Genomic DNA, 64576 nt, shown 5'->3' with positions numbered 1-64576 from the left:
TATATAAATGTACAATACACTCATGGATCTATCTTTCCACTGCAGCCTGCTGACTGGGACTCTTTCTGACCTGGAGCTCCTCCATAAACCTAAGTAGCTTCTCTGGAGCATAAAATGGTTTTCAATTTGGCAACATTTCTCTAGTAGCACTGAAGATCATGGGTGGATTATGACAGAATGGGCCCCTGGGCACAGATATGCAAAAGGCCCCACCACCTCTCCCACACAGAAGCAAGACACACTGACTTTGTGGTGTTTTTCCCTTTTCATTTTTTGTTGTTTTGCATGGCTTCATAATGATCATGCATTTTTTGAGGTTTTGTGTCTCTTTCAAGTGAGTTTTATGTCTTTAAAAAAAAAAAAAAAATCATTTTGTGTGTCTTTGGGCCTGAAACAGCTTACCCCTTTTCCACCAGCATGGAACAGGCTCTGTGCCGTTCCCTAACCTAATTTTGAACCAACAGAGCAAAGGTTTGCAGGTAATCAATGCGATCTGCCATCTTGCTAGAACTATTAACTTCAGTTATGCACTGTGCAGTGCCCTCTGTTGATCACACATCTTTACACATATTACAGTGCTTCTAATCAAATCTGGTGGAAACACAGACTGGTTCACTAAATATCCCCAAGGTTCCGAGAGTCCTGAATGATACCAGTTCAAGAACCAAAGTTAATTTGGTGACAGTGGGGTATTTGAGATAATTTTGTATCTCTTCCTGAGAGGGTTGTGTTAATTTGACTGACGTTTTGCAGGTGAAGGCTGGGGGGGGGAACTCTGACACTATGGGCTCCTGTGCCTGTGCCTGGTAGGCCTGTTCAGTAATCCATCCATGCAGGGGGGAAAATCCAAAGTCATAGTTGGGGGGGACAATAAACAGTAAAATTTTAGAGAATAATTCCAGGGGGGGACAAGGAAAAAAAGTTGTAGCCTGTCCTTTATACAGCATCTTTACCGCAATTTGATGCTTTAATTTTCTCTCTATCTCTCCAACAGGCAGAGTGAATGTCTAATCTTTAACTTATGGCTTAACAACTAAACATTTCCTGCGCTTAAACTGGTAAACTGGTTTATAAAGAGTGTGCTTTGAGATCTGCTGCTGTGCACCTCACAACCGTGCGTAATAGTCGCGCGTAATGACCGCTCCTCGTCGGTTAAACTGCACATCTTTCATGTTTGTCTCACTGACAAGTGGAGAGCCTACAGACAGGTACCCATTAGCTACGAGCCGCTCCGCCACTGACTGCTCTTGTCCTGTCCTCTCCCTCTTCTTTCTCTCCTGTCCTCTCTATCACTAAACTCTGAGCTTAATCATTAGCAGACTCACAAATCAGTCTTTAGACGCTTTGCTTAACTAAAGACTGATGACTTTCTCCCTGATTTTGTGTTTAGATGGGCGGATACAATTTCAGAGTTTAAAAAAACTCCCTACGTTGCAGAACCAATAGTAAATCTGCAGGACAGTCCTTCGGTGGCTCGCTGAACTCTTGTGCTTGTAAACATAGTCCCACTAGAAACATGTGTAGCGGTACAAAATGGCTCAGCCGTGCTCGCAGAAAACGCCGTCAAAGTTAGTGGATGTTTGTTGGGTTTGCGGCAACGCATTCTCGCCAACTAAAAGAAACAAACATAATCTTTTACAAGGCCATGACTCATCCATCCGGCCGGACTATAGAGGGAATCACGTTGTTGTTTACAAATAGGCCTACTTCCGGGTAGAAAACCAGCGGAGCTTTTAGCTATACATATATATATATATATATCTCACATTTTTCACGTCACTGTATCACCGTTTAGACTAATCCGATGTTTGTAAAGCCTATAAACACAACATTACTATTTCTTAGCTGTTAGCGGTGTCTGTAATAGGTAATAACTCATTAAACATGTGTTGCTGTGTGTGGTATTTGGGAAATCACGATGTCTAGAAAGCATCAGTGGCTGCAGCTGACAGGGACAGCTAACAGCAGCAGTAAAGCTAACATCAGGACGTCATCTGTTAAAAGCCTCCCGTTGTCGGATACGACATGAAACTACTCCAGTTAGCTCAATAATGTTGTAACTAAGACATCCGCTGGAAAAAATATTTTCTTCACGGATGAGCACACGTTTGATAAAACGGAGTTAAATCTCTCGGCATCCATTTTCAAGCTCTCTGTGTGCTTGTTTCCTTGCGGACAAGAAAAGGGGGAGCGCACATTTCTGAGAAGGCGTGTCCTTTTCAAAAATGCAAGAGGCGTTGCTTTGTTGCCGGCCGTTTTCGCCGGTGTGTTAAACACACTTTAGAAAGGAGTGTCCCCAGACTATCAGAAGGCAGAGATCTCTGATTGTCTGGTGCCGAGACTAAATCATTAGCTTTTAGCTTAGCAGCACTCGTAATTGAGTAGGCTTTTGAACAATGCAGGAGAAATGTTGCAGACAGTTTATATTATCAGCCTGGGCCTGGGGCTTGTTGTAACAGTAAATGGGATGTGTTGTAACTTGTGTAAGTTAAAGTGTGTCTGTGTGAGTGTACATCTTTCCCCGCGATACGCGATGTGGGCAGCTGGGTCCAGCCACACGCTGCTACTGCTGCCAAGTACTACAAGTACTAACGGCTGCTAGCCCCGCCCGTTGGAAAGAGTGTGGGATATACCACTACTAGGAATGGGAGGGGGGGACTAAATCTTTTAAGATTTAAATAGCACATTATTGCGCGATTATAATGAGCACTGCTTACATTGTGCTTTCAATAAATACTACTGCATTGTTCAAAAATTATTAATTGTGTCTCAAATTATTCTTGGGGGGGGGGGGGGGGGGGCAGTTTACTGCATCCATGCTTAAGACAGATTTTGCTCTAACTCTAACAAGTCAAATATTTTATTGTACAATGTTCAAGCAGAAAAAAAATATCCAATATGTGTCTGTTGCAGATATGAATGTTTCACTTTGCCAATAAATTGTAATTTCATTTACCATTTGTAGGATTTTCAGGCGGCTCCAGAAATGGCAAAGTCAGTCTTTTCACCACTTTGATCCAGACTGAAATAATTCAACAACCATTGAAAGTATAGCCATTGCATTTTGACAGTAATTGCCCCTAGAGGATGAAACTTTATGACTGTTGATGATCCCTTTGACTTTTCACCTTACACTCCATCAGCTGGTTAAAGTTTTGACTCAAGTCGTGAAATAGCTCAGCATCTACTTCATCAATGATTTTTTTGACTGACTTCCCTCCAGCGTCACCATGAGAGAAATGATATGTCAAGGGTAGGATGGATTGTTGGATTAAATATATTTTATTTCTAACATTAACAAATCAATAAATAACAATAAACATATGCTACAGAGGCAGCATGCTTGTCTAGTCCTACCAGTTTTCTGGGGTATTATTGCTGTTGGATGGATCCCCCTCAGGATGAACTGTAATAACTCTGGTGGTCCTCTATCTTGTTATCTAGTGCCATCAACACATCAGAATTTTGATTATTGACCAAATACCTGTCAAACTAATGACATTCCCATCAGCATCAGATGTACTTTGTGTTTAGTAGTATTAAAAAATGTTAGCACACAAACATGCTCAATGACAAACAACAGCATGTTAATATAAGTATGTCGCTCAAATCACTGCTGTGCCAAAGTACAACCTCAAAGAGGCAGTAAAGTCTTTGTCTTGCTCCTTGATAAGTGTAATGGAAATCATAATTGTGAATCATGAGTCATACATCTAAATGATTCATTTACATGACTTTATGGTATCATGCTCCTTGAATGATTATGACCCCATCATTCATTAATTGGTATTTATTATGTATTATTATGATATATGAAGATCGTTAGACTTTTAATCACTGGACATGATAGGATAAAAACTTACTCCTTCAAATCTACAGCATTTTTATTTTAGGTGATACCACATCACCATCTAATGTTGAACTGGAAATATTACAACAGATTTTTCTTAGAATGTGACTGTGCCTTTGTGACTGTGCCTTTGTGTGTGTGTGTGTGTGTGTGTGTGTGTATGTGTGCGTGTGTGTGTGTGTGTGTGTACTGCCACCCCTATGAGAAAAGTGACCTTTGCAACATGCTCCTCCTCACCTACTAACTATACACATAAATACTTCATGGTGGTGGAGTGTTCTATTTTGTCCAATAATTAACTACGTGACTGATAAGGTCAAAATAGAAGGGAGAAAAAAACACGTGAGAAGGGAAGATATAAGGGAGAGAAGAGAAGAAAAACGTCAGATAGAGAAGTAAAGTCAACATAAAAAAAAGGAAGGACATTGACTCAGCAGTTGCAGTCTGAGGGGACAAGAGAAAGAGGAAAGCTCAGTGTGCAAGTGTGTGCTGAGTTTTACATTTTGTTGTTTTTCTCCTGCCGTGCAATCTACTCCATGGAGGACACACAGGTGGCCAGGACCATAGAGCTGAATGATGGCACACGAATGCCAGTTTTGGGTCTGGGAACATGGAAGGTAGCTTCACACTTATTCCTATATCTGCTTTTTACTGCAAACAATCCAGCTGTTAACAATTTATTTTCTTGCATACTGTTTGAGAGTAAAGTTCTTAATCATGCTTTGCAAATACATGAATTTTAGGTTAAAGAGTACATACTGCATGAACTTTGCATTTGTCAGTTGAAAATACTGGATTCTGATAGGCAGATCATTCATCGTCCAGATTAAAGGATATGGGACTTGATCTCAGGCTGCACACTGACCCCACCCCCTTTATCAAAGGAATAATTTGACATGTTGTGAAATGTGCTTATTTTGCTTTGCAGAGGATTGATACCAATCTCATATCTGTGCAATATGGAGCTGGAACCGTTAGATGATTAACTAAGTTAGCATTAAGACTGGAAGCACAGGGAAGCAGCTTTTAGCTCTGTCCAAAGTTCAACAAGTGCTGATTTGCATTCATCTGCAAGTTCATGCATTCACACATGCACAACCTCACACACACGTGTCAAAAATCCAACTAAGGCTCCCTCTGACAACCATGGTGTATATATGTGTATGTGTATGTCTGTCAATCTGTGTGTGGAGACCAATTAGAAGTTATGCAGCTTTTGGTTATTGGCCACTCGTATCACTCACCCCCAGATTTCACCCTCCTAAAGCAAAAGCAATGACCACCAAATTTTTTTTGGAATGACTGACCAACAGAACGACCTATAGAGTTGCTGGTCGAAGCCATGGATTGCATAAATTAATGGACGTAGTTACTGTGACGTCCCCCAGTGGTTCGTGGGCTCCTCTTCTGGTGTTTCAAGTTCAGCATTTTGGCTGTTGCCATCTTGGTTTTTTTGGAGCCAGAAGTGACCAAAGTTGGATGAGTGGGTGGAGCTGTGGAGGAGCGAGTTAGGTATTTTAACATGGGGGTCAACTGAGATTGACTTGCTTCTGGAGCCAGGCAATTCTGTGCTTGCTTAATTTTAGCCCCAGAGGTTGTCGCTTGGTTGAAGCTAAAAATCTGCCTGTAAGCACTTTTGAAGCTCACTAATCAACACATTATATCTTGTTGTTTAATTTCTACAGAAACCAAAATCATACCTCCTAGAGTTTTCCCTAGTTGCCTGCCTACTTTAATGTGATGTCAAAAAGGAAGTAGCTGTGCCAGGAGAGATTTAGTTACAGCACGTAACTTCTGTTCTATATGGATTGAACAAATGAGGTATAAAATGATGACAAAGCTTCTTCACAGCAGAAGTTTTAACTTGTCATGGTAAGAAAAGAACAGGTGAAACTGATAACAGTAACAATGGCTCACTTAAGTGTCCCAGTAAACTATTTCAGTAAGCCAGCACACAGAATACCAGGGCCTCCCCTAAGTGGAGCGCAGCCATCGTTAATGTTATGAAATCCACCTGCTTTTCCTGACATGTCAAAGTGTCTACTGTGTAAAGTTTTTTTTAGTGAGCTTTATGTGTGCTCGCACACATATGTTTTCTCAGCTTTGGATAGTACCAGGCTAGCTTCTTGCTCCTAGTCTTTAAGCCAAGCTGAGCAAATTGACACAAATATGAGAATGGTATTGATTTTATCTACCGCCTGACAAGAATGCAAATTATATTTCTAGAAATGTAGAACTGTTCCCTTAAGACTGACCCTAATCCAAACAATGACAAAACCTTAACCGCCTGATCCTTAACGTTTTTTAAGTGACATTCAAATAATTGGGCAAAGAAAGTGCTGCCTCAGAGATGCAACACACAGGCAAAATGTTACAGTTTTTACTGTAATGGAGAAAGTGCTGATGCTACACCAAATTAGCTGGATGAGAATAAACAGGATTATTTTAGCTTGAATTAGTTAAGCCCCATTTAAAGAACACAGTCCAGGAGCCTGTTCTGAAGCACCTGCCCTGGCTTCTGGACTTGGGACAGATGTTTTAGCCCTGGTATTTGCCTATTAACCTAGACAGACTTGGTGACATGCTGCAATTGTATAATAGACCCATAATAGACTCTCTTTTGCTTACTGTACTAAAAAATCTGACAAAGTACAGTAAGGCTTTCAACGGACAGATGTAAGAGTGGTATCAGTCTTCTCATCTGATGCCCAGAAAGAAAATGAACATTAGTACACCTCTAGGCAGTAAATATAATATACAGTATACTGGGAGGGACACATCGCCCAAATATTCAAATATGCTTTAAATTGTTAACAGCACAAAGAGAACTGGTGATTTTATTGTTATTAATATGACTGATAGTGGTGGAGATGTCAAGAAAGTGACAGGCCTATTTTAACATGTTTTACTTCTCACAGTCCTCACATCTTCCCCGCACCTCGGTCCAGGGTGCAGTGGAGACTGCCATTGCGGCCGGCTATCGCCATATAGACACTGCTCTCTGCTACAAAAATGAAGTTGATATTGGCAAGGCTCTGCGCTCCAAAATAGAGCAAGGCATCATCAGGCGCCAGGACATGTTCATCGTCAGTAAGGTGGGTGCTGAGAAGAACAGGTGTTACAAAAAGGTCAGGATGCAACATGATGAGGGAGAATTACATTGTTAATTACACCTTTGAAGTTTTCTGTTTGATCAAAAAAGCTTTTGAGTTAGTAAAAGAAGAAAAAGTACCATGTTTTAGATTATGGTATAGATTTTTTTATGGTTTTAGTATACTACCTAGTGTATTGTATACAACATTTTAATTTTCTGTTACCTCTCCTGCCCTGTACCTTTTTGTTATAGCTGTGGTCTACCTTCCATGCCCCAGAGGACATCCCTGTGTGTCTGAATAAGTCCCTGAATGATCTCCAGCTGGACTACCTGGATCTTTACCTTGTGCATTTTCCTGTTGGCCTACAGGTGGAGTGTAAAATCTAAAATTCCCTTTCCTGCCCTTATCCCAGAGATCCTTGACCCAAGCTAGAGAAAAAAAGATATTTGACTAGAATTGGTATGAATTTCTGCGGCTTAAGAGCCCATTAAGGAAAGGTCCTGCCCGAACAGTAAATGTGTTTACTGGGAACAAGCCTTTTCAAGTTTAGTTGGAGACTCATGGGCACCCATAGAACACATGCTCATTCAGATATCTTGAGGTAATGCTTCAAGGGACCCCTTTGAAAATGGCCATGCCAGGTGTTTCCTCACCAAGTCAAAAAAGTCCCTTGCATACCAAAACAGTCTTAGATAGGTGCGCAGGTGGGGCAATCAGTGAATCAAAAAGGAGAACACCCGCACACTGTCTGCACTTGTAGAAAAAGGTTACATTTATTAGACTACACAAGGAAAAAATACCAACAAAAAAATCGGCTGTCAAAAGTCAAAAAAGTCCTGTGGTGTTCTCCTTTTTGATTCATTGTTTGCCCCATCTACGCACCTGTCTAAGACTGTTTTGGTGTGCACAGGACTTTTTTGACTTTTGACAGCCGATTTTTTGTTGGCATTTTTTCCCTGTGTAGCCTTTTACTGTTTGGAACGTTATTTAGCCCCCTTTCCAACAAGCTATGCTGACATGCTTGGTATCAATGGATAGCTTCGATTTTGACTAGTTTCTACCTTCGTGATAGCTTAAAAAATGAGTGCCACAGCCTCTTAAAGACAATTATGGCCATGATCCTGTTTGCCACCCCCCCTTGGAGGTGCCACTGCTCATCATAGTTTGCTGAAAACAGTTGCCTAATGCTGCTGGAAACTGAATTAAAAAATTTCTCCCTGGGGAATTAGTGAGAGCAGGGAGAGGCATTTATAGAGTTTATGTTCAGGCCTGAGAACAACAATAATGAGAAGCTAAAACTGTGTAAAGCGACAATGTTTATTCTAAGTGTGTTTGTCAGTAGGACCAGCCTACTGAAATCACATATTTTATTCCTTGCCAGTAACAAAAGTGTCACTTAATGCCAGTAGTCTCTGTATCTGCATGTTTTAAAACTTTACTAAATATGCTTGAAAGAGGGAAGTACTTGTATATGTTAAAAGAACACATGCTACATATTTGCATCTGTCTGACTGATACCTTTAAATGTCTTTGTAGAAAATTGGTGATGAGTTTTTCCCGAAGAAGGATGGAAAGATTCTGACCTCTGACATAGACTATGTAGATGTATGGAGGGTATGAACACGTGTACTCTTTCTGTTTGCACTGGCACCACCACAGACACCATATATATGCAGCTCTACACATTCATCCACTATATCATAGAGAATCGCTTCAGTAGTTACCGTACATTTTCTCTTGTTTTAAATAAAACACACCAAACAAACAACCACCTGGCACGGGAAGTACATTTGGATTATTTTTAGTTAAACCACATTAGCCTTTGAGAGCCGATGGTTGTCGTGTGTTCACTGTCATGGTCTGTTTTCAGGGAATGGAAGCCCTGCAGGCCTCAGGGAAGGTGAAGAGTATTGGTGTGTCCAACTTCAGCATCCTGCAGCTGGAGAGACTCCTTGCTCTGTGCAAGGTGCCCCCTGCTGTCAATCAGGTACCACATATTTACAGTAGCTCCATTACTGACATAAGCAGGAGAAAGATAACATTGTCATATCAGTTCCATCATACTTATTCAAGTATGGACCAATTTCATTTATTGTTTAAGTAAAAAAAATAAGTGGTCCAACCTCAGTTGGGTTATCCTAATTAACTTTTTTCTTTCATTTTTTATTTTTTTAACAGACCCCATAGGTTTTTAAAAGTCACTCTATAGTAACTGTAAAACAAAATAAATAAATAAAATTACAAACAATATAGTGTTATAATGCTAGGAATATGTTAGTATACCAACATATATTAACTTGTTACCATGGAATTAGTAATATTACCACTACTAGTATTATTTTCAGGTATTTTTTTCTCGATATTTACCATTACAGTACTTTGAAAACATGTCAGAGTTGGTGAAAAATCATAGTGATATAGATTCTTTTCATCAAACATATGATGGAATAACATTAAATATATGGTATTACCAACAGTAAATATGAATCTTTTTTTTAATTACATAAAAAATGTAAATGTATTATCTTAGCATTACTACCTTTAACATAAAAGGACAATTCAACTATTTGGTTGAGCATGGCTTAAGACAGTAAAAAATATACATATATATATATATACAGTACAGGCCAAAAATTTGGACACACCTTCTCATTCAATGCGTTTTCTTTATTTTCATGACTATTTACATTGTAGATTCTCTGAAGGCATCAAAACTATGAATGAACACATGTGGAGTTATGTACTTAACAAAAAAAGGTGAAATAACTGAAAACATGTTTTATATTCTAGTTTCTTCAAAATAGCCACCCTTTGCTCTGATTACTGCTTTGCACACTCTTGGCATTCTCTCCATGAGCTTCAAGAGGTAGTCACCTGAAATGGTTTCCACTTCACAGGTGTGCCTTATCAGGGTTAATTAGTGGAATTTCTTGCTTTATCAATGGGGTTGGGACCATCAGTTGTGTTGTGCAGAAGTCAGGTTAATACACAGCCGGCAGCCCTATTGGACAACTGTTAAAATTCATATTATGGCAAGAACCAATCAGCTAACTAAAGAAAAAGGAGTGGCCATCATTACTTTAAGAAATGAAGGTCAGTCAGTCCGGAAAATTGCAAAAACTTTAAATGTGTCCCCAAGTGGAGTCGCAAAAACCATCAAGCGCTACAACGAAACTGGCACACATGAGGACCGACCCAGGAAAGGAAGACCAAGAGTCACCTCTGCTTCTGAGGATAAGTTCATCCGAGTCACCAGCCTCGGAAATCGCAAGTTAACAGCAGCTCAGATCAGAGACCAGATGAATGCCACACAGAGTTCTAGCAGCAGACCCATCTCTAGAACAACTGTTAAGAGGAGACTGCGCGAATCAGGCCTTCATGGTCAAATAGCTGCTAGGAAACCACTGCTAAGGAGAGGCAACAAGCAGAAGAGATTTGTTTGGGCCAAGAAACACAAGGAATGGACATTAGACCAGTGGAAATCTGTGCTTTGGTCTGATGAGTCCAAATTTGAGATCTTTGGTTCCAACCGCCGTGTCTTTGTGAGACGCAGAAAAGGTGAACGGATGGATTCCACATGCCTGGTTCCCACTGTGAAGCATGGAGGAGGAGGTGTGATGGTGTGGGGGTGTTTTGCTGGTGACACTGTTGGGGATTTATTCAAAATTGAAGGCACACTGAACCAGCATGGCTACCACAGCATCCCGCAGCGACATGTCATCCCATCCGGTTTGCGTTTAGTTGGACGATCATTTATTTTTCAACAGGGCAATGACCCCAAACACACCTCCAGGCTGTGTAAGGGCTATTTGACCAAGAAGGAGAGTGATGGAGTGCTGCGGCAGATGACCTGGCCTCCACAGTCACCGGACCTGAACCCAATCCAGATGGTTTGGGGTGAGCTGGACCGCAGAGTGAAGGCAAAGGGGCCAACAAGTGCTAAACACCTCTGGGAACTCCTTCAAGACTGTTGGAAAACCATTTCAGGTGACTACCTCTTGAAGCTCATGGAGAGAATGCCAAGAGTGTGCAAAGAAGTAATCAGAGCAAAGGGTGGCTATTTTGAAGAAACTAGAATATAAAACATGTTTTCAGTTATTTCACCTTTTTTTGTTAAGTACATAACTCCACATGTGTTCATTCATAGTTTTGATGCCTTCAGTGAGAATCTACAATGTAAATAGTCATGAAAATAAAGAAAACGCATTGAATGAGAAGGTGTGTCCAAACTTTTGGCCTGTACTGTATATGTGTGTGTGTGTGTGTGTGTGTGTGTGTGTGTGTGTTGGATAACACTAAATGTATTGTTCAACAACAATGGATGATCAGAAGTGTTTTCATTTGTTAGCAAATAGCCAGTTTTAATGACATAAGCTTAGCTTCACGATCTTTACTGTTAAAGAACAAATGAACTGTTTGGTAGGGCATGCTTTTAAAAATAACAATTTGACCTTTAATAGACTTTTATTTTTGTATTTTTTTTCTTCTAACTAATTACTGTAGGAGGTGAACACAAAGGCAGACTATTTAAAAACACAGCGACATCTGGAGGTTTTTTTTTTTAGCAAAACATACCACATTGAATGGTAGAGATAGCTCCATCAGGTTGAGTTTTGTTTTGTCTTAATGAGCCAGTAGATAAAAATGAGGAACAGAGGAGGCACTCTGGTTGGAAGTAGGATGAATCTGTTCCGATGCAGGGCATGGGTGTAGTGGGTCAAAGGGTGATGAAAGTATCAAGTGCAACAATTTGCTTACTGCCTTATATCACTGACAATACAAGTTATGAGTACTTAGCTACAGTAGCTGTCTTGTCAAGGATGGATGAAAAATTTTGGCAAAGGAAAAAACAAAAAGTGGCATCACCGTATTCAAAGTGGTATATTTGAATACTTCTACACACTGGGGTCCTTAAACAGTCTTGGAATTGCATATTTTGGGTATGACTGGAAAACTGAGACTCTTTTGGATTCCGTGAGCCTTATTATTTTACATGTGTAATGATGATGTCATGAGTTAAACATATTTATCTCTGTCTCTACAAGGGTAATGGCCAAGAGCTTTTCTTTTAGGGTCTGTGGGTGGTGGTGCTGGAGTGGTTGTGGGTGAGGGACCCAATGTGAAAAATGTTGTCCCCCTGTCCATAATTTCTAAAGGCAGGCCTGGTTTCAGGAACAGGAATGAAAAATGAATAAGTGAAAACAGTTTTACTTTGTATTACATTCTTGTAGTGGGATGACATACCAACGTATAATGACACCTGACAATGGGTCACACAATGATGGCAGATAGCATTGTACAGCATCGTATAATGCCAGGATAACAGTGGAAAAAAAATATTATTTTAACGGCAAAGAGTCGTGAATATTTATCCATGACATTTTAAAGCATCCTGATGACGATCAACTGGTGTCATTTGATGTCACAAATATCACCACAATTTATGTCATGATTAAATATTTAAGATTATTTGCATGAATGATTTCTTTAGCTGGTTATCATATTACCTTATATGATATTATGTGATATTATATGATGTCACAAATGAAATTCTCTCTTGGTTACTATGACATCATATGTTGCCATATACAACATAGCATCATTATATGGCGAGTTTGTTCATGTAATTTGTGTGATGTAATCATGTTACATCATATGGCAGTGCAACTAGCATACTGCAACATATTGTGATGTGTCACAGGTTTTGCTTTTTAACAGTAATGTAACACCATAGAGAGAACATCCTGGAACTAAACTTTGGTCCAGTTTAGAAGCTGACTGTACATCAAAGTTCTGAATGAGCTCTGTCCAAATCAGCATCCATTTGTATTTACCTTTAGTTGGGTGTTTTATCATCCATAGATCGAGCTACATCCCTACCTGGTGCAGACAGATATGATAGAGTTCTGTAAATCCAAGAACATCGCTTTAACTGCCTACAGTCCCTTCGGCTCGCCTGCCAGACCCCCAGAGCTGTAAGATATACAGCATCACTCACTCACACACTCCACTTACTCACACTGAGGCTTAAAGATGGACAAAGCATCTGGATACTTCTGTTGATATTCTTAAGTGCATATGATCATGCTTAGAGGTCATTTTTTAATCCAGAGGAAAGATGTGTTTAGATCCACTTTGTGTTGATTCATACTGCAGAGTTATAATCAAATTAGAGCTTCTAAACAGGTCAGATAATTCAGGTCCTATTTATTGTACATAATAGTATCTGTGATCCTACAAGCAACCCTTTGTCATCTTCACACCAGTAAAGAGAGTTCAGAGAAATAGCATTGTTTTCCTTGTCGTAGGCAGTGCACATAGTATAGTACATGTCGTATTTTTGCTGTCTGTAGTACCTGTAGTAGGCAGTACATGTAGTAGACATACACACAGTGCGTGGCCTTAATGATACAGTTACTGCTGTTAAAACTTAGTAATTGTAATATTAGCATTGGGATACCCACCAAGTATCAGTCACAAAGTCACATTTTGTTTTAGTAGTTTTTATTCTGTCCTAATTAAAATATATGTTTAATATATCTTTATCATATAATGACAATAATAAATCCTTGAATCCTGCAACACTCTTTCTAAGTTCCTCTACTCTTTACACCTCAGGTCAGCACACCCAAACAAAACTTTTCTCGCTGTGCAGAGAAACTGCTTTGGCTTTTGAACTTTAGAACCTCACCCTGAGCTCCTTATTGATTTAAGGATACACTGATGTGAATCCTGAGAGGAGCTCTACCAGTTTTAGTTTCTCTTGTGACAGAGAATTCTGGGAGTAGAGGAGGATCTTGCTGATGTAGTCTGGCTTTGTGGGGTTAGGGGTTAAGCAGATCTCACAACACTGAACCTCATTGTTATGCTTAAGGTTTATTCTCTCATTAAGCCTATCTGATCCACAACCTCTGAGCTTGAGTTCAATGAGAAGTAGTCTACAGCTCTTATGGATAGATATGAGCACAAGTGACTGCAGACAAGGTGAGGTTGGTCTTTGATGTTTCTGACACAGACTGACGTAGGATGCTGCTTCAGAGTAGTGAAATATGGAGTAACGAGTGTAATAGAAATGTACAAGAACTACCTATTCAGCCTACTGATTCTTGTGAATGAACAATCCTGTGCTCTCGGTTTTATCTGTCTATCTCAGGCTCGGAGGAGACACAGATCCACATAAGCTCCTGGAAGACCCAGTCATAACAGACATAGCCAAGAAGCACAGACGCACCACTGCACAGGTCAGTGTGAGCATGTGTACTGTGTGTGTGTAAGTGTGTGTGTGTATTTCTTCATTAGTAACAACTGTATTCTCACAGGTATTACTGAGGTACCATGTGCAGCAGGGTATTTCAGTCATCCCTAAGAGCGACAAGCCTCATCACATCCTTGAAAACACAAAGGTAAAACCTCTCCTTCCTCTCTGCTCTTTATTCTCTAACTGTTTCCATCTGGCAGGCTCATTCCCACTAATTGCCTGCTCTCTTTAGTGCTCACGCTGCTTTGTGATAGTTGTGTGTTCATTAGACATTGTTCAGTATATCATCTGGACTCTGGTCCACACAGATTCTGGACGTTTGCATTATTTTGTTGCTTTAAGGAAACTGCAGAATGGTACATGCTCTTACATGCAGCTAAGGCCCAACAGAGCTCTCAGTTGAAATGCATCATACATCAGCTACAGTGTAGTCGGAAAGTTTAACAATAATGTGCTGGATGAAAGGTTAAGGGATCTAGTTATTGCAATTCATCTGAGGGGACATGAACAACTTTCATGGCGATCCATCTGATTGTTGTCAAGAAATTTCTCTCATAACCCCAAATGATTCAGGGATTCACCCTCTGGGGACCATGAATGTCTGTACAAAATGTCAAGACAATCCATCCCCTTTAATAGTGTTGGAAATAATTCAGTCTGAACAAAAGTGGTGCACAGACAGACTTCTTTGAAGGATGTAAAAAGCAGCATCAGTTAAAAATCAACAAACATCTGCACACTGACTCCAAGCCTGTCTAAGAGAATCTTAAAATGGATAAATAACTCAGTAAAGGCACATCAGAATATCAGCACACATATGCACTGTATTTAAACACACGTGTCAAGAATTTGATGAGATACCAAGAAGAAGATATACCTTAAAGGGTAACTTCAGTATTTTTCAACCTGGCCACTGTTTTCCTGTTTTTGTGTCTAAGTGACTAATGCCCAGTATCAAGAGTGTGAAACAGGCTGCAATGCAAACACTCTGGGCATGTCTGCACTGTAAATTTACATACACTTAAAGTGTTTGTTTTTGCCAATGACAGGCTCAGATTGTTATTTTGTACTCCAACATTATGGAAAGTATCACTTCAGAGTCAAAGAATAAAATCCGTTTACCTAGAAACAGCCCAGAAATCACAATCTGCAAACCAACCAGACTCCATTTAAATGAACAGTCATTTTAGTGTGTATAGAGCCAGCATATTATTATTATTATTATTATTATTATTATATTTCTAGCGATTAGCGATTTTGGCGCTGTTTCTGAATTACACAAAAAGGACCTTACTCTTTAACAAAAACGTTGACCTATGCGGAGTCCTTTCTGCAGTGTTGTCAGATACTAAAAATAACAATCGGAGCCTATCAGTGACAAAAACAAGCACTTTTAGTGGATGCAAGTTGACGGTGTACAGTTGCCCTGTACCGTTACGTTGCAGCCTGGGGTCCGTTTCACAAAGCAGGTTCAACAAACTCTGAGTCTAATCCTGAACTCTGAGTTGATCTACTCTGAGATAGGAAACTCTGAGTTTCCGGTTCCAGAACAGCTGATCTGAATCAGTTTAATCAACTCGGAGTAGTTTCACCTGGAGTTAAGCGCGTGCGCCACGACTATAAAAAGCCAGCATCAATGGAGCCCCGATTCGACGAGTCACCATGGCAACGGGGAAGAGGAGGGCTGCGTTTTTCACCCCACTAGAATTAGAAATCTTAATGCGCTCATACGACGAGTTTGAACACGTTTTCAAAAAGAAGTGCAACACCGCTGCAGCTGCAAAAGAGAGGGAGACGGTGTGGGAAAACACTGCTGCTCGGGTCAAAGCGTAAGTTTAAATGTAGTCCTTTGCAATCACAATAATATTACAGGGGAAAACTGCTTGAATGGTAGCCTTTTAATTTATTTCATTTAGGTGCAATCCCGCGGGGGAGAAGCGTATTTGGCAGCAGTTTAGGATGAAATATAAAAACATTGTTCAAACAGGTAAGACCTCGGCATAATCTCATGGGGGTACCTCATTTTGATCATGTTTTACACTGTAAAGTAAATATTAAGTGGCTGTTTGACCGTGTAGTTGTTTTATCGCCAACATAATGCTGTTTTCACACACATAAATGTCTTCTCATGTTCAGGTTGTGTATGTAGATGATGGACTGTGACGTGAAACGGTACCGCTCAAAAAGATAATTGTGTGGAAATGCTAAAACATCTATGCGCGGTCTGATAACCATCTCCCGACGAATATTTAATTCTCTGCGCAGTAATGCTGAATCCACGGGATCGTTATCAAAAGGACATGCCATGTTAGTGAAAAAAGTCGCCATCTACTGTGCCTACATGGACTTCTAATATACTGACTCTGTTTTTTTTTTTTAAATGACAGACGGCAGAACTAGGCTACGCCAAAACTCGCCTTCTGACTGAATGAATGAGGAAATCAAATGGAGTGTGTGGCTCTGAAAGAGGGCGGAGACAGAGAGAAAAACCTGGTCCCGACCAGGTTAGGTTCATAGTAGCCTTGGGAAAACGAACCCCGTTTTTCGTGTGGGGGTTCCCGGTCTAGACCGATTCACGTCTCCATAAACTTTCGCAGGCGCAGTAGAAAGCCGGTGCACATTGCAGGACGAAGAAGGGGTGAAGAAAATTTCAAGACATCCCAAGATAAAATGCATGTTTATTGAACAATAACGGATATACAAACACACGGCAACCCCCGTACACCTTCCTAACATCTGTGCCTATGAGGTGAGTACATTACATGTTTGATTTGAAAGTTTATGGAGACGTGAATCGGTCTAGACCGGGAACCCCCAAACGAAAAACGGGGTTCGTTTTCAAGACGTTCATGTTACTACGGTAACTGACCGAGAGCTTAAGTTACCTCTCTCTCTGAAACAGGCTAGAGTCACCCCTCTTTCTCTGGTTTGAGTTACCCTCATTTCAGGGTTAACAGACTCTGAGTTTTCACTAAACCTGCTTTGTGAAACGGACCCCAGTTTTGCTGTTGCCAGCTGCAGCAGTCTTGCTCAATACTGGACTGATTTATAAAACAAAAAAAACAAAACAAAACAAAAAACAGTTGTCTCTATTAGTCACTTAAAGGCAAAAAACATGGGGAAAGAGGGTTCAGGTTAAAAAAATTACCCTTTCGCCTTTAAGTAGATCTAAATTTGAAATTACAAAAAATGTTGTACTTTGTATTTTTCATACAGCCCTCTTGGTGTTGGAGTTTGAAGAGAAAGAGGTAAAAGCTCTCCCTTTGGAGAGGGTGCTTATGCCCTCCTCCTCTTGAAGGTCTAACATGCTCGCTACCACTGTATCTCTGAGCAATCTCTGATACTTGTCTTTGAGATGTACCTTCTTGAATTGTTAAATGCTGTGAGATGTTAATCATCCTGGGCAGGTTGGATGATTAACCACACATCATCACAGAGTGCGATTACATGGACATGAGTAGCCCATTTATGAGGCTTATCCCAGTTATGATCATATTTGGGATATGGTGTTTACTTGGGCACAGAAGAATCAGGTTATTCATCTTTCCCATGTACATCACGGTTTCTTTCAGAGAACTCTAGCATATTCGGGTTTCTGACAAACAGAATATGGTGTTTACATGCTCAAACACAAACAGATTACTTCATAAACACGATTATAAATGGGATGTTCATGTGAATGCACTCATAGAGCTTGACAGCCTATTGGTGTATGCATGAATGTGTTTATACTGTATCCTGTATATATATACATATATACGATGCAATAGATACTGTGATGTGGAGGCGTTAACTTTTTTTATTGGACTTGCAGACCTCACCATCCTTACACCCCTGATGCTAACATGGCTTAAAAATCACTACTAAAGTTTCAATACTAAAAAGTCCCTCCTCTCATGTTGCATACTGCCAGCTTGTAGTCATCATTCAACACAACATGTTCTTCAGAGTTGACACAGACGATTTTGGGTGTCTGTTTTCACTAGGCTACTTAATAGCTAAGTTGACCAATTGGGCAATAAGCCCCAAACTGGTGTATTTACCTTTGTAGGGGCTGGTCTATTAACTCCACTGCAAGGATAATAACACTATAGTCTAGGACTTGTTATGAGGAAACAGAATAAGCATAAATCTGGTTACCTATAAAAGCCCATTTGTCACAATCAGTTTTCATTGTTTGTGTAGATCTTTGACTTCAGTCTGACTGAAGAAGACATGACAGCACTGAGAGGACTAAACCGAGGCTGGAGGACTTTGGCCCTTGAAGAGTAAGTGAACACACAGTAATAATCATATGCAAAGTGCAGCTACTGTCACTGTAATGACTGTTGTTCTGTTCCTCAGGACCAAGTCTCATCCATACTACCCGTTTGAATAAGGCTGCCAGGAGAGAAAAGAGACAGCAAAATGGATCTTCTGATCAACATCAACAAGACACAGAGCAGCTAAGTGCAGTCTACCTACAGTATCACCTGCTGTAATTCATCAGTGCCTTATTTACATGATGATAATAATGATGATGTGAAAGTGAAGACAAATCTAAGGACAATTCAGTTTCTCAATGTTATGAATGTGACAAAGATCAGGGCACTGATAAGCTCTGAGAAATGAGATGCTAACTTTTATAATTTTTTCATTTTATGAATAAAATATTGTACATTTGTGTTTACACAGATCAGTTTTAATTAAAGTCAGTATGACAGGTTAAGACTTACAAATTAATTATAAATTAAATTACAACACACTGAGCACATTATTTTTTATTACATACACTTTCAGTATGTGTGTTAAGGTTGGCATTGCTGGATGCACCTTCCAAAAGCATGAAGCTCTTCCGCTGTAACAATTTGTGCTTTGGTATCTAACAGAGAACAGACAAACCTTTTCAGTCTGTAGATCACTTTAAGTCTGTCCTTATAATTATTAAATAACAAACAAATAAAGCATTTAATTAATGTACTAAAGAGGCAGTGGTTACAATGTCTGTTGTAGACAATGTCAGTTCCACAACTTTTGGTCACCTAAAGCAGATGGAGCTTGGAGCTGGAATGAGGATGAGGAGGCATGTCGCTCATTTTGATGGTAATGTGTTCCACCTCAATGGTCACCTGATCCAATACCTGGCAGTGGAAGTGTGCCTGTACAGTGCTAATGCTCAGGCATTTGTTACTCAACTGTAGGTCTTGTAGGAGATGCTCCACAAATAAAAGCACAACAAATTCTTTCTTCCGGCCCATTGCCCTAACTAAACAGTGTTGTGGGTTTGGCACTGGTCTGAGAACAAGTAGACAAAAACAGCTTTGTCGACGATTGTTTTTGGACTTTAATTACATGTGTCACTGGCAGATTTGATCGGCTGTAGCTAGCAAACTGCTTAAGCTAATGTTAGCTCCAGGAGTAGCTTAAAAACAGCCTCCAAAATTGAAGGAAATAAACGGCCTTGATCCGTATGAACACAAGGAGTGGTCGGGTAATATCAGCAAGTTAAAAAGTGTAACAATTATGGACATGTTTTCCTACCTCATTTGTGGTGTAAGTGCTTACACATCTGAGCAGTTTCAAAACTGTAAATTTCGAGGCCCACCTTCCATTCACTAATGGACCAGAAAATCATCGTTTGCACAAAAGTAGTTAACCTCATCGCCACTCACCACACACATCTCTTTGTGTCACCACTTCAAACTCAAGAAAACAATATCCTTTTCCAAGGCCAACACTGCATCACATTTAGTCATTACAGTTTGTCTTTCACTTAGATCACATTTTGGTTACCGCTAAGTTCATTGATAAGTGTGCTTTCCAGTCAAAGCGGTGGTGGAGTCATTGCTGTTGTTGTCGCTGCTGCAGTTTGTTCTTTCCATTTTGGACTAGTTTCCATCACGGTGATTAACTAGTAAACTAAAAAATTGTAAATGCGGTGGCTATGTTGATTGTTTTTTATTTTATTATTTTTTTTATACTTGAGTCAATGTTATTTATGTCTTAGGTTTTGCACTCTCAATGCCTTCATGAACCTCCACTCAAGCCATGGGTGATCCTCAGCTCCAGTGATCAAGTGGAGTGTGCACAGTGTCCACTGCAAACTAGAAAGCTGAAAAAGCACACTTCATTAGCTGTCCGTTTCCCACGCTGGTTGTGAGAGTGATTATGGCAGTTGATAATGCAGCCAACGTTTACCATTCCACCATGTTTTCAAGATGGATAAGACAACCTTGTCATCTAGTAGTACTCAGTCTCTACCATAGCTTCCGTGTCCTAAAATCCCCCAATGCTTTATGTCGCTCAGTGCAGCTCACATCAGGATCCTATTCTCTATATACAGAAACATGGCGGTAAAAGTAAATGTGCTGTTGATGTTGATAATCTTTTAATCAATTCATATACTGCATATATATATTTATATATATATATGTTTATATATTTCCTTACATATAATTTGTAATATGGTATTAGGTTGTAACTGTTAACTGCTGTCCACGTAGAGCACATGATGACAGCATTAGTGCCTGGTTAATGCTGCTAAGCTATGATTGCACAATCTGTGTTAGGGGGAGGGGTTTAGCATTTGATTACATGACAGCAGTTGGTGAGAGGACCTGGGGCATGGCTCCCAAAATTAGAAATATCACTGGCTACGGTTACATGATGGCTTCTCATTCGGAATGAAATAAATCTGAATGAAATCATTCGGAATGAAAGTCTTTCCAGGTAGTTTACATGGGAAATATTCATTCCGAATGAGGGTTTACATGGGAGATCAGTTCAATCGCTTTTATTCAGGTATGTGCAAGGTTTGGGGCAGGGAACGTTTCTGATTGGATAGGGGGCGGGGCGGATGTTACGTGTTTACGTTTACCGGAAGAAAACACTGTAGTCCTCGCTCCGGATAACAAGATGCTTGACGACGCCGTTCTTAGTGTCTTTTTCGGGCGTGTTTTGCTTATATTCTTGAAGCAGCAGTACGACAACAACCTTGTTCTGCTAATGCTTCGTCTGTTGAGGAGGAGAAGGGAGGTAGAAGGTCGAAGAAGGGAGATAGAAGACCGTGCTGTGGCAAATGGAAACCGGTGAGTGCAACAAGTCCGACTGCTCTCTCAGCCCGTTGCTATGCAGCCCGTTGCTATGCGCGCTATATACGTCATCGCGCCAGAAGGGCAAGGAAACGAGCATGCGCAGAAAGACTGGAATGAACTTAAAGAGGAATGAGTGTATACATGCACACAAAATTCTTTCATTAGGAATGACAAACGGAATAAACCACCCCCTTTAATCGGATTTAATTTTCAATCGGAATGACTGTTTTTCAATCGGAATGACCGTTTTTCAATCGGAATGACCGTTTACGTGACCACTTTTAATCGGAATGGCCTTTCATTCCGATTAAAAGTGGAATTAAACTGTGCATGTAAACGTACTGAGTATCTTCTTTTATGATAATTGGCTGTTGGTTTGAACAAAACAATATCTTATGAGTCTTGTAAACACAATTGGGATACTGCTGTATCTGATTTCTCATAGGTAACAATGTATGGGTCAACTATAAGAAATATTCAAAAGAATATGTCAAGATGTATGTTGGTCAGCAGCTGGTTAACTGTGTTAATAGAGCTGTTCATGCCATGTATTCACATTATATGTAGCCTACATTTCATTTATGAACAGCTCCAAAAACATTAGCACCGTGCCAAAGAATCTACAGGTACACCAAGTTTTACGTTGACCTTCCGGGTGTCTTTTCTTTCTGCAGGATATAAATATGTTCAAAGTGCAGATTAGACTGTGAGAGTACAACTCTCACCCTTCACCCATCTGGCAGTTTAAACCACATATTAAGACATTATCCAGCCTTCAGCTTCTACAAGCCCTCATTTCCTGGCTTTAAAAATACAGAGAGGCGCCTGAATGCTAAAGCTTAATTGTGTATCAACTGTACAAGAGACATAAAATGATTGCTTTCTTCAGAGTACATCTATATTTAGCTGTAAAGGCAAATGCAGTGCACAGACTGTCCTTCATATAATGTAGTTTTTGTCAACATACATTAGTCAGGTGGTCTTTACTAAACACTGTCTGGTTACTTCAGTGTTTTGAATTATTGCCACTTCTCTCCCTTTGTGATGCTGCAGTGCTCCTGAGCTTGTAAGCAATTTATTCTGATACACGTGTAGTAGACATAACAAAATATTTCTCGTCTATTAAAGATTTAGTATCAGAAGTATGCATCAGGCTCTGTCTCAGCCAAAAGTCAGGCCGTGTATTTTTGGACAAAGCTAAAGTTCATCGCTGTTGGTACGTGGGATGTAATCTTCCTTTTATCCCTTTGTCCATCTTCTTCTCTGGAGAAGCGGATGATAGTGAGGGCTTCACAGTGCAAACACACGCTGAGGCCCCTGCGATGCATTTTGGCAGGTCAGGCCCTCTAGACCATGAGCCTTTGTCAGGGTCGTAGACCTGAGTGGCTCTAGAGAACGCCATACTCTCCCAGCTGTAGCCCCCAAGCACGTAGATCCTCCCTGCCCAGACTGAGAGCCCCGCCTCGCTGTTGGGCATCAGCAGCTGTGCCACTTGGGTCCACTGGCCGCAGCGTGGGTCATAAGATTCTACCTGCAGGATATCAAAGCGCTCTGTGGTGTCTTCGTGGTCATCGCTGCCTCCGATGGCGTAGATGAGGTGGTTGAGGGAGGCCATGCAGTGCCAGCCCCGGGCCAGAGACATGGACTGGCGTTCCACCCACACTTCATCGTCCCGTGACGGATCGTAACTCAAGACATCTCTGCGGTATGGGCCGATCTGATAGTCGTGACCACCCGAAATGTAGACTACACCACGGTGGACCGTCCCAGCGTGGCCGTAAGTAAACCTAGAAACGACAAAATTCAAAAAGCCCAATGTAGCACCGAAACAAAAAGTTGGCAAAAAGTTGGCACTACAGCCACACATTATAGAACTGTAAACATAAGCTTGAATATTAATAGCAGGGGGAAAAAATACACTTGGTGCCAAACAAAAGGAAATATCATTTAATAAATTACGGCCCCGTCTACACAGATATTTTTGAAAACTGATATTATTTCCCTCTATGTTTCACCTTTCGTCCACACTCAAACTGAGCTTTGGGTCAATATTACAGATATTTTTTATAAATGCCTTTAATTCCATTAACAGTTAACTTGGGTGGACACGTAAAACTGTGTTTGGAATACGATGACATAATATCCTCAATTCACGCATGTTCATCGTTGCTTTGTGTATAACAGAAAAAAGCTACAACAATGGCAGACTATCAGTTTCCTAATGTTTTGTTAGCACTGCTTGGTCTAATGACTACTTTACACTTAAACTCTATTGCTACCCCACTTCACAGACAAATGGAGCCGTCTGCTGCACCCAATGTTATTTGCTACACGTCAGCATCCGCTGGTTAAAATTGGCCAGGAATGACGGTTTAGGATCAGACCTGGTCCAACCAGCAGATGGTGGGACAGCTTCAAGAGTGGGATTGTTGTCGATGAGGAGTAGAAGGAACACTCGCATGTTTAAGTGAGCTTCTTCGTCCTTATATTGAATAGGAATCGATGGTGATGAGATCTCCAACAGACTGCACGCTTAACTACCCTTGGGATGGGGACGCCGGCAAGCATTTGGGGTCATTTTAGTGTGGATGGAGATATAATGTTAAGTAAAAGTTGTTTGGACAGAACTGTTTTTAAAACTGAGGGAAGGACTATTTGTTTATAAATACATCTGTATACAAAAAATAAAAAGGTTTGCCATTTCTACAGTGGCCATTTTAGGACATCTCTTATCAGATTAATTGTCAGACTTGACGTTTTCTATAAGCTGTCAATTTCCATCAGCTTCAGCTGCACACAAGATACAATACAAAGTGGGAAGAGTGCAAATACAAATAGTGTAAATATGAACAAGGATTACTCCTTTCTGGTTGTGCGCACTTACAGTTCACATCCATGTCTATGAAAACACAAATGCTACACACTACCTCTCCCTGGCAGCACAGAACATCTATACAATCACCACAGTTTCAAGGTGGACATTCAAGATTACTGTCACCAATTCAGTGACTGATCAAATGTCTCCCCTTCTGCTCCCGAGTTACGACGTTAAGTAATGGCCACAAAAGTGTTTTTGCAGAACATTACGATGTTATGTTGGCCCAAAACATGTTTTGCAAGGTCACAGAGACCTTGAACTTTAACCATCACATTTTTTTTGTGCCAAATTTGAGGAAATTTCCTCAATGTGTTCTTGAGATACTGTGTTCAAAAGAATGGGACATATATATGGACAGCCTGGTAACACAATGCCTCTGGCCATGGCTGTTGCCGCTGCAGAGGCATAAAACCAAACAATAATACTATCAAATTGGAAGTACAGGTAGTAAGAACGCATGGTTAACACAGAATGCTCATGATAATGTCCACGACATTGCACATTATGTCCCCTGAGACGGCTGTAAGGAGGTGAGTTGCAATGGTAAAATTCTGATGTAGTATCATATAATCAGGCTCAATTTTACATTTACTTTACATTGTAGTTTGTAAGCTAAGGCTGACATGAATTTCACACACACAGTGTTTTGACCTACTGTTTGACCTAGTGTTTTGAAAAGTCAGGCAGACGCCAAAGTCATAGTCAAAGTCATACATAGGGGTAAATCCTCAGGGGACCTTAAATGTCCAATTTCATGGCGAGCCATCCATGACAGAAATTTCCCAATAAACAGCAGACCCAGTAGTAACATGTGTTCCTACCTGGGCAGTCCTGCCACATAGGACCAGCAATCCTCAGCGGGACAGTAAACCTCCACAGAGGACAAAGCTCCGGTGTCATTCCTTCCACCCACGGCGATCAGGCACTCTCCCACCGCCCCCAGGTAAAAATCCACCCGCCGCTCATTCATTGGAGCACCCTGTGAAAGCACCACACTGTCACTGTGTCTGGCCTAGTTAGTTGCTAAAGGACAAGCACAGCAAACAGGAAGTGAGACAAAAGAGTAAACAATGACAGCTTGAAGGTGGGGAATCTTCTTTTACTCTGATACCTTCTCAGATTACTTCCTGTTTGTGCTCAAGTTGAGATGAAACCTTAACCTGCATGTTGTGTGTATGCTTTACACGTTTCATTTGTACGCTGAAAAAAGTCTTTGATAAAGAGAAAGGAACTGGCTCTTTGGTACAGTACCCTGCTCCACTGGTTGTGGCGGGGGTCGTATCTGTACAGCAGGTTACAGGCAGCGTCTCCACCGTTGTCCCTGGAAGAGCTGCCGCCAGCAGCAAATATGAAGCCCCCCAGCACCGCCAGGCAGTGGTGGCTCCGCTGTGCCGGCAGCTCTGTTTCCACCTCCCAGCTTCCCGTTTCACCGTCCAGTCGGCAAACATTGGCACTCAGCTCCTCTCCACGTTCTGACACCTTAAGTAGGAAAGGGAGGAGGTGAGAGGAATCCATGTCAGGTATAGCAGGAAAAAAGCAGAGGTGTGTCTTATATACTGAACAAAAATTTAAATGCAATACTTCTGTTCATTCTCCCATTTTTCACAAGTTTAAGTCAAAGATCTGAGAATTTTTTTCATGCACTCAAGATAATCCATCCACCTTCCAGGTGTAGCATCTCAAAATAGTGATTAGTGACAGCACCATAACTCCACAGGTACGCCTTGGGATTGTCACAATAAAAGGCTGCTCTAATATGTGTAGTTTGATGACACAACGTTAGGCCACAGATGTCTGAAGTTTGGAGGGAGTGTATCATTTGCACTCTGACTACAGGGATGTCCACCAGAGCTGTTTCCCGTGAATTGAATGTGAATTTCACTGCCATAAGCTTTTGAAATTGCCAGAACCCATCTTAGGGAAGCTCATCTGCATGCTCAAAATCCTAACCAGGGTTTTGTGTGGTTGTGAAACCAGTTGGTTTTGCTGCCAAATTCAGGGAAATAACACTGAAGACATCTTATGGTAGTGAAGTAACATTCAGTTTACGCGCAACAGCTCAAGTGGACATTCCTGCAGTCAGCATGCCAATGGCACACTCCCTGAAAACTCGAATTTTTACAACTAAAGTCTGACTCAGGTTTCAGGTCTACAGTTTGTCTAGAAACTCTAACCTGCTCATGTATTGAACACATTTTTTTGCTAAGGCTGTAATATCTAAACTTTGCTGTGAATGATTTTTTTTGTACAGCTGAAAACCAATATTTTATATGAACCCATTTTTGAGCAGAACAAAAAACAAACAAAAAAACCCCCCAAAGAAACCTTTTTGTATATAGTAATAAACTTTGTGGACAAACAGATTCAAATCTGTACAAATTCTGTGAACAGCTACGTCTGATTATGATATCTCTCGAAATTAAGTCATCATCAAAGCAATCCATCAGCAACCTGTACCTCTCCTCCAATCAGCAATAGCTGCTCGACACCTCCCCTCAGAGTGGTGCGACCAGTTTGCAGGAGCGGCTGGGCGCTGGGCCTGGCATGGTACTCCAGAGCTTCCTCCACGAGGGCCTTGCAGCCTGCCTCCTCTGGCAGCAGGGCTCGCAGAGCTGGCAGCACTCGGTCTACGAGGTCCCCCACTGGCATCAGAGGGAAGCGGATGTGGGAGAGGAGCTGTCTGGCATGAGCGGTGCGCTCAGGAGTCTGGCTGAGCCACTGCAGGGTGGCCTGGAGAAGTGCCTGCTCACTGTCATGCTGAACCTGATGATGAAGAGTGGAGCTCAGATATTAATGATGATGGCTTCTTATGATCTTACCTAACATCTAACCCCTCTCTCCTAAACATGGTCCCATTGTTTTGTCAACTACAATTTCTGAGTTCAAGAATAAACTTTCAATGTGGACATAAAAACATCCTACAGACTGTACCTGGCCACTGGAGAGGTAGGATGTGAGTTTGTGTAAAGGAATATCATGAAGGAAATCGGGGGTGAAAGATAGCGTAGCGAAGCGTGTGAGGATGAAGTGGTCGATGAAGGTGTCGAGTCGCTCCAGACTGTAGAGCAGAGCCAGCTCCTGCAGATACAGGTAGTTGTCCTCACTCACCTCCCTTTCCAAGTACTGACAGCAGAAATCCACCACTCGCCACACCTGAACAACAGCAGAGTTGGAAAGTGGAACAGGTACAACACTGACAAATATTTGAATAAATAATATTTAACTTTTACTGTAACTGAACCAGCAGGTTTTTACATTTGATAGGCCATCATAATGAACTATACTGGTTCTTTCATTTCATAACAATTCAAAGGTAATGCTAATACGATTCACTCTAATTCTTCTATTTAACATCATGTGTTCAACAGAAAGTACCCAGTTTCCTACCTGCAGAAGGTGGGCAGCTTCCAGCACATAGTCAATATTTCCTCCATCCAATGGTAGCTCACCGCTGTACAGGAAGTCCACTACAGCATTCAGACCAATGTAGGACATCCCAACCAGCTCCACCTACAGACAGGAAGAGGACAACGAAGGTTAATCAGGAGTCAGACATACAATAATGTCTGTAGACATTTGTATTGTGCACTCTATCCAATTACACAGTTATCACAACATGACATATCCTAATGACTTTACTATTAATCATCGACATGTAAATTGAGAAAGAAAGCAAGATGAATGCATTTGTGAGAACAATAATAAGGAAACACAGGACACAGAGGTCCCATTTTTCATTTCTCCCTGTGTAGAAACATTTCTTTGCACCCTCCTATGTACCTCCTCCTGGCGTTCCTCCCTCATGCCCAAGGTGAACATAGCGTGAAAGTATGGGCTGGAGACAGCCAGCAGGGCTCGGTGAGCAGGGACCCGCTGGTTGTCAGCCACCAGCACCACGTCACAGAACTGGCTGTGCTGCCGCTGCTCATTGAGGCCCTGCAACACCTCCACGGATTGATCCACGCAGTGGAATACCTGCCGACACAACACAGCACAGTTGGTTAAAGGTAAGTTTGTTAAAGGTCTTGGGAGTGCAATTTTAACCCTCCCCCAAGGGTGGGATTTGTTTCTAACAATACACAATGTAAGAAAAACTGCTTTTTATGCTCAAAATTAGGGTGCATGTGTCTGCTTAGAGCTGAAGGTTCAGTTTAGAGATATTAACATGCAAACTGGACATATTATAGACAGTATGTGGAGAAATAAGGACATTTGAAACAATGCAATGACAGTTCATGGATATCTATGGATGTAATGATGTGTTTGGACTTAATATTTGGCTGGACCTTTGGGAGTGTAATGTATGAGGACTGTGTAAGCAGTGTTTTGCTGGCATAATATCAATCTGTGGATTATAATAACCCTTACGCTTCATAGGTGAGTTATAACTGTTTGATTGTTTGTTCTTTGTGTGACTGAAGCATTTATTGAACCCGCCACAGTGGTTGTATCTTGAAATGGTCTACATCAATTGAATTGCAGAAAGCTTTCTTATGATAGGTTCTATGAGTAAACCTTCAACACAGCAAATACAGCAGTTATTTATATATCATAATCATCAACTAAAACCTATGTATTTCTTCTGCAGCTGTGGTCTCCTTTAAATATCTAATCTGTTTTAACCACTGGGGAAACAGTGTGATGTTCTACACAGGATCTTTTGAGGATCCACCCTCTGTAGACACAGTTCAAGAGCAAAGATGTTTGAAGATGAAAATTCCATGATACATGTTACACATTTTCCACATTTGTATCAAATGTCTAAGAGTATAGAGAGGAAATTAGGTGCACTAGAATTTTACATGTCCTTGCTGCAGTTTATCAGACTGTCGTATCTCCAGGTGGCTGGCTAGCTCAGGCCATCTTGTAGCACATTTATTAGTCACATTTGCATGATGGACTGACTGCAAAAGGACTTTGCACACTGATCTGAGCCCTCGGTTTGTGTTTGCTGATGGGATGAGAATAAAACAAATGAATTAGTGTGCTCACTTTTCTGCTCTGTCTGTGTTGAAACTGGTTTTTAGAGTGATTGCGTGTGTTATGCTGGTTTGGGTATTGACAGTCCCTGGCTGTTTGGGGATAACCTGTATTTTCTGAATATGTATAACAATGACAGCCTTGCAGGTGGTCCGGGTCTTTGACTCACATATATAATAGAATTCTACACGCAGGAGCATTAAAGGTACTTCATGGAGTTTCTGAGCATTATTGGGTTTATGGAGCAATGTTTGGACAGGTGAGTCCCTGTGTTGACTGTACATTGACATCAATACAATTTTAAGCCCTTGAGGACACACACAACGGCCCTGTTTACATTTGGTTTTAAAATGTGTCTTGGCCAGTCGGCTCACAAGTTGACAGCGCTAAATACAAGTGTAGTTCAAATAAACACAAGAAGCAGTGTTATCTGATCACTTAAGCCACTTGAAATATAGCCTATCTATTGTAGTGTAGTGTAGTACACGCTAATGCGTTCCTGACAAGGACTAACAGGATCAATGCATGACGTGGTGGTCATTTTGGTGACAGTGCTCAAACCATAAAAATATCATTACAAAAAAGAAATTATAAAATGTATTTCTATGGCTCCAATGATATATAATTTCCTATTTTACAAAAAGTTGGAGAATGTGTTGCATGACCATCCATCAGTTTGCCCTACAGAAGGAGACATGTTGTAATCTGCTGACAGCAATAGCTTACAGCTGAAGTGAGACAAACTGCTGATGTGACTGGCAAGAGTGTGGATGTACTAACTGTGCGAAGGGCCCTTTGACATGCTAGCGGAAGTGACGCAGGCACTAACAAAATCTGATTATAACTGATCAGCTGAAGATACACGATAGATACAGGTGTTTATGGCAATGTGTCTTGACTGTCCGTTCAGATCACGCTTTAAAACCAAGTGTAAAGAGGCTGATTGAATATTGGTGAGAAACACTGAATGTAAACATAACTTTTTTATTACAAGAAAACCCCACAGAGCACATTTAAGTGTATGTGCTGCTCACTACAAATTACATGAAAATATGTCTTAAATATTGTAATTGTTCTCAAATGTTGAGGCCTTATTCACAAAGACATCTGTTTGCTGAGATTCTGGTGTCTTAATAACAATGAGTATCAGTTTTGAAAAGTAACATATAGAGAGAATAAGAGAAGCAACTGAGCTCTGTGATCATCCCTCTCACTGACACACATACACACTCACCTTGGACGATTCACTGATCCGCTGGGGCCGACTCACACGGCTCGGTTTGCCATTGTCCATTATGTCCCCTCAGGCAGGCATCACCTAAGGGACATACACACACATATAATACTGAGTAAGAACTTCCACTATCCTGAACAAAACTTTTGTTTTTTTCTCCCATTTTCTCAGGTTTAAGTTAAAGATCTCAGACTTTTTTTTATGCACTTAACAGATGTATTTCTGTCAAATTTCGGTTGCAGATTTGTTAAAATCTGTGTCAGTGATCAACTGTCAACTCAGACAATCCATCCACCTGACAGGTGTGACATATCAAGATGCTAATTACACAGCATCATTACCACACAGTCAGTGTCTGCACATTTTAGAGTGACCTTTTATTGTGATCTTCCCAAGGCACACCTGTGTAATGATGCTGCTTAATCAGCATCTTTATATGCCAGACCTGTCAGGTGGATGGGTTATCTTGGAAAAGGAGAAGTGCTCGCCAATTTCTATAAATTTTAAGACCAAAATTTCAGAGAATTATATCGAGTGCATGAAAAAAGGGAGGAGGAGCAAAAACAAAAGTGTTGAGTGTAATTTGTGTCTAATTGCTGTACAGAAGTGTAGGCTAAACAAGAAAAGCTAACGTTGTGTATCCTAAATTAGTACATATTGTTAGCTGGTAACTACACCGTCAAACAGTCAGTAACAAGAGACTATGTTTCTCCCAAATCTCCCATTGTTATTACATGAGTAGTGCTTACATTTGGACGTGTCGTGGAGAAGAATATATCAGAGGACACTGTTACAGTCAGTAGCATCTCTTGTCACCGCAGTTTAGCACAGGAAGGAGAGGAAGCTGTATTTTTGAAGGAAACGATCAACATGCGACGCTTTTCAACAACGACAAAAAGTGGAGAGCTTCCCGAAACGGTCTCTGGTGACAGAGTGTCTTCTTACAGAGACACATTCCTGTAAATACATTTGTTCTTACATTTCTTAGACCACAGAGAGAGGAAATACTGTGGGTAGCGTCGGCTAGCCTGTATAAACAAATGCTTTTCCGGTATAGGTTTTCAAAATAAACTAATTTGTCTTATAACAAAAACAAAACAACACACAAAAACTAAAGCACACCAAAATATTCAGGGAATGATGATGAGAAAAAATAAAAATGGATACGGTAAAATATAATAACTCCAAAACCTGACAGCTTCGTAAAGGGGTTCAAGAGATTTTTTTTGTCTTAAATTGAAGAACTGTTACAAAACATTGTTTGACGCAGTAACAGCGAGTCACAGGGTGTTTGAGATGAATGTGACGACAGGATACTACTGTCAGGCCCCAGTGGTCTCTCAAAATGTAACTGGTAATTAAATTTTCACTTGTAAATGTCATCCTCCTCCCAGTATAACATCTTATTTTGAAGCCAAAACCTTTCAGCCCGGTGTTGTGATTGACAGCTAGTTAGAACGGTGCTGACTCCAGGAAATAAGATGCACACAATGGACCAATCACAACCAGTTAAATGCGAGTACATTCAAGACCTGCAATGTCAGCGAACGTTTTAAAGACATTTAACATTTCCATGATCAATACTGGTAAATAGATCATTATGAACTTGAAAGCAGGGTTGCAGTTCTGTCAAAAGAATGTGAATGCAAGCAGAATAACTACACACATTAGAGAAAAATAAATCACAAAAGCCTTTACGAGGAAAAATTCTATAATTTTTCATGCCTTGCATTGCAATATCCTTATGCTTATTTTGAAATATTTCAAGCATTTGCATGGCTCATTAAAGGGAAACTACGGTAATTTTGAAAATTAATTGACGTTACATGTTTGCACATGTCCTATGGTCTGAAACAGTCCAAAAATATTAGTAAGCATGAATAACTTTCATCCAAATCAAAAGAATTAGGGTCACAATGTGCTCCAGTAGTCTGCTCCATAGAAAATGAATGGTGAAAGATAATCTAGATGACACAGAGAGCACCCAGGGGATTGTTCTCAGTATATATTGTTACATTTCCTGTTTCAGAGCTGAGAATATTACAATAGAATAAAGCTCATTTGGGCATAAAAAGAAAGCAAGCATTCTGTGGGTTCACAAAATCAGTCTCCCATTCATTGTCCATAGAGCTTGTGATGATCCAATGATCATCACAAGTTTGAGACTTACTTCTCTGGTTTCTGGCTTTGAGAGAAATTAGCTCATATTCACAAATATTGATTAAACTTTCCTAGGCCATGGGGATAACATATTGGAATTTTTAACTTAGGTAGCATTCCCCTTTCAAGGTGCCTGGAGCAAAGGGTTGATTTAGTTTGCACATTTCTACAGGTAAGAAAAACAAAATACACACAGACAAAATGAAAGAGAGAACCACAGAGAATCTTAAAGCTAGGGGAGCTTTTTTTCTGTTCTAAAACCAAATTTTGAAAAACAAAACAACAACTCAAACGACCTAATATTCGTTAAAATCTGTCTAGAGTATACACAGTAACTTGCAGAATACTCCCATCATGATTGAGGAGATGAAGTGGGGCTCAATCTCACAATTCAAAGACTGGGATAAAACACACCCAGAAAACTACAACTTAAATTCTTTTCAACTATTTTAAATATTCCCTAAATTACCTCAAAATAATGTAGCCTATGCTGAGCAGAAATTTGGCACATCCCCCCTATATGAACAAATAAAAACGGTTGGTTCTATTACTGCTTTGTATGTGGAATAAGAATAGCAAACTGAACTCCCACACATTTCTTCTTCTTCTTCTTCTTCTTCTTCTTCTTCTTCTTCTTCTGGCTTGACTATGTACACCAGACTGTGCATTTTACATCAACGCAATAATAATAAGGGATGGGTGATGGGTTGTTGTTGGACCAGCAGGTGGCGTGGTGACGCAGTAACAGACGACCCAGAGGGACAGAGCTCAGACCAGGTGGTGGTCGTAATGGGCCTCATCAATGTAAGTCATCAGAGAGCTGGTGAGAGCTGGAGGAGTCCCAGGAGGAGGAGCGAGACCTGTGGCTTCTGTGCTGCCTGCCTGCTGTACTGACCACCACAGCCCAGTGCTTCATCACTGAACTTCACACAGTGCTTCATGTAGCCTACACATGCAACCCCGCCCTTGGCTGCCAGATACACTTTATTGTGTAGTTGCATATAGTTTGTATTCTATTTAAGTGTATCATAGCCACACTAGTCTTGTGTTGAAGGCTTACCTTCAAGAATGTTGCAATGCATAGCAACATTTAATGTAGCTCAAGACTGTGCAGTTTTGTTCTGCATGTGGCTGCTTGTATTTAACATGAATTGGTCCTCGGGGACAAATGTTGTGAATTAAAATGAAACTAAACAAAATTAGTGGATTGTAATACCTCTGCACCGGGCAAGTTCCACAAATCAGTTCAAGTAAAACCGGAAGTTGATTATTTGGCCTTCAGAATAAAACAGTAAATCGTATGGTTGATGGAAGGGGGAAAAAAACCCAACCCCTAAACAAAACAAGCATTTTGCATTTTCTGGCTTACAAAAACAAAACAATTGTACTTCTAACAATATACACTTCCTCTCAGGATGTCACACATGTATTCATTAACTGCATTTTATGACATTACTCCTTTGTCCTTGGTGGCAGTTATTTGATTAATGATTACCTTCGGAGATATCTCTTGTTAATTCTCTCCTTTCCCTTTCCTTGTTTCTTGACAGCAGACCTGACTTCTCAACACCCTGTCAAAACGAACTTTCCTGCCTCTTATCTGTAAGGGTTGTGGATACACCAAACCATTAACAAAAGGAAGATCGAATTTCATGCCGCCTAAATAGAGTACATTTGTCTGTTTGTAGGGCCAGTGTCCTGTAGGAAGTAGGATGCTATATTCATGTGAAAACTGGATCATGACATAATGAAAAAACAAATAAGATAATTTTTCCACAGCTGTTTTCCTTTCCCTGAGAGACTCAAAAATATATAGAGAATTTAGCAAAATTAGAAATAATTAAAAGCTAATAAATAGGTTGTCAAATAAATGAGAAAACTGACATTGAAAAAATAATTTTAATATGAAATTGAAAGTACTGTTACTACTGGTGTCCGCACCCAGGGGCATCTTAGTGGGGAGAAAAGTGGACCTGTTTACCCAGGTCCCCTGTGAAAGGGTGGACCTTGAAAAGCCTGTGATGTAAAGTTTGTTTTTTACTTTAAGTAATTAGTTGGCGAAATAAATTGGTTAAAAGGCGGAACTTTGTATTAAAAATATTGTGGACACTCATGGCAATAACAATCATTTACTGTCTCTGTCATATGGCGGCTGATCTCGTCCTCTGCCTGGAGGGTAAGAAGCTCCCGGACCTCAATGTTTCCTCAGTTTGCGGACATGTTTGGTGACTGTTCTTGTTCTGTGAGTTAGCAGCTAACTGCAAACATCACGTCTGTGCTATCCCTGATACCCCTCTACCTATCCCCGTTACTACCTCTGCTCCTGGCTTAAAGGCCGACAACTATGTCCCCCCCCATTCTGTGATACCTTTTATACAGAAGAGGCAGCATAATGGCATGATGTTCCTGCCTTGAAGAGGCAGTGTAAAAGGGGCTAATGACTGCTTATGCTGCGGGAATACCCCGAAGAAATGGCAATTGGTTCTCCAAAAGAGAAAAAGAAAGAAAGGAAAGGGATTGACGAAACTTAGATAAAAATAATCAAAAGATGCATGAGAGAAACATGAATCATGAGAGGAAAGGCAGGGGGCCTAAAGAGACTGCTTATGGACAGGGCCCTGGATTTGGTGCTACGTGTTCAGACCAAGTTGTTTGGTGGTGATTCTCAGACTGTATGCTCATTTTAATATTACAAAAGTCATGATATACATGTCTGACTGCCAAATTTATCACTGCTATTTATATACTTTCTGTGAATATTATAACTGCGTTCTGGCTGCAACCAGGCTTTACCACTTTTTTTAAACTTTATTTTGAAAGTCCTCACCGGAAAAGGTGGTTGTAGGTTGTGGCTGCCTTGACAGCGGCCCTCATACCATTGACCATTCACAGGGAGAAGGTGAATCCAGCGTCTGGGGGACTCCTCTGTCTGTCTGCTGGTGCTGGCAACCTGATCGACTAGCATCACCAACGCCCATAAAGTGGCAATATACAGGAAATAGACCTAGCTGCTAGAAGAAGAGCCGTCTTTTTCCGCTACATCCGACCGGCACGATTGTTTCACTGCAGTTGTAGTGATTTGGAGTGAAGCCTATTGTATAACGTTATCAGTTATAGTTGTCTGATGCATAACGTCAACTGTACAAGTTAGCTGCTTTATTACTGTGTAGCTAGCTCTCTCTGATTTGGACCGATACAACGTTGACTTTGTCCTTTTTTGGCTGCTGTCTAACGTTATACGAAAAATGGCAACCCAAATCGATAAAGAGGCTTGCAGAGAGGCTTACAACCAAGTCAGAGACGATAACACGGACACCAACTGGTGAGTTTGCGGACATGGTTACTTATCCATACTCCAGTAAATTTTGTGACGAATTTATATTTCCTGCACGTTTTCAAAAGTGGATGTTTCATTCATTACGTTAGCCACACATCATCTGAATAATAAAAACCTATAAGCCGCTATTTATTCCAGTAACCATATAATAACGTTACATCAATCAATACGTTTTTCGATCTAATCTCAGTTAAGGATTTAATTCACATAGCCTGTTACCGCCCACTGCGCCGTCTTTTCAGTGGCAGAGGGTGCCAAAATCAGAGGCGGACCTTTTATAAAACTTTACATTTTATCTAAATAAGAACACTTTGGGTGACCTGACACAAGCCGAATGGAAGATAAATCCATGAAGACATAAAAAATGTAATGAACTGTATATTATGTTGCATTAAATTTTTTATTTAACCAAGGTAACTTTAAATTGGGCGATATTTTTAAGTAGTTCGTCCTGCTTACGCGCTAGAATGGCACATTGGGGGACTGGCCGCAACCGAAACCCTCGTGAATTGTTTCACAATTGAAACGTTAATCCCTTATTCCAGGGTTTGTGCTTATAAGAATAATTGCTGTAATACATGCAACATTCAGTGTCCTGTCCTCGCTGATCTGATCTAGCTGATCTGTATTCTGGCTATTTAGCGGCCACACACTGCACAGTTATCAGGCCCAGCGGGGCAGAAGTAATTTCCTTTGTCCTGTATTCAGAGGATAACGTTATAGTAGATTTACACATGGCTGGCACACAGCTGCCACTTTGTATGGGTGTCTTGGGTATTTTGTGTGTTGCTTCAGTTTGCAAAATGGGTCTGATGTGCACACAATGCCATGTTGTGAATCAACAGATTATGAAACTGGGAGATACATGGTACATGGAGTAATCGCCTAATGCACAGTGTATTCTGCATCTTGCAGGGCTGCTTTTAAATATGACGGCTCTATGATCCTGCCTGCAGGACAAGGGACTGACTATGAGGACTTCAAGAGCATGTGCACAGGTAAGGAGTAGATTTCATTTCTAATATTCCACCCTAGTTGTTAACCAAGCCTTGCCAGTATGGATGAAACATATCTCCCTGCTGCTGGCTAGTCTAGATTTTGTGGTGTGTGTCTTTGTGAGTGTGTGGCCAATGCGCACTCCGTTTCTGGACGGGTTACACAGCCTATAGCCTATGCCACACAGCTTGACTTGGCAGGACACTAATCTTTTAAGACTCTGTGCTCTGTCACCCATTGGCCTTGAGCCCTGTAGCCTAACTACACTGTCAAAGCACTTAGCACTGTATGCATTGCATAATCTCTTCAACAATTTCCTGTACCTGGTTTTTACAAGGTGAACCATTTAAGGCAAGCCTTTTGTTAAGTAGGGCACTTTGAGGATGTGAAAGCATACTTGTAGTAAGTCATTGTTCCTCAAGTAGTTGTCAGTCATGCAAGTGAAGTTTTTAACCTGTCACTTGCCTTTGAAAAATGAATCTAAAAACCATCTGCATGCAGCCGAATAATCGAAATGCATTGTTAAAAACATGTTTTCCCTCTTGTCTGATTGTGTGTGTGTGCTTGTGTGTCCTTTTTAATGAAGGATCAGATCTGCTGTGTATTCACAGCACAGCACAGTGATTAGTAGTATCTCTGTCTGCATGGAGCTCATTTTTGTATGTCACAGAAAAAGAAAAGAGGAGAAATCGCAAAAAGTCAAGTAGGGATTTTCAGATAATGACTCCCACTGAGCAAAAATAACTAATAGGTGCTGGCTGGATGTGGAGTTATCTCACATTCTGTGTGATTCTTGTGTCTTCTAGAGTAAAGCATCTGCTCAGATGTTGGCTTTGGGTGTGGCTGTTTCTGATGCTTGCTCTAGTTGTCTTTAAAGCTTGCTGCCTCAGGGCTGTACTCCGTTATTTTCCTTCCCGATATTTCAGAGCTCACATTCCTGTGTTGAAATAGCTCATTTATCACCATGCTTTACAACAGTTCAGCTGGTGCGTCTGCCATTGGTTCCTGTTCAAAGATGACACACACGTTATCAGACATCTATTTTTCTGTCTGAGCTTGTTTTCCTTATTTAGAGGTGAAGTTGTAACTCTGCAGAAAACCCCTCTGAATGTAGGAGGAGCTGATGCAGACTGCTCGTCTAGTGAGGCTTGAAGAGGAGGGCTACCTTTGAATATTGATCTAAAACAGGAAGTAGAAATAGATTAATTTGGGTGTGCGCACTTCCATCAATGCAAGAAGATACTGCATGCATGGCATTGTTCCACCAAGTCCTAAATTCTTACATCTAATTTGATTTGCCTCCAAGACTTTTAAAGCATAATGTCTGCTGACAAATGTGGCCACAACCAAAAATTTATTCAGTCTGCATCATAAAATAGTTATTAAAAAGAATATTTATGTCATGTTAGCAACATGGCTTGTGCAATGGCAGTGTTGGTTGGTCCATCCACCACTTTTGTCCATACTGAAATTGCTTGACAAATATTGGATGGATGGATGATGAAGTTGGTACAGACATTCATTGTCCTCAGAGAATCCTACAGATTTTCAATGAACCCTTGTTTTTTCCTCTAGTGCCACCATCAGGTCAAATTTTCCACTTAACTAGTGGATGGATTGGGTCAGAATTTTGTGAAGACAATCATAGTCCCCAGAGGATGAATCCCACTGACTGTTCCTCTTGTGCCACTATAATGTTGATATTTTAGACAACCTTTTTAGCTGGGTTGATATGAAGATATTCAGCATCCCCTGAGAATGAATCCTAATGACTTAATTATTCAGAACTTAAGGTGTTGAGTGGAGAAAAACACACATGCTTTTGTGATAGAGTGGTGCCAGAGGAAAGGGTTTACCCCCTGGGGAGTTCAGAGGTTCTGGTAAATCTCATTAGTAAATCATACCTTGTGTACAAAGATGACATTTTGTCCTGAGGGTGGCATAAAAGGAAAGCTCATGGAGTGATCAAATTGAAATTGTCTGTCCTCTGGGGAGCATGAATAGGCTCAGTAACTTAAATTGCAATCTATCTGATAGATTTTTAGATTTGTTGTGTACAAGTGAAAATCTTGGTGTAATGATTGCACTAGAGAAAAGGTCAGAGATCACCCAGTACGGTAGAATTCATCCTCTAAGGACCCCAAAATATCCACAGCTGATTTTTAGGGAATGTAGCATTGAGATATTTTGTCATGGACCGAAGAGTTGGTCAAGGGGAAATTATCACCCTCCTTAGGGGATCCACACCAAATTAAATGGTTACCTGACTTGCATCACCATCCTCAGGCCCTGCTGTTAGCTAAGATAAAAACAAGAACATGTTGGTAACACCACTCCTTGCCAGACCCACCTGAGACAGCTCTAGTTTACAGGCTGTGTCGCAGAGGGACTGAGCGTGGGCTCAGAGAGTGTACACAGGAAGATTCAGTGTCACCTGCCAACCTTTGCTGTGCTAAAATGAAGGCAGTTTATGCAGAGCAATGTGTCTCCCAGCCAGTCTTTTTGCTGTCTCATCATTGTTGTAGTTTCAGTAGAGTTTTCTCTGCAGCAGGGGGGAGGCCGGCTGCAGAGACGAAACTACATGCAGTGTCAGCATGGCTTTAAAAGGAAGGCAAACCAGGAAGAATCTGGCAGAGGGAGGAAGTGTGGGGGTGTGGGCGAGCTCCTGGTTTGGGTGAGGTTATGTGTTTGTGCTAGTTCCTCTCTGGTATCTCAAACGGTGACAATGGCAAGTAAGACAAAGGGAGGCTATTCATGAGTGTCAGAATTGACTTAGTTGAGTCAGGTGAATGCGTGCATGCGTATATTGCTTCAAACAAGGTGTTGAAACTAGCGATGTCCTTTGTGACCGCACTGATAAGACTCTTTGTAGTTGCTGCTCCTGTTAATGTGCGGCTGCTCTGATCTGAGAACAGTAATGTTGAAGCTCTGCCAGGAAAGTCTTAATCAGCTGCTTCAACAGGTACATCAAGATAATACAAGTTGTAAAAACTCTAGTAAAATCAACTGACCATATAACAGAATGGCAGCTTAAATGAGCATGCTACCACCTTCAGGTCCATTTCAGAATTTATCACTTTAAATTTAAGTATCTTAATTTAAAATCATAAAGTGATTCATTGTCGTGTTTAGTTTGTTATGTTATCTCAGCTTGGAGACTACAACTTTGTAACAGGAAGCCTGAGTTTCAAACTGCAGATAAAAACAATAAACTTTATTTGCATAGCACTTTTCAAAACACAGTTACAGAGTGCTTATAGGACAAGATAAAGTAGTATACACCATCAAGATAAAAACAGCGGTAACATAAATAAATCAAATAAAAAAACATTTAACATAGGCTAAGACCAGATAAAACAGAGTATGTAATAATAATAATAATAATAATTATTATTATTATTGTTGATAAAAGAGGGATAGAAACTAGACAGACAACAGATTTACTGTAAAAACAAAGCCTTGCTGTAAAAGTATGTTTTGAGGAGTGTTTTCAAGGAAGATACTGGGTTTGCTAATCTAAGTTCCTCAGGTTAGGAGTTCAGCAGCTGCGGGGCTCTAACGGAAAATGTCCGGTTTCCTTTTATAATGAGATGGGCTGTAGGAACATTTATGCGGGTCCTAAATCTATAATGTAGGTAGGAGCAAGGCCATGCAGGGCTTTAAAGGTAATTAGTAAAAGCTTAAACTCAATTCTATACTTAAGAGGTAACCAGTGTAGCCTTGCAAGGATGGGAGTGCTGTGGTCTTGTCTGTTGGAATGTATTAAAAGTCTGTCAGTTTGAACAAGTTGGAGATGGCAAATGGCATTTTGGTTGATCCCTGAATACAGCAATCCAGGTGTGACGAGATGAAAGCATGGATGACTTTTTCCAAGGTCTGCTTGAGACACCTTTTGCAATGTTTCTAATATGAAGAAAGCATGATTACACAACCTTGGTTGACACCCAAATTGGCAGAATATTTAACATTGGAGGACAGGTTCCCAAGGTTCTTTTTTAAGTCACAGGTCAGGTTGTGGGGGGCCAAAGAAAAGGAAAGAAAAGATTTGGACTCATTGAGCAGGAGAAAGGTTTTTGATATCCAGCACTTAATATCAGAGACAAGCCATAACATAAGAGTAAAATTGCCAATGCCACTACAAATCAGTGGAAAATGAAGATGCTGATCACCTGCATAACTTTGTCAATTAATATTATACCTAGGGATTATCTGACCCAAAGGAAGCATATAAATAGAAAACAAAAGAGGACCAAGAATTAACCCATGGGGAACACCACACAAGAGGGGGGCTGTGGATGAAGAATATTCTCCCATTACAACAGAGAAAGAGCTTTCAGAGGGATGTGAGCAAAACCAGGCAAGAGCACTGTCCTTAATTCCAACAGAGTTTTCATGGTGGTTTATAAGGAGGTCTGTTGTATCGAATGCTGAAGTCAGATCGAGCGGAATAAAAATTGAGCAAGCCCTGGAATCATCACCGAGAAGTAAATCATAAGTAACCCTAATAAGAGCTGTTTCTGTGCTGTGCTAGGTACGGAATCCTGATTGAAATTGCGCAAAGATATTATTGTTATCCATGTGTGAGATTAATGGAGTGGCAACAGACTTTCCTGAAATTTGAGATGAAACAAGTCATTTTGAAATTGGTCTAAAATTGTTAAAAATAAGAGGGTCAAGTGTAGGTTTCTTTAGGAGTGGCTGGACTATTTTATTTCTAAAACTGGATGGGACAGAGTCAGTAGACAATAAGCAGTTAATAACAGAGAGAACACATGAGAATCTGTGGGGAAACAGTCTGGAAAACCTCTTTTAGAAATATGGTGGGGATAATGTCTAATTTATCAGGTGGAGGAGTTTAAGTGGGAGATTAGCTCCTCTAATTCTAGCAATGAAATTCAGGCTAACTTGGAGTTTAACTCTTTACCCCAGAGAACGCCTAATAGAACCACCCTTACTGAGCATTCTAAGGCTACCCATGGAATTATTTGAATAAAAAAATTAAATGTGATTATAAATGAATGTTACACTCCACCAACCTACATGAAACATAGACATGTCATATATCTTTAGAAACCTGAGGCTCTAAACTATCTGTTTATGAGGATTTCAATGTGTTTTCATTCATTTAAGTCATCACCATTTGAAAGCCAAACACGGAAACTGTTCAAATGGTCTTTATGGATATGCCAGGGGCGTCAAAACTCGTCATTAAGGATTTAAGGGGGGGGGGGTGTCATATGTTGTCATTATGGGGAAAAGAGACCGATAGTGATTGAAGGTAGATGGCCTATGGACAGAAAGCAGGAGCAAGGTCTGGAAAATGACAGCCTTGTGATCAGAGAAATTAAAATGGAGCAATTCAAAATTATTAAGAGAAACACCAGAAGACAACACAGGTTCAAGGGTATGACACTTATTATGAGATGGCTCTTTTACATGCTGTTTAAGATTTAAAGACTGAAAGAGGGTAATAAAATCAGCAGTAGATGTGGAGTTTGCAAGTCATGGGCATTTACCAGGCAGGAAGGGTGTCACAACTGAACCTGAATCTGAACCCAAATGCACAACTCAGAGACGGATTAAAGTGCAAATAAACAATCTTTAATTTCAAAGTAACAAAGGAAAATCACTCATACAGAGGAAAATCTAAAACCAAATCAGAATAACAAAAAATCACTCTTGCGAGGAAAACAACAAGGATCGAGGAAAAGGCTAGATAAAGTATCAAATTAACATAAAACTAGACAATGGCAAAAGCTGCGCAAAGTATCAAAAGAATACATAACCTGATAAATCATAAATGGGACATGGAGGACCTCAGACTTGACGAGACAAGACGAACTGGCACAGGACAAAGGGAAACACAGACTATATGTACCCACACACACAAGGTAATGGGAAACAGGTGGAAACAATCAGGGCAGGGCAGACAATCAGACCAGTGGGAACACACGAGAGGAAGGGGCAAGTTACCTGAAACGAGAGGAGAGTTGGATGTCAAAATAAAACAGGAAGCCACGAGACAACATAGACACAAGACAGAACTAAAAATAACTAACTTAACTTCTTGGACATGACAGAGGGTCTTAAGAAAGACTCCATTGAGTCAGGAAAGTCAGGAAATCTTGGCCTCTGCTTCCTCAATTTTGATCATTCCTTTTTAAACTGGCCTTTTTAAGTACTTCAGGTTTATGGAAGTGCAATATTGATTTGCCGTATGCTCCTCCTTTAGTCAATAAAATTTCAGACAGGTGACATGAGGACAACTTCAGATTTTCCAGCATTCTAAAATCCTGAAGTATCAAAGTGAAGATGACATAAATGACTTGAATGATTAAGCGAATGTCAAAATTAATTCTACAAATGAATCAGTAAATTGCTAAGAAACACACACTTACAATGATGAATACATCCATCCCTCCAGCAGTGAGCTGCAAACAGTGTGCTCATGTTTCATAGACTGGCTGATGTGTGATGTTGTTGCGTCCTGCTCCTCACTGTTGCTGCTCCACTTTGAGGTTTAGGGTGATGTTTCATAAAAATGCTGTCTGGTGGAACTTTAAAAGTAACAGTGAATGATTTTGGCTGGGTTTCTGTCAGTCAGTGGTGTACTGCAGTGGTGTTACTGCAGGAAAACAGACTTTAGGCCAATTCATTGATCAAGTCACATGCTCCCACCAGTCATCAGTCGCTTAACTTTATAGATCTTCAGTATGTGTTAAATGGATTTACACAAAGATTTTGTGTGTTGTTAATTCAGTATGGATGTTAATTCCAGATGAAACATGAGTGTCAACGATCTTTCTGTCAGTGCTTAGATTGCTTTGTTGAGGAAGTAAGAAGGTTTTTGTCCTACAGCTCATAGTCAGAGTATACAGAGTTTCTGCCAGTCACACAGAGGCAGGAACACTGGGAAGACAATACTAAGTAGTCAACTCAGTTCGCAAAGGGCTGTACATGTAATAAAAACAGCAGTTAGCAACATTAGGAAAGCACAAAAAAAAACATACAGAAGTGAGATAAATGACATACAGAGAATTACAAATGGAATACAATACATACACTAAAAACAGTAATGAGCAGCTTTAGCTAAATACAAAAATGTTCATGTGTTTAATGACAGCAGTCAATATAACAACTTAACTATTATTTTAACTGTACATTGAACTAAACATTGAAACATTTCTTCTTCACCATCTTCACCACTCTGGGAGCGTTTAAAAAATCAGGCATTGATAGAATGGGACGAATCTTGGCAATGTTTTATAAGTGGAAATATGCAGTCTTTGTACTATTGTTGATATGCTTTCCAAAGGAGAGGTTAGGATCAAATGAGACATTGAGGCTTCTAATAGAAGGCGTTTGTGAAATTGTGGAACTGGCTATATTCAGAGTGAGATCAGACAATTTATTTCCGATCTGCATTTGACCAAAAGTTTTTATTTCAGTTTTCTCAGCATTTAAAAGAAGGAAGTTAGATGACATCAATCATTTGATTTCTCATACATTTGTCCAGTTTTACCTGCTGATGACAGCTGTCAGGCACAGATGTAAAGCTAAGTATCATCTACAAAGGAATGGAACCTAAATGGCACCGTACTGCCTGAAGGAGCAGAAAAGACAGTGAAAAAAGTTCTGCTTACTTTGTGTATAAAATAAAGTTATGTAATCGCATGTGTCGCCTGTGTTTCTCAGCTCACTTTAATACTACACCTTCTCTATAATTTTTACAAATCCAAATCCAAAAACTAAAAAGTGCACCTTCCTTGACTTTGCTGAATCAGGTGACTCTGTGTGTGTGTGTGTGTGTGTGTGTGTGTGTGTGTGTGTCTGTGTCTGTGTCTAGGGGGGAAATCTGAAAGTCATCATTTAGAAAATGATCACTGCAAAGCCTTGTCAGCTCTGTGGGCTCCAAGCTGAACCACAAAAACTATCGCTTCCTCTATGGTTGTCAGTATACATGCAGTTATTTTCTTGCAGGTCAGAGAGTAGTGCGTTTTCTGTCTGCCAATATGACAGCTGTTAGATCATGTGATGGCAGGTGCACAATGTAAATAGAGAGATTTATCAAACACCTTTAGCCATTTGCAGATAGTAACTGTGCACCACTGGTTATACTTGCTAAATTTTAGCAGAAGAAAATCGTTTACATACAGAATCTGTTGTTTTTAACAAGGACATTATTATGATAGACTTGAATACTGAAGTATTTTGTTGGCATTTTTTTTGCCACTAGTAAAGACCCTTGAATTCACAGACAAAAGCCAACTTGACTAACATAAGGTAAGGCTGGGCAATATGATGAAAATCAAATATCATTATATTTTTGACCACATATTGTCATATCGATGTTGCAACAATATTGTAGGGTGACTATTGGTGGTGTCACAAAAATATTTACACCATAAGATTTTTGGTAATATGGATATAATAACTAATTGGGTGAGGGCAAATAAGAGAACAGCTTAAACAGTCTGTTGAGTTCAGAAAATTACATAATTTTGTTGTAATACAGCTTTTAAACCAGGAAAGACAACACTTATTAAACTATTAAACAACTAGCCTGGGGCCAAGTGCTTTTAAGCAAGTAGGTAAGTAAGTAAATAAGTAAGTCAATTAGTAAGTTTCTCCGAGCACACAGCAGAGGAAATGCAGCTGCTGTGTTGTCGTTAACTTGTCTTAGTCATTGAAAAAAAGTCATTGACATACATATTTTGTCACTCTTTACAATTACATTGACTAGAGTTTAAGCTAAAATTTGACGTGTATGTAAATTGTCATTAAAGTTCCATATCCAGAATTGGAGAAATGACAAAGTATGTGCTGTTGTGTACTGTTTAATCTTTCAAAACAAAACAAAGACTAGCAGAGCAACCTGAAACATGCTGGGGCGCGTTTGGTGAAGTAACAGGCATTGTTTGGAGTGGCCGCAATCAGCTCCAGCTCACCACTGCAGCTGCACCCAGTAGAATCCAGCGGTTACTGAATCCTTAAAGGAGAGGCTTGGGCGCAGTGTACTTGATGTGTGTACATGTGTACAGGCTGTCTTATTGCTCGCTGTTGGATAATCGCTGTCGTGCATGTGAGCTCAGCAGAATATAACAATTATTAATAGCTAAATGTAGCAGTAAAAGTAGCTAGCAAGAAGTTTGTAGTCCTATGTAACTGAGTAGAAGTATATGTATTTTACTTGAATTAGAGTAAAATGTGTTCTGCAAAACAAGCACTCTTTTCAAGTCAGTATTATGCGTGTAGAACCCACCAGTGCATAAGACTTTACATGCCACCCTGTCCAGTATGATGACCATATTACAACTACTTTATCCATTTGGATATGCCAAATATCACTGATAGAGGCCAGTGTTATATTCATAACACTTACGGGTGATATAGCGGTTATTCTGGAGAATTCCAATACATACCCTAACTCCCCAACTGGAGGCTTTGCCTGATATCTTTGGTTCCTAATCTTATTGATGTGTTATCCTTTATAGGCAATTTCCGTCTACTAGTGACCCCTCTTTACATGTATCGTTGAGTTTATTAGTTTATTTAACAGAAGCCGCGCCTGACAAAACTGATAAGCATTTGATGGTTGAAGGTCAAGGTCACTGTGACCTTACAAAACATGTTTTTGGCCATAACTCCTGAATTAATTTGCTAATTATGACTACATTTGGGTAATTCTAGTTTTGCAAGAGTTTTCACGTCTTATGATTTCAGCGTAGTCACAGCTGCCTAAGAACAGCTTATTGCACAGTAAGATAAAAGGAGGATAATCATTGAGTGCTTAAAGAGCTTAGCAGTGGCCTGAGGCAGTTGGTATGTAATATGTCTAAAATTCATTAGACTAGCTCTGACACTTCTGAAGACCTTTTTTGTTTCTTAAAATTTACGTTGGAAACAGTGATTATACCTAAATGTTTTAAGTTCTTGGCAATATTTATTACCTCTCCTTTAACTAGGGTGTCTGGTTGATTTGAGTTGTTTCTCTTGATAGAAAAATACATGCCCTCAGTTTTGCTCTTGTTGGATATTTCTGTGAGCAGTCCACTCTAAAGACTGTTCCCCTCACATTATTTTATTTGAATGGGACTTAGAGGCCTGAACAGTTAGAAAAAAAAAAGTCTGGAAGAAAAGCCATAGAAGTGTTTTTCTTTTCTTTCTTTCTTTCTTTCTTTTTTAGCCTTGTTACATGTATGGAGACATTACTCACAGACAGTCAGGTCTGCAGTGGACCACCGAGAGAGTGACAGGCGTGGCCACTGGGAGCATTCTGACACAACTGCAAGGCTCACAAAAGATTTTACTCATTTAGTCTGTTGACCTGAATATTTCCTTGTTGCGCGCGCGCGCACACACACACACACACACACACACACACACACACACTTTGAAGGTGAACTACAAAAAGCAGAACCTTGTATTCATCTGCACTACAATAGTGAAACTCTTTGCTCACTGCCTTACAAACACACAATGCAGTTTTGTAACACTTGATGCTACACCAGATTTACACATCATCATGACACAAAGTGACACTATGAAATCACAATTGTGAAGCCTTTTTTATCAGCAGATGGAAAAATGGAACATGACAGGAGGTCAGTTAGTACAGCTTAACAACAACAGAGTGCCATTTGTGTGTAAGCCTCTGACTGGACAGGAGAGTGTGTGCATCTTCTAGTAGGGTGTGTTGAATTGTGTAACATTTTAAAATACTAGCTGTAAGAACCTTCATTCTGTATGTTCAGTCTTACATAATCTTCTTCAACTCCTCCCTCAGATGACTCTCGTCTGTTTGGTTTTGTCCGGATCACGACGGGAGACGCCATGAGCAAACGGGCCAAGTTCACTCTCATCACCTGGATTGGTGAGAACGTCGGTGGGCTGCAGCGCGCCAAGATCAGCACCGACAAAGCGCTGGTCAAAGAGATTGTGCAGGTCAGTGACTCTGTGGTGTTGCATGCTGAGACAGTACCAATTAAAGTTATGTTTGTCATCATGAGATTAAAAGAGCTTGAAGCTGTAATGGTCTGTTTGGGGAAAGTGGATGGTCCCAGGGGCAATATGGCAACAGAGTGCTGTGTACAGTCTGATGGAATAGGATTTTGAAAAACAACAAACCATCTGAACACTTGATGATATGAAGACAAGATGTAGTGGTGGGAAAAATAAGAAACTAAACACAGAGTCAAAATCGGCAACTAATTTGAAATAGCATATCTCGGCTAACTCTGTCAAGGATGCTACCTGTGTTAAAGCAAATGTACACATGTGCAAAAATAAAAGGGAAAACTAACTGGATAAATGACACTAAGGCAAGCTCTCCTTTTCACACATAAAGATATTCTGTGAAATGGGTCTGTCGCAAGTATAAAAAGCTGTAAAGTACTAGAAAAAGAGTCTTATTTTTGCTATCTGTACAAAAATCAATGTAAAACATCACCCATTACATGTCTTGGTTTCTTCCCATTCTGCAACAAATGAAAAGTAACTTTTGGTTTTCTGAACTGTTTTGTTTCTGCAGAACTTTGCCAAGGAGTTCACGTTTAGTGAGCTGAGGGAACTGGATGCAGACAACATCCGCACAGAGCTGAAGAAGGCTGGTGGAGCCAACTACGATGCTCAGGCAGAGTAGAGAAGTGCCATGGTCCACTGGAAGGGTTGGGGTTGGGGTTAGGGGTGTCGGGTGTGATTAGGGTGGGGTATTTTGGAGTAAGTGGGAGAAGGGGGGGTTTGGGCAGGGCTGCTACCTCTTGGAGAGAGGGCAGGGTACGATGGAGAAAAAGGGAAATTCTCACATAAACAAAGCAGAGCTTCACCAAGAGCAGTTTGTAGAACCAGTGTAAGCCTTTCAAATACTGATCAATTAAAAATGCCCAATAATGGTTTATTAGAAATCAGAACATTCTTTTTCCCCCCACTAGTTTAACAGCTATTAATTTACTCTCAACAACAGTTTCAGAGTAGATAAAAACACATGTAGTTACTGAGTGAACTGGGACAGTTCCAAGGAGTTCAGATGCTATTGGTGCACCTCAAAAATTATAACATTGGCATTAGGGTGTGTTTATATGCTTGATTTTCAAAAAGTGTGCGTGAGCTGAATCTTTCACATGCTTGTTTGCATCGGTTTGTGCATGTGGAAGATTAAAAAGTACATTCCCAGTACATCTGGGGGCAGATCAGGACCAATTTATCCTTATCCTTGGGTGAATATCCTCCAAGAGACTTTGCACACATAAAGAAACCTTGACAAGATGAAACTCAAGGACGTTAATGTGTTGTTAAAAGAATACTTCAGGAAATTCTTGCTTAGCTAAGCTAAGTGGCTGCTGGCTATAGCTTCGTATTGAACAGAGGGATATGAGAGTGGTATCGACCTTCTCATCTACCTAAAATAAACAAGAATGCAAAAAAAGCACACTTCCCAAAATGTCAAACAGTCCCTTTAAGGCCTGGATCTAGTCCAGAAATGGACTGACAGTGGGCATTGATGTGGCCTGTTACTATACTGGGTGTCTGCATACACTGAAGTGTCTACACTGGCAGTGATTTCTGAGGATACGCACAATCAACACAAACGTAGACTGTGCAAAGTAGCCATCATGCACACACAGATGCATAGTTAAAAGCAAGCATATAAGCACTCATAAAGATCACAAACTGCCCTCTCTTCTCCTAGCCTCTGCCCTCTCCCCAGTCAGCTCATGGTTGGTTATCTACTGTGCTGTGCATCAACATCTCACGCTCATCTTCATCTCAGCTGGGCTGCAGTTGAGCAATAGGAAGTTACATCAAGGCTTCAGCACTGTTTGCACGGAATAATGTCATGTAATGAGGATGGAGAAAAAAAAACTAAGGGTTTCACTTCAAAACTGCTCATCACGGGTCATGTTGTAAGAAGGAGTTTGCTGACGAGAATACCATTTTGAAATGAACCTCTTTACTTGCAGGCATGTGTTTAACACCAGAGCATGCTCTTAGTCATGATACACTGTACCTCCAGGAGGAAATGATCTCCATTGTCTAACAATATCCTTGGTAATGGTTGCTGGCTTGCTTTGAGTAATCTTGAGTCATACTGCTAAGTACACATTAAACCACCTCTTCATCTCCAGCCAGACAGCTGTGTTTGGATTACAGCCTCAAGTTAACCATTACATCTTACCCTGAGACAGACTGTAATTCACCCTGCTGTCTTTATACTTGTGCTCTGTGCTGTGAATCCCTTTTATCATATGTCTAAACATGTCTTTTTGTGAGTGGGATTATTTCTGAACCTTATTTAGATCTACTTTTTACTTTCTCCTTTCAGTTTTTGCTAGACATGATCAATAACTAATAACTGGGGCAGTAACTGTAGAAGAGTACATGGAAAAGATTTCTTGGTCGATCTTGGTCTTACAGGAGGCTTTCTACCTGTAGATATTATGGCGTAGAAATACAGAGAAACAACTAATATATTGAACCCTAAGCAGCACCTCTGTTTCCCAAAATCAGAAAAGGATTCTGAGAATGGAGATCTTTTCCTCTGGTGTTTCATCTCACGGTCTACCACTTAAAGGTATCCATGCCTACTATAACCTACTGTGTTTGACTGCCTTAGCCTCCCAGGGAGAGAGGGGCATCATGGGAGCTTGTGAACACTACACTGTGATTGGCTATTGCTCTTACATGGGGGTGGGACTTTGATCTGCTCATGGCTCATCACAACGTGGGCCAGGGCTTATCGTCCAAACCCAGGAGGAGCCATTTCTCGGTTGTAGCATCTCAGTTTATTTAGTTTCAACCCTCTCTTCCCCCTGCAAAAAATATGTATGTTTTCTTGTACCTTTTTTTTGTTTTTGAAATGAATTTTATTTTCTCTTAAGAATTTTACCTTTTGATTTTATTTTTAAGAGCATTGTTATCTTGGACATTGGCAGAAGAGATTTTCAAAAAAATAATGAAAAAAAAGAAAAAGAAAGAAAACTGAGTGGGCACAAGATCAGTCATTTCAAAATAAAAATTGATGTTTTTTCCAAAAACTTGCTTCTCAGTGTCTTTTGTGTGTCTCTGAATCTTACGTTACCATCAATAGTAGTTATTTTGGTAAGGACCTGAAACTGCCAAAAGAAGTTAGGTTGAGTCTACGTTACTTACAAGTTTTTGAGTTGGCTTAGACCCCAACGAAGAGGTTTCCCTCTGTGATGTGTCCAAAGCCCCTTTTACACTGCCTGTCAAAGCAAGAATTTCACACTGTTTTGTATAAAAGGTACAACTGCGGAATGGGAAGACAGAGTATCTGGCCTTTTAGGGCTCACTTATGCTCAACGTTAGATTCAGAGACAATCAGAGCCTTCTATCTGTACTCTGCGTTCCTTTTGTCTGTATTTGTGTATGTAATCTATTCTATTTTCTATACCGTATCTATTTTTGTACATAAAAGGAGTATAAATAAGCCTTAAGCCAGCACTGAAAGTAGTAACAGCCCTGAGATAATGTCCTTTAAAAGAGACAGCTGGCAAGACATTTTTACAGTTGTTTTATGTATGACCTGCTGCAGGAGATTAAAAAAAAGGTAGCTGATAGCAGTCAGCAGCTAACTCGAAGAGGAACAACAGGGGCTGAAAATGACCGCAAATTGGGAAAACAATGAGGTCTTAGAGCTCCTTACCCTCCGAGCAGAGGACAAGATCAGCTGCCATATAAACAGGAAAATGATTTTTATTGCCATGTTAATGCCGTTGTTGTTAAGAAAGTGCTGCATATGTTTTATCTCACACTAAGTGTGATCTCCGTGTAAAAAGGGATATTGTTGGCTGCTGCTTTAATTTGTCCAGATGGTTCTGGTGATCCATGGTTTCTGGTTGTGAAATGATTTAACTGTCCAAACATCCTGACCTAAACAAGATGACCATATGGTTGCTCCACCTGAACACAGGCAGCGGCTTCACTCTGCAGCTGCCTCTGCAAGGCGTAAAGCAGTGATTCACAGTAGGAATGCTCTGTTGGATCAGCATATCGAAAAAGAGTCACCTGGTTAAATGGCGCTGTCCAAGATTTAGCCAAGTTTCAGTGAATCAAAGAATATTGCAGCTGATATCCACTGGGAACAGAAGCTGCACGGAGATCATCCAGTTTATCATCCAACGCCTGTACAAAGGCAAACAGGATGCTAGTTTTGCTGGTGCCCATTCATCTCCATCTTTTCCTTGTTTACTGACGTTACATTTGAAAACCTTGATCTGGCTAGCTAACAGTTAGCTAGCAGAAGTAGCAGGAGTAGAGTTTAAAGACTGATGGGTTGATTTCCACATCCCAGGGAGTGACTTTCAGCCACACATCACCACCGTCCAAAACCAACCACAAAAAGCACCACCAACACTGCAAAAAGGACATAAGAGACTTTGATGTGATGTCACTTAAGTCAGCATCAGTTGTGGCTAAAGACTTCTGTGGGTTTCTGGGTGTGTAGTAAGAAAGAGGTGAGCTTACCAGACCTCTGTAGCCCACACCTGATCTCTGCTTGAAGCTACATTAGGTGCTACTAGCACAACTCACCCAACTCTCCCACCAAACTGTTGGCGGTTCGTTCCATTGTGCGTAATGTAAATGCCAGGTTTTGACAAAAAGAAGAATGTGTGGGATAAAAAAACCTGTCCATCTGGAGTCAGACAGTGATATAGGACTGTAATGGTATCACAAACCTCTAATAAAGTGTTCTTCGCTGTACCAAGAAGTGACCTGTGACTGGCAATACATAAGTCTGAAGTGCCACGTTAATTTTTTGTTTTTCTTTTCAGATCTCATTTTGTTCCCAGTGTAGGATGAGGTAATGGGAGCATTTTGGCACTTGTGGATTCAGGGTCCACACAGCAACCGTCTCTGGGAGCTTAGGGGACTCTCAAGGGTTTCCATGGTGACCACTATAATCGTCATGCTTAGCCAGTCAGCAGTCTGGGAGGGAGAGTCATTGTTTTATAGTGTATCTAGTCATACAGTGTGTCAGTTAGGTCCTCACCATCTGTCCTCGTCCCTCTGTTGTAGTCAAGCAATCCTCTCAGATCTCAAAAGTCATTTTGTTTGACCATATTAAAAAATAAATACATCACTTATTAAATGTTAGTCATTTCAAAAGCAATGTTATTAAGTCACTTATTAATAATCAGGAGCCATAATGCTGTTTAGTTATGTGTCTCTGACATGCCGACAGCCTCTACTCCTTTCTCAAATCTAATTGTACAGTCAATAATCGGATTACTTGTACTCAGAGGATATTTCCTTTCACTACCCTGTATTTAAACAGTCATTCTCAATACTACCATTCAGCAGGATAGGTAAATACATTGCTAATAAGTGTGCTACTATTGATTGAATCCACACTCAGCTGCCTGCAGTTTGCATTCACATGGGCGTAGTAAGTCAACATGTCCACAGAGGCCGGGGACAGTCTGTAAAATAATCAAAGGCTGGACAATGATTTCCAATAAAGAGGCCTAATTTGCCTGTTCTCTTGTCACTTTCAATGCCAGGTTTCCAATATGAGTGACGTCTGCCAGTCTGTATCAGGTCAGTGGATGGCTCCCAGCTGTTTAAACCCACACACCATCAGCATGTGTATGCTATTCTGCCACAGCTGTCAGATGAATGGATTAATGGTTTGTCTGCATGACTCAGCCACTCATCAAACATGATTCTGCAGAGTGAGTGAGTATGTCAGGCAGGCTGGCTGGGCGGTTGCAGTGATCTATGAGTACTAATAGGGGGTTGTATAATGACAGAGCTCTGGTATTGTTCACTGTGGCTTTAAGTAAGCTGTGAGGAAGTGAGTAGTTGAGGATGTACTTTAAGCTCATTTTACAGTGTGTGAGTTTGTGTGGGAGTGTTTTAAGGGGCCATGATAATAAGGTTAGTGCTACTACACAGATTAGATCATTTTCTAGAGTTCATATCAGTTTGAGTCATGGAGAAATATTTGTGAGCATCATTTCCTTTTATTTTTTTCATGTTCCAAAGAATGAGGAACTACTGGAACTGGAAGTCAACATCCTCCTGATATGTACACAATACCTTGAATTTTTTTTTTCATTTCTTCAGAAACCACACAGCAACACTTACTCAAAGGAGGCCAAAGAAACTGAGACTAAGGGCGCTTCCATATTAGTTAGTCCAAGTTATTTTTCCGAGTACGGTTGCCCCCCCACCCCCGACTCGGCTTTCACATCAGGTATGCTGTCCTGTACACTTGTGTCATCATTTACATGACATTTGTTGATATTGTTGCTACAGTGTAGAAAAGCGGCCAATCACTGGATTCCAAGCCCATACAATGGGGTTGACCTTTGCAATATGCCTACTATTGCTAAACGATTGTCAAGAGTGACCTTCTTGCCTGCCTTCCTACTCAGTTTGCTCTCATCCAAACTAGTCAAATTCGCAGCTTTGTCGGCGGACTATGACGTCTAAATGTGCGTGCTAGGTGCCCTCCTGCATCTACTGTTGATATTCTGGGACAGTGCATCAATGTATGCTTGTTACATGCATCATGTGTTTTCAAAATACACTTTCGTATTCACAGGAAATGTACAATGTTTGCTTGTTAAATGCATACAGTCTTGCAATGTAGTTATAACACCTCGCATTTACGTTTATTTCCTAGTGCAACAGAAGCAGATGGTTAGGTTTTGAAAAAAACATCATGGTTTGGCTCAACATTCACACAGGAAGCGAGCAGCAGGCTCCTGGGCGAATGTTCGTAGTTTGTTGGACACAGCCACCTCCCCTCCCGGCTACCCTATAGAGACTTTCCAGCTCCTTATATTACATTGTTACAGGTGGCATTACAAACTAATGCCATCTAGTGGCATATCATACCGCTGAGAAAGGTGCCTTTTGGTTTCTGTGTCTGATGCTGAAATCACTGACAAAGCGGCAGTATTTGACGACTTCAAAATGAGAATGGGCTGTCCTACTTTACCCACCCACTTCATCCATGGTCATGCAGTTCAGAAGATGAGATCAGCGCCTGCTGCATAACTTCTGGAAGAGCCTGGTGGCATAGTGTTTTTTTGGTAAAGTTGGTTTCCACACTGGGCACAAACCGTATGCAACTAAGCATGAACCTTACTCCAGACCAGGTTTTCAAGTGGACCTGGGCAGAGGTCGAAAAACCATGCTGAGGTATGATACACAGTGTTCACACTGATCAAACGAAATAGGTTAAGTTCACTCGGATCCCGGTTCTTGATGTAAAAGCCTGCTAAGGGCTCATTTATGCTCAGTGCTAGATACGGAGATGGACGGACCCTTCTGTCCATACTCTGCATTAATTTTGTTCATATTTGCGCACATTTTCTGAAAGCTTAAACGAAACGGAGCAGTACCTCCAAAAATTATGAAGGCAGTGTAGCGTAGTTCAAGCACCGTATGAGAAGAAGAAGAAGAAGCAGAAGGTTAAATAATAGCAGAACCGAACAGGCCACACAGACCACTGCCGTCTACAACGCTGCATTGAAAGGTACAATATTACAACCTCCACTGTCACCTTGTTTGTTGTCATGTGAAACTGTGGAATCTGCTCTCTAGAGCCAACTACTGGCTGTATCAATACTAACGTGGCAGTATGACGACAGTAAGTAAGTATTTACAACATTTGAAAAGGACATGTCTATTTTTGTATGTAGAGGGAGTAGAAATGAGCCATAAGTGTCTACAGCCATGCTAATGGCTCTGTAAGGCTGTACTTAAGCACAGTAGTACTTTGAACTGATTTCACACAAAGAGGATCACACAGTTAACAGTGATGTAATCAACAAAGTAACACAGATGATGCATGGAAGTCTCTCACGCTCTGGATCTTGTGTTCAGATCAGTGCAAAGAGTGGGCCAAAAGTTGGATCGCTGGAAAGCCACAAAAAAGGCTTGTGAGGGCTGATGGTAGGATAAAGATGTATACAAGAAACCCACTCACACAGACCAATATTACAATGTCCTTAAAAACATAAAAGATCAGTGGTGAGGAGCCCTATACACAGAGCAACTTCTTGCCAGTTAGGTGGATAGGGTGAGGGCTCTACGGCAGGTCTGAGGGGCATTCTTGGCATGTGGGTACAAGGGGACGATGATAAGGGATCAGGATGGACACTGCTTACTCAACAGGGACCACCAGAAGCAATCCAGTGGGTCTCCCTTGTGTAGCCGGCTGTCTGAACATGTAGCTAGGCTTCAAATTGCAAGAAGTTAATCACACTGCTGGTACACCCTGAAGACAAATGCTTCTAGCAAATACTAATATGTATAGTTAGGTTTGGTGGAGGAATGTTCTGGTCTTTGAAGCTCGTCTCAAAGAATCTGAGCAGCAACAAGGGTTGTGCTTGGAGGGCTAATCCCCCTTAAAAACTCACACTTAAACAATAGATTTTAGTTAAATCAACTCTACCAAAATCTTAGCACATAAAGAAGGTGTTGGTGTGGTATGATTGGATGTTGCCAGTCAGCCAGCAGCCAAACAGCCAGTGAATATAAGGCATGAATAAAACAAATAATGGCATTCAAATAATGCAAACTCACCTTCAGTGCTCTGTCCGAACTAATATTATGTTCCATGTCTCATTAAGACCATGAGGTTGAACGATCTAAAAGGCTAATAAGTGGACCTTGGAGCCCAGTTCATTTTGTATCACATATTGTCTCCAGGATCAAGATTAGTATATAACAGTGTAAATTTAGGATGTTGGATTGGGGTCTTAGAATACTTTACTCCCAAAATGACCATTTCAGCATCATATCGGTTACTCAACGCAGGTTACACTGAATTCGTGAAGAAAGCTTTGTTTTTCTCCGATGCCTAAACGATGAACAAAAAATCTAAAAATGGAAAAAAATCTTGATGGGTTGAAGTCATGGGGGATCATGTTTAACAACAGTGAAACTTTACACATTCTCACACAACTCGAAATCAAAATTTCATTCATCCAGTCATATGTTTAGTACATCCCAAACCAGACTGTTTTCACATTTTTCTACATTTTTCTAAGTGCGTAATGCACCCAAATGTATTAATATCCAGCTCAATCATGAGCCAGTAATTTGTGTTTAACCCACGTATTATGGAAAGTCACAATCACATGACTGAAGCACGACGGGACTAAACAAGGAAGGACTGCTGAGCAGTCTTGTAAGGAAGCAAGCTGAGGTGGTGAGTGGGTGGATGGGTCACAAAACACAGGATTTTCCCCCAGTACTTTCCTCAGGAGACGTGTTCAGAATCACCATGTTACTTTTCCTAAACCTAATCAAAGTTTTAGGAAAACCTAAACCTAACTTTGTAACTTTCCGTTAAAAACATAATGACATTTGCGGGGCGCTAATTTGTAGAATATCATATCAGTTCTCTATCATACATCATAATATCATACAAACCATTCTATGAGAACACATTTCCCGAACACATGCATTTTTGCTAAAGCGTTATAATATAAAACAATTCCATCTATGAGTAAGGTGCCCAGAGAGTGGCAGAGCATGCACACATATATGACCTCTGCTGGCTCACACATACTGTACGGGGGTATGTGGACTACAGTGACTTCAACTCATCAAGAATCATGGTGAGTAGTAGTTCTTCAAGTTAAGATAAGTTCTTAATTTTCTATCTTTTTATGCAGGGATACTACTTATTTTGTGCTGGTACTGTGGGAATTAAAATGTCACACAGTACAGACACAAACCAGGGACATTCTAATTTAATCAAAATGCGTGACTGGGATTTGCCATATTGTTTAATTTTCATATGTATTATTGTGCATCGATTTGATCACAACAGGACTGATCTGTAGGCATTTTTTTCTCAGTCTGATTTAGAACTGATCTAATACACTGTGACTAACAGGATGTGTTGTCATTATTCATCCATGTTCACATAAACAGCAACAACATTTTCAAGTGTGCTTTTCCGTTCTTGTTTCTAATAACATAACTCTGCGTAACCACCTTCAATTCTGTATAGTCTTTTTCATTATTTGCATGTTAAAATGCAGCAATGACATCCTTGTGACTCACTCACAACTTATACCGAGGATCATCATAAAATTGTGTTACTCCCTGGGACTTCAGCTGAATAAACTGAACTTGGATCTCTGGGCCTAGAGGACTTGTAATGGATATTAGATATACAGTACACACCCTGATTGTATCATGGTCTCCATATTTCAAGTACATTGTTAAAACACAACACAGTTAAGTGTAATAACATCAGCGATTGTCAAGGAAACCTGGGGTTTGAGATATTACCCAATCTGTTTGTGTGTGTGTGATGGTGTGTGCCAGAGAGACCTGTAGGAGTGTTCAAACAAGGACAGTCAGATCAGTTCCTGCAGAACGATACCACTCAGATCCTTCCTGCATTCCTCAGACCTCACAGCAGCATATTTTATAGCCCACAACAAGTCATGTGCTCTGTCCAAGCGTGTGTGTGTGTGTGTGTGTGTGAGAGAGAGAGAGAGAGAAAGAGAGAGAAAAGCAAGAATTGTCTTTTCGGCATCCAATGTCTCCAAATGTTTGTGTGATGACAACTGCTTTCAGAGTTTAGATAAGGATTCATTTTAAATTGGGTACATTTCTCAATGAAGTTATATACTGTAGTTGGTGGAATTACAAAAAAAACAACCTAAAACAAAGGAAACCACTGCTCTGTATGTGTTAGCATGTGTCTGCTCCAGTTTAAACATCTCTATCACACCAAGGACGTGTCTTTTTTTCCATAAACACCAAAAGGCTGAAATACATTACATCTGTATAATTCTTGGCCGTGGATGCACAATATGAGACATTTTGTTTAGAGTTTGGAATAAAAGCCTTTCAAACTTGGTCAGTTGGTTCTTTTCACTTCCAATCTGCAACTCCGTCACCACCGTTTGACTGATTCAACATTTGGTTAGTCACAGCTCAGTGGGATCCTGAATCCAAATGGACCAGCGTGCTCCGAGTCGTCTGTGGGAGAGTGAATGATGTTGAAACAAGCCCTCACTCTGGGAATGAGCTCATAACGTCTCCAAGAAAGAGACAGGCAGAGGCCCTGGGTGTGTATGAGCTCTCTGTGTGTTTTGGGATGGGGGATCTCTTCCCACATAATGAATTAATCTACTCAAGAAATATTTCTCAAGTTTCCCATTGTGTATTTTGTCTTTTCTACATTTTTTAAAGATGTTTTTGCTCTAATTAGTGATTGTTGTACTTTGCCTGTTGTAAAATGAATCATTAACAGGGGTCATGATGGCTCATTTTTACCAGCAGATTCTAGATAGCACCTCCCTTGTATTTAAATTGTGTAATATGAAATAATCTGTAATAGTTTTCCTCTCATTAGGCATTTACTCAAAATCCCTACTTTATGTTTAAAGCTGCTACATTCAATATTTTTTTATATGAGATCAAATGTTAACGTGTGATATGAAAAGGGTCCCTCTTAATCTATATCTGTATCTATTAGCTGCGGCTCGAATCAGCAACGATGGAAATACAACACGCTAATTTTAACCCCTTTGCCAGTGCGATGCAATGACACCCTGCCACAAAATATGGTTTGTCTCCATCTAAGCAGCCCTCAACGTCGTCCGAATTTAGTTTACGTCAAGTTTGAGAGAGAGACTGAGGAAGTAAGAGAAATAAAAAAGGAGTAACCACCATAACATTTGTTAACATTTCCACTGTTACTGTACTAACCTGTTTTCTGGCCTGTCTGTTGCATTGAACATGACACATCAGAGGAAAAGAAACAAACAGAAAGGCAAACTCGTCTGCTGCAGAGCTCTCTGGGAAAGGAGTCTATCGCCTATGTTTAACACTGTTTTTTTGTGTTTAAAATACCTGCATATGTGCTAATTTTGGTGGAGAAGGGTTATTTGTTATACACCTTTTCCACCAAGATTAGCATGTGTATGCAGGTTTTTTTTAAATATGTGAAAACCTGTTAAACATAGGCAATAAACTCCTTTCTCATTGTCAGTAGACCAGAACTGTGTCCACAGCTCAACTCATACCATTTTCAGGAGAGAGGTTTACATTATGAAACAATGATTGTTCATTGTTTCATCTCATTATTATGAGACAATGATTCTTGTTGGCCTCCCCCCTAGCAACCGGGCCTCAGAAAGCTTTCCCCTTTTTCCCCCCTTACAGGCGGCCCTGGTAGCTGATGAATGTAGTGGAGCATTTGGAATTTCTAAAGACCTAGAAATTTCCCTCAGGAGTCTGTGGATACCAGAACAGAGGTCAGAGAGAAGTGAAAGTTGGACTTCCATTCATCAGGTGGACATAGAGATGACTCCAGATAATTGCAAATGTTGCTCCGAATCTGCCAAATGTGCAAAGCTGCAACTGTTCACTAACAGTTTAGCATCTACTTAAAATGTGAAACTATATCAATGTTGCATTTACAACTTGTTTCCTATTATGCATTTTACATCTGTAATTTTTAATTTGTTACTAACAAAATCTTGACTTGTAGTTTGCATAAGAAGCTTATAAAGGCACAATGAATGTGACCTACAAAACTCTTTTATTTTAGTTGCTTGTAATGTCTTTGTGATCCAGGAATCGCATTACTAATTTACATCACTGTGGCATTCAGTCTAAATAAAATGTAAATTGGGAAGGTGTTGGATGCCTGACTGAGACGTGAAGAGGGAGAGAGAGACAGTGAGAGGAGAGATAATGGTTGGCGGGAGGACGAAGGGGGGGCCTGGAAATTGAAATTTGCGCAACTGAGCAAAGCAAATGGGTGGTGGGGGGTGGGGTGGGTCTCTTTTCAGATTCTTCCAGGCCATGTGAATAGGGAAGACAGAGCGACAGAGGGAATGTGAGTGTGAATGGGTCAGTTCTCAGTGCTCCTGTGTGCCAGCGCTGAACAGTATTGGCACAGAGGTGCCATTGTCAGAGACTAACGAGCTGAGGGCCACTTCATTCTCCCACCCCAAATGAGCATCTGTTTACTGAGTTTACTGAGTGCGTTTACACTCAAAAGCTGTGTTGACAGTGGGGTGTCTGTTTGCTGTGATGTCAGTCTGTTATTGATTTTTTATTACTACTGATGATCAGCCCCTCTCAGTTATTCACCTCTCATATAAGATAATCCTATTTAATGATGTCTCCCTCATTGCAAAGTTAGTGTGGTGCTATTTCATGTTTGTGTCTCAAGGACATACCAAAGACCTTCATTCCCAAATACAGAGTACACCAAGTTCAAACTCATGTTCTTTGGAGATCAAACTTGGCAAGATGAATGGAAGTGGGAATGGGAGTATGAACATAGGGACAACAGCATTCTTGCTAAGATTCACAGCTGAGTTAGCTCGGATGACTTCGGATCACAAAAATGTTTAAACTTGTTACCCTCATTGCAATTTACAATATCATACACTACATTGCCTCTCTCTCTCTCTCTCTCTCTCTCTCTCTCTGTGACATCAGTGCCACAGAAAAATCATCAAATTACTTGCAAGCTAGAGCTAACCTGGGGGGCTAATGCTTTACACAAACTCATTTTGATCAATGGACCCCATATATAGCTAGCTAATTGCTAGCTAGCCAGGTTGAGGTTTTCAAATGGAAACTTAAGTAAACATCGAGGAAAAATAGAGAAGAATGACACCGAACATGCTGAACTAGCATCCTGCTAGCAGGGGTGGATAGTGACGCGTTTCAAGTAACACACATGAGTAAAAATGTATATTTATTAGGGAGCGAGTATTTTCATGTTTCTTTTTGTAAACTGTAGTTCTACTCTTTACTCTTAATGTTTGGGGCCAGTAATCTCCTTTATCTTTATACTTATACACACTCACATAATACGTGTTAGTGTGATCAGTTCATTGATGGTTTTGGTCTATTTGTGAGATTTGGGCAGACTTATCCTTTTAATCAGTTTGCAACAGTTACAGAGTTACAAGGAGTCATAGTATAGCATGGGTGCTAATATTCAGATTTGAGGATTCATTGTGCTGAAATTATTAAAATCTAATCTTAATGCCAAAAATAATTTAAACATTACATTTATTCAGAATGTTTTGGCATAAAATTGTCACAATTATATAAAACTGCTGGTTTTATTTACCTGTAACTTAGCTGTACTGAAATCCAACATTCTTAGACATACAGCACACTGAATGTTGTGGATCTCTTTAGTCTGATTTATGGTATCTTTAAATGTTTTCCTCTATCACTTTGTACATTGAGCTGTCAGTTTCACTCTTTGTCACTGTCATTATTCAAGGAAGTCAGTCCAGCAAAAGCCATGTCATTAAGTTTGGCTCAGAGGTCAGCCCTTGCATCAAAGATTTACCAAGCTGCAATGTGACTATACTGATACATCAAAAATGCTTCAAAGAAAACTAAAAACTCTACATGCTATTTTACGCATTCTTTCTCTCTAAGCATTTTTACAGTGCCTCTTCTAGCAGTTCACTAAGGGGTTAAGTAACTGAAATTAAGCAGAAGTGCTTATCTGTGTCTGTGTGTGAGGAAGTTGAAATGTGCAGCTCACTTCCTGTTCCAAAGGTTATTTCAAAGACAGCTGTCCATTCTAGACTGGGCGAAGGAAGCAATGCAAGGAGGAGAGAAGTAAAAATGTATCCTCTGGGACTGTATTCATGATGTTTATCCTGATTCACAGTGACTGATGAGGTTAACTAATACTTTTTTTATGCTAAACTAAAGAGGTGTCTTGTATCAGCTGAACTGGTCCCAGATTGTCCACAATTTAATGATTCATCAATATAAACCCTTGATAGAAGGATCATCAAGAATCACGATTCTGTTGTGCAGGATTTGTTTGCATTTTGCTCCCATTTTCCACAAGTTTTAGTTAAAGATCTAAGACTTTTAATGCACTCAATAAATATTTTTCTCTCAAATTTTGGTCTCAAATTTGTTAAACTCTTCCTTTTCCAAGATAATCCATCTGCTTGACAAGTGTGGCGTATCGACTTGCTGTTTAAACAGCATCATTGGTTCACAGAAGTGCCTTGGGATGGTCACAATAAAAGGCCACTCTAAAATGTATCATGATGTCACATGAGGGAGTGTGCCATTGGCATGCTGAATGCAGAAATGTCCATCAGAGCTGTTGCCCATGAACTCCAAATTTTTTGGCTGTGCAAACCATGTGTTGCATCAGCTGTTTAATTGACTGGTCTCAGACAAACGCTGGATGTGGAGGTCCTGAGCTGTGTGACTACATGTGGTCTGTTGTTGTGAGTCTGGTTGGATGTACTGCCAAATTCACCAAAACAGCACTGGAAACAGCTTATGAACGTGAACAAATCCTTCAGTTCATGGCCAGCAACTCTTTTGGACATTCCTGCAGTCAGAATGGCAATGACGTGGTCCCTCAAAACTTTTGACATCTGTGTTCATTGTGTTGTGCGATCAAACTGCACGTTTTAGAGTGGCCTTTTATTGTGATCATCCCAAAAAAACATCTCTCAAAATTTGAGAGAAATGTATCTATTGAGTGCGTGACAAAAATGTCTTAATTTGAGTTCAGTATATTCTAATGTCTCTAATTGTCTATTTGAATTGTATTGAGTTGTAATGTGTGGTGATGTGTCACTTTATATTATGTAATAAATGATAAATCATATCACATCATATCATAGTGTATCATCATTATATCGTGGTGTAGCGGATTGTATTGTAACATATTATGTCACTTGTATTAGATCTTACTGTATTGCCATGTAACTGTATTGTGCACTGTATTGTATTATGTTGTAATGCATTATAGCATATTAAAATATGTCATATGCATCATACTCTAACTGGTATTGGCCTGTTGCATAATATTATTTGCATTGTATGTATTGATCATTTTGTATCATTTTGCATCCTATCCCATCACATCACATCACAACAGTATGTACTGATCCATAAGGTAATGCATCATATCTCACTGGATCACATCACATTGTATAATATATGTTTCATATGTATCGTAATTGTTATGTTGTATTGTAGGTATTATGTAATTCTTATTAGGTAATTTATTATGCATATCATAATATTTTGACTTCTTATTTATCATATTGTATCCTATCCCACTGTATTGTACTGTATTGTTTTGCATCACATTGTATTTCATTCTTATAACCTGTAGTAGTATACTGTACATATGTTTTGTATATATTATATACAGCATGTCATATTGTTGAAAATGAGAGTGTCAGTAACCCTACAGAACATTTTCACATCCGCCTGTTAACTCAGGAGAATTATTTGTGAACCAAGTGTCTTCTTTTGAGTGTCACATGTCTGTTTCTCACTAACATCGGCCCACACAACAGCTCCACTCACCCTCATCTCAACATTTTACCTTGAGGCAACACATATCCTCTTTCCTCCTCTCTTCTACATTTTCCCTTCATCTGTCTCTGTCAGACCAAAGCAACATCTTACATAATTCTGCTTTCTGACCCCCTTTTGGCTGTCTCAAACGATTACTGTCTTTTTTGAAAGTCTTTCTCTTTCCATTAAACTTTGCTTCCCCATTCACTCCAGTTACTAATACACTATGCACATCTATTTCCTGCTGAATATTCTGGTCTCCCTTTAATTAAACTATAACTCTCTGCTCTGCATGGATCAGTGACACCCAGTAAAATAGTTATTCATTTATTGAACCTGCTCTATTGGTATATTGCGCTGTCTTCTGTAGCCATGAGGTTACAATAAA

General features: G+C 40.3%; 3 protein-coding genes across 3 annotated transcripts; 2 read left to right on the top strand and 1 right to left on the bottom strand.

Moving 5' to 3' along the window:
- The first annotated feature begins 4177 nt into the window (after positions 1-4177).
- LOC117262588 (aldo-keto reductase family 1 member B1) lies at positions 4178-19162 on the top strand. The gene is made up of 10 exons (XM_033635601.2): positions 4178-4467; positions 6769-6945; positions 7197-7313; positions 8482-8559; positions 8816-8932; positions 12808-12920; positions 14099-14186; positions 14265-14348; positions 18389-18471; positions 18548-19162. The coding sequence occupies exons 1-10, from the start codon at positions 4387-4389 to the stop codon at positions 18579-18581; spliced, it is 972 nt and encodes a 323-aa protein (XP_033491492.2). The 5' UTR covers positions 4178-4386; the 3' UTR covers positions 18582-19162.
- A 1915-nt stretch (positions 19163-21077) lies between these two features.
- klhl36 (kelch-like family member 36) lies at positions 21078-31255 on the bottom strand. Its single transcript, XM_033634215.2, has 9 exons — positions 31118-31255; positions 30369-30452; positions 27935-28129; positions 27542-27664; positions 27086-27307; positions 26612-26917; positions 25406-25633; positions 24976-25133; positions 21078-23063 (listed from the first exon to the last, which is right to left on the bottom strand). The coding sequence occupies exons 2-9, from the start codon at positions 30426-30428 to the stop codon at positions 22481-22483; spliced, it is 1875 nt and encodes a 624-aa protein (XP_033490106.1). The 5' UTR covers positions 30429-30452; positions 31118-31255; the 3' UTR covers positions 21078-22480.
- A 4200-nt stretch (positions 31256-35455) lies between these two features.
- On the top strand, positions 35456-50894 carry cotl1 (coactosin-like F-actin binding protein 1). The gene is made up of 4 exons (XM_033635600.2): positions 35456-35850; positions 36781-36863; positions 47648-47805; positions 48392-50894. Exons 1-4 carry the CDS (start codon positions 35774-35776, stop codon positions 48500-48502), a joined length of 429 nt encoding a protein of 142 aa, XP_033491491.1. The 5' UTR covers positions 35456-35773; the 3' UTR covers positions 48503-50894.
- Positions 50895-64576: the final 13682 nt, after the last annotated feature.

The sequence above is a fragment of the Epinephelus lanceolatus genome, chromosome 5 (genome assembly GCF_041903045.1).
Source record: "Epinephelus lanceolatus isolate andai-2023 chromosome 5, ASM4190304v1, whole genome shotgun sequence".
NCBI classification, from domain to species: domain Eukaryota; kingdom Metazoa; phylum Chordata; class Actinopteri; order Perciformes; family Serranidae; genus Epinephelus; species Epinephelus lanceolatus.
This window is presented reverse-complemented; position numbering and strand designations above follow the sequence as displayed.

What these genes read in the sequence shown, in the direction of transcription:
- LOC117262588 (XM_033635601.2), top strand. Translation starts at nt 4,387, where the DNA reads ATGGAGGACACACAGGTGGCCAGGACCATAGAGCTGAATGATGGCACA. An exon ending in ATTTTCCTGTTGGCCTACAG is followed by an intron (nt 7,314 to 8,481) that starts GTGGAGTGTAAA and finishes ATGTCTTTGTAG; the next exon opens with AAAATTGGTGATGAGTTTTT. An exon ending in ACTATGTAGATGTATGGAGG is followed by an intron (nt 8,560 to 8,815) that starts GTATGAACACGT and finishes GTCTGTTTTCAG; the next exon opens with GGAATGGAAGCCCTGCAGGC.
- cotl1 (XM_033635600.2), top strand. Translation starts at nt 35,774, where the DNA reads ATGGCAACCCAAATCGATAAAGAGGCTTGCAGAGAGGCTTACAACCAA. An exon ending in GATAACACGGACACCAACTG is followed by an intron (nt 35,851 to 36,780) that starts GTGAGTTTGCGG and finishes TGCATCTTGCAG; the next exon opens with GGCTGCTTTTAAATATGACG. An exon ending in CTTCAAGAGCATGTGCACAG is followed by an intron (nt 36,864 to 47,647) that starts GTAAGGAGTAGA and finishes CTCCTCCCTCAG; the next exon opens with ATGACTCTCGTCTGTTTGGT.
- klhl36 (XM_033634215.2), bottom strand. Translation starts at nt 30,428, where the DNA reads ATGGACAATGGCAAACCGAGCCGTGTGAGTCGGCCCCAGCGGATCAGT. An exon ending in GGATCAGTGAATCGTCCAAG is followed by an intron (nt 28,130 to 30,368) that starts GTGAGTGTGTAT and finishes TTGTGTCGGCAG; the next exon opens with GTATTCCACTGCGTGGATCA. An exon ending in AAGCTGCCCACCTTCTGCAG is followed by an intron (nt 27,308 to 27,541) that starts GTAGGAAACTGG and finishes GCTGTTGTTCAG; the next exon opens with GTGTGGCGAGTGGTGGATTT.